The sequence below is a fragment of the Dipodomys spectabilis genome, unplaced genomic scaffold (genome assembly GCF_019054845.1).
Source record: "Dipodomys spectabilis isolate Male_0828 unplaced genomic scaffold, ASM1905484v1 ptg000157l, whole genome shotgun sequence".
NCBI classification, from domain to species: domain Eukaryota; kingdom Metazoa; phylum Chordata; class Mammalia; order Rodentia; family Heteromyidae; genus Dipodomys; species Dipodomys spectabilis.
In genome coordinates, this window is record NW_024870834.1 from 18,784,617 (window position 1) to 18,856,240 (window position 71,624).

Below are 71,624 nucleotides of genomic sequence, written 5' to 3' on the forward strand. Positions count from 1 at the left end.
TTATGGTCACCTGTATTTGTGAAACAAATTTTGTAATAAATAGAAAAACCCTTTCTTGTCCTGGTACTTTGATCTCCCATAAGACAAGAGCCTTGCCTTCTCCCCTGCCTGGCCCCCCCCCCCCACCCCCCCGTCCCACTTCTCTGAGCCCCAGGACCAGAGCATCACAGCTTTCTGCCTGGATCAAATCCATCTGAGCACCGGTGGCTCACACCTATAATCCTAGCTACTCAAGAGGCTGAGATCTGAGAATTACGGATCAAAGCCAGCCTGGGAAGAAGAGTCTGTGAGGCACTTATCTCCAAATAACCACCAGAAAATCATAAGTGTTGCTGTGGCTCAAGTGGTAGAGCACTCACCTTAAGCTGAGTAGCTGAGGGATAGTGCCTAGGCCCAGAATTCAAGACACATGACCAAAAAAAAAAATACCTACTCAGCCTGGCCACCTCCAGCTTTTCTCTTGTCACTTGCTTGTGCTTTTTATTGGGGGAGGGGGAGGTGAGGGGCAGATGGGAGGGTTGGTTGTGGGGCTTGAACTAAGGGTCTGGGCACTGTCCCTGAGTTTTTTTACTCAAGGCTAGCACTCTACCACTTTGAGCCACAGTGCTACTTCTTGTTTTCTGGTGGTTAATTTAGAGATGTCTCATGGACTTTCCTGCCTGAGCTGGCTTTGAACCGTGATCCTCAGATCTCGGAGTAGCTAGGATTATAGACATGAGCCATCGGCATCTGGCCTCTCATGTTCTTGAAATCCAATCTTCTTCCTCTTCACCATCTTCTAGATTCTAGGATCACCACTCAACAGTCACCACCCTTTCTTGTCCTCTTCTTTAAGAAGGAAACGAAGTTCTTGGTAACTACAGAGACAGAAACTGCAATTAAGTAGCTTTGAAGAAATTGCATGACAGTAGAAGCAAGCCTCCTAGACCCTAGGAATAATGTCCCCTAGTGACAGTTGCCTTTGAAACACTGCCTGGGCCTCTCCTGGCTATGTCTCCCACTCAGTTTGTCTTTTTGCAAGGTCCCTTGTTATTTCAGCAAATATTTATTGAGGACCTGTCCATGCCAGTCTCATGGAGCAGGGAAATGAACAACACAGGCAGTACCCTGCTCCCAGGGGCCTAACATAGTTGGCAAAACAGGATTCACAAGGCAGCTCATGGAAGATCTACAGACAGAATTCTGTAGAAAGCAAGGCAATTTGATCAAGAAGACGTGGGTAGGAGAATACTGGACATAACTTGGATCACCAGAAAAGTTCTGACACGGGGATTTCAGCTGAGACTCAAATGCTTAGGACTCAGACTCAAGACCAGACGTGGGCATTTAGGGCAGAGGGAACAGTAACTGGCAGGTAGGAATAGTTGTTCAGGAGGTATATCAGTATAGCTACAGTATGGTAAAGAGGAGCTAAAAAGAAAATCAGAAACAAAGATGGGACTTGGGAGTCTGAAGGAAGTTCAAAGGGCCAGGCACCAGTGCTCAAACCTGTAATCCTAGCTACTCAGGAGGTTGAGATCTGAAGATCATAGTTCAAAGCCAGCCCTGGTACATAAGTCTATAAGATTCTTACCTCCAATTAACCACCAGAAAACCTCAAAGTGGTAGAATGCTACACTTGAGTGAAAAAGCTCAGGGATAGTGCCCGTGCCTGAGTTCCAAGCCCCACAACCAACAAAAATAAAACCAGAAAAACAAAAAACAGAATTTTTACTGTTTTTAATATCTTGGGAAGTCTCCATCAGTCTTTAAGTGAAAGGAATAAAATCCACCTTAAACAGTAAAAAGAACATGGCTGCATAACCAAAAAGTTACAAGGATTATAAATTTCAGGAATGGTTCAATCAGGACTCCAATTCCATTTCTCTGTTGTCTTTCCTTTCAGACTGCCATCTTTATGGTACAAAAAGAAGGTGGAGTAATTCCAGGCCTCACATCCCCACCATACTGCACTTTGAAAAAAAAATCTTGCTGGGCTCCGATGCTCACTCCTGTAATCATGGAGGCTGAGATCTGAGGATCGCAGTTCAAAGCCAGCCCGTACAGGAAAGGCTGAGAGACTCTTACCTCCAATAAACCACTCAGGAAACAGGAAGTGGTGCCGTGGCACCACTAGCCTTGAGCTGAAGAGCTGAGGGACAGTGCCCAGGCCCAGAGTTCAAGCCCCATGACTAACAAAAAAGAAAAAAAAAATTATAGAATTAACATGAATATATAAATCCACCTGGAGACCACTGAGAAAGGAGTGAAAGTGTAAGATGATGTGGATCCTCTAGGTGTGCACATGGAAATGCAATTGCATGTGAGAATAGGTAAGATCCAGAAGGTTCTAAAGTGACAATTTGGGTGGAAAACAGGCATTATGTGTAGCAGACTCAGTCCCTTCCCTGATAAATCATTATGCCTGTGATCCCAGCTACTCAGGAGGAGATTGGGAAGATGGGTTCAAGTCCAGATTGAGTCAAACCCCATCTAAATCAAGAAGCCAGCATGGTAGTGTGTGCATGTGACTCCAGATATATGGAAGGCCATAAGGATATTGGTCTGAGACTGGCCCCAGGTAAAAGCACAAGATCTTCCCTGAAGAATAAGGTAAAAAAGGTTGGAGGTGAGGCTCAAGCAGTAGAGCACCTGCATAGCAAGTTGAAGGCCGCTGACTTGAAACCTCAGTACTACCCAAAATAAGTATAGTGCCAGGTGCTGGTGGCATGCCTATAATCCTAGCTACTCAAAAGACTAAGATCTGAGGATTGTAGTTCAAAGCCAGCTCAGGCAGGGAAGTCCATGAGACTCTTATCTCCATTGAACCACCAAAAAGCAGGAAGTGGAGCTGTGACTCAGGTAGTAGAGCTCTAGCCTTGAGCACAATAGCTTAGGGACAGCATCCAGGCCTTGTGTTCAAGCCCCAGGACAGGCGCACGCAAGCGCACACACACACACACAAAATAGTAGAATTAGAATATTGCCTCTCTCCACCTAAGAATTGCTAATGACTGGTGCTAGAATGCAATGAGCACATGGTACCTCTGGAGGGAAGAGTCATGCAGAAAACTACAGCATTGACATCCGCAAATAACAGATGTGACCTGAGCACAGCTGTGAAGACAGACAATTGAGGAGGAAATCAGTAGCCAGAAACTGCAGGCGACTACGGGAACTGACCTGTTGACTCAAGTCTGAGCAAGCTGGTACAGGAATGGGGTGGTTGTGGAACAACACTTCAGCCGCCCTTTGAGGCAGAGCCAGAGACAACAGTGGGCCATCTCATCAGGGATCACATTCCAGAGTGTACACAGTAGGAAGAAAGGTCAAGGTCACAGGCTAGCCACAGAGTTGTAGTCTTCTGTGTGGGTAGACCGGAACCTTCAGATATAGAGACTCTTTTATAGAGAGTAGCGCCCATGCCAACAGATGGAGCATGCTTCTACAAGGGGGGTGTCACAGTTACTCCTCTACCAGCCTTTTAACCTCGCCATACCTCAGTCCTCAGAAATGTAAGATAGCCAGTGGCTCATGCCTGTAATCCTAGCTGCTCAGGAGGCTGAGAACTGAGGATTGCAGTTCAAAGCCAGCCCAAGCAGCAAAATAAGAGATTCTTATCTCCAATTAACCACCTAAAAGCCCAAAGTGGAGCTGTGGTTCATGTGGTAGAATGATAGCCTTGAGCAAAATAACTCAGAGACAGTGCCCAGGCCCTGAGTTCAAGCTCCTGCCCCCCCCCAAAAAAAAAGAAAAAGAAGAAAAAAAGAAAATTAAGATAATCACAGACCACTTTGAGAATCTTTATTGCCTTAAGACATCTGATGTTACAAATAGAAAATACAAATTATCTTTTTAAAATAGAGCAATGGATTCAGTAAACAATGTTAATACATTTTTTGAGCAGTTGAATAAACATCTTTCTCCCATTAAAAAGGTAGATACCCTTCCCACTCCTTCCACCTAAAGTGTGAATTTCATGTATTACTTATACAGGGAATTCTGCCCCTCCATGTGCAGATCTGTGTATACACACACACAGCCCAATAACACCAGCCCAGGCTCCTCTGAGATCATGAGAGAGACTAAATTCAGACAGCATCATGGTCATAACCACAGCTACTCAATACCCTGGAAAAATTAGCTAAGATCTCTTCTTATGTTCAGAAGATACTAAGCCCAGGAGTAGGGCCACACAGCAGGCTAGGTAGGAAAAAGCTCAACTGGAATTGCTTTAAAGGGAATCACTTGAGGTTGAGGTTATCTGATAAAGATCATCACTAGCAGGAGATGAAGAGAAGGTTGGGTGCGCAAATATCGCCTCCACCAGAGACGAGATATGTTTACAATTCAAGCTAACTCAACGCCCATTGCAAAAGATGACTTCCTGGCTACCCGTTTCCTCTCATCTCTCAGAAGCAGCCTTAGCTTTGCCAGAGTGGAATGTTTGAGATTAGCTGTGATTATCCCCTCGGGATAATGCAATGTCCAGACAAAAGTAGACTAGGTGAACTTGGACACACAGCAGTCCCTGGCCAAAGACTTTTTTTTGTATGAAAACACAAGTCAGGCTAGCAGAGTTCCCAAATGCAGATCTTCACAAACTCACCCTGCACCTTCTTGGCCCCTAGGTGATACAGTACCCCCTGCAGGACTACAATCAAATTTGGCCAAGTTTATTGATATTTTGTCTGATCAGCGCTTAAGAAAGAGGGTCTGGAGACAGATTCCAACATCAGACCAGGAGAATGGGGTTGGGCCAAGAGTCTGAGGGAATTGCCCTGATGGGGTTGTTCCATGGAAGTTGTTCCCATTGTGCCTTCTCTCTGTGCCCTTGAGTGGTTTGTCCAATGACTCAGGCTGAGGAATGACTCTTCCCCAGGCAGAGCAGCTGGCCCCTTGTTCATGAGAACTGGGCTTTATGGGAAGGTCTTGAGACAATAGAAAAAGTGAATATCCTGAGTAAGCTTTCTTCTTGTGATAATTTTCCAAGTATTCTCCAGAAGAGAGGAAGGGGCTAGAGAAAGGGAAAAAAATCAAGCAACATTAGACTCCAGCACCCTCTATCAGCCTCTCCCCAAACCAGCACCCATGACCTAATAGAGAAGGGGGCAATAATCCAATCTGCATTTGATGGAAGGTCCGACTTTCCTCCACGAAGCATCCAAGCTCTTGAGTGGGTTCCAGGAGGCATGGGCACTGCCATGCCAGCCACAAATACTGCAGCCGCTTCCCTCCAGAAGCTGTCCCAATGAAGGTCTTTCTGCTGGCAGTGAGCTGAGTGGAATGAACAAGTGGGTGTTCATGGTTCCTGAGTGGCTGCCATGTCTCCATCAGAGATGATGCTCTGACACAATCGTGGGCACCTTGCTGGTGTTGCTTTCCTCCTCCTCCTGGACTTTCTGCAAGGCAAAGCAAGCAGGTAGCCCTGTGAGGCAAAGCAAGGTACCCTTCCCTGGCTGGAGCAACTGCCTGGCTATGACTCTAACCAGTGGGAGCATGAGCCAGTGTCCATTCTACCCCCAGAAGCAACTGAAAGGATCAAGAAACAACTGGTCCTACCTAGAGCATGCTTAGTTAGGTATATCACCTCATCAGACCTCTGCAAAGATAAAGGCCAATTTCCTATGATGCTAGGGCCACCAAACCATCCCACTCATCCCAAGTACAGTGCCTCAGGTTCACTGTTGGGATTAAAACAAGCAAATCCCACCCTGCCTCCCCATCCTGATAGCCAGAAACTCCACCACACACCACCAACTAGCTGCCCAACATGCCAGGCCTATGGCTTCCATTCAGAGGTGGCCCCCATGACGAGAAGTAGCATCATAATGTTCATGGGGGAAAAAAAACCAAAAACACAAAGATGGGCTGGGAAAGTGGCTCAGTGATAGAGTGCTTGCCTTGCATGCATGAGGCCCTGGGTTCAATTCCACCACGCAAACAGAAAAAGCTGGAAGTGGCACTGTAGCTCAAATGGTAGAGTGCTAACCTTGAGCTGAAGAGCACAGGGAGAGTGCCTAAGACCAGAGTTCAAGCCCCCTGACCAACCAAAAAAAAAACAAAAACCCACAAAGACAGTGTTTTAAAGGTACCACATGTAACTGTCTATATAAACTCAATGGCTACATATTTGTACTTCATGCCTAGGGGAACATAGGCTAAGAAGCAGTTTGCCCTTGGTTTTACCAAGGAAATCATAGCATTGGATTGATTTATTCGTATTATGTGGGTTTGAAATTAAGTATGACCTGGAAATTCTCTTAGGTCCCAGGTAAATACTATCAACTCAAGAATTTGGCTGCTGTTTTAAGAAATGCTTTGTTTGACCCAGGCATGGTGGTACATGCCTATAATCCCAGCACTGAGACAGGAAGATCAAAAATTCAAGGCCAGCCTGGGATATACAATGAGACCCTGTCTCACAAAAGCAAAAAATGATCTTCTAATTAGCAAAAGGCCTTGGGCACAGACACAGTACTGCCCAGTCAACACGATTCAAGGCCTAAAGGGGCAGGGGCAGGGCCAAACTAAGGTCAGTACCAGCTGAACAGATGGAGGGCATCCTGGTCATTCTATGGCATGGGCAACAGCTCTACATATGCCCCTTTCCCTTCCTCAGTCTTGCTAAGCATCAGACTAGCCTCAGGCATGAGGCTAGTCAGACAACTGATGCCCATTGCCAGCAGCTCTCCAGCATATACAGCATACATTGCACAGGTACCTGCTGCCTCCGAAGCCATTGCCTTGAAATTACTACCAGAAACAGGCTTGTAGGGACTGAAGCATAGCTACCATCTATCTATGTGCTGGAAGAAAAATGGAAAACTCAAAGCAAAAACTCAAGGACAGTCATTAGCCTTATCTCTCTTTTTGTTGAAACTACACATCTCGTTTTTGTAAAGAGATCTGAACTGGGTGCTGGAAGCTCACGCCTGTAATCCTAGCTACCCAGGACACTGAGATTTGAGGATCATGGTTTGAAGCCAGCCAGGTCAGGAAAGTCCACAAACCCTTATAAGCTGATTAACCATCAAAAGGCCATATGTGGAGGTGTGGTTCAAGTGGGAGAGCACTAGCTTTGAGCAAAACAGCTAAAGAAGAGTACCCTAGCTCTGAGTTTAAGCTCTACTATTGACATCACGGGTGGGGGGTGGGGGGAGGAGAGAGAGAGAGAGAGAGAGAGAGAGAGAGAGATGAGGGAAAGGAAAGAGACAAATATGGTGCCTGATTCTGACATTTTTTGTCTGCAACTCCTTGAGTTTCACTGACCCACATGAGGTACACATAATGACCCAGCTTCAGAGGAGGCACGCCCTGTGGCAGTGGCAGCTTCCTTGCCAGTGTCAGCCCTAGCATGATCTTACTTCCCCTTAATACCAAGTTGTCACTGACTCTGTCAGTAAGATCCAGAAACACATAGTGAATTATCCAAGGACATGAGACAAGTGAGAATCATGACTGAAACTTAAGGCTTCTATTCAGCTACTCAGCACAGTTTCCAACATACCAGACTCAAGCAAAGCCAACAACTATGATTGACAAACTTGGACCAGGCAGACCCACTATGGTTTCAAGACTAAGGAAATATTAGAACACCTGGAAGGGTACCAACAAGATAGAAATATGTATATTGCAGACATAAGGTTGTAGTAGACTATAACTGTTTGCAGGGTTTATCAAGCTGTCTTAAGCAAACAAGTAGAGTAGAAAATTAAACATACATAAACTACAGGTACGTAGATGTCAACATGAGAAAATAAATGTACAGGATAAAATGATAGGGGATTTCTGTATTCTTGTTCACCTCTATCTGCCAGTAACAGGGCAAAATCTCATGACACTAGACACAATGTATCTTTTTTTACTCCCCCCCAAATTAATCTGCCCTGCTTTATTACAGATACCCTTTCCTAAGCTTTTTATCTACTTATTGACCAAAGTGTATTCAATCAGTATGTCTCTGTATGTAACACAGGCACAAGCCTCTGTCCACAGTGGCTCTTGATCCTCATGCAAGTCCACAGAGCATCATTTTTGCTTTAAGGTTTGTCTCTCTGTCTCCTGGTGAAGTTCTTCCCCTAGGCTCCTCCCCCTGCTGGGCCTCAGATGCCTGCCAGCTCAGATGCCAGCACATGGCATCTGGAGACAAATATTGAAGAACTGAAGATTCTCGTCTATCTGCCAACACATATCTTTAAGTACTAAAATCATCTCTTGCAGAAAACTAGTTTTGCCTTTGAAAATTGGCCAAGACTATCAACATGAGGAATACTCAGCCTTAGCACACCTCTACAGTGCTACAGTAATGCACATTGGTTGAACTGACAGTACATTCCTAGAGAATAGTTAGCAACAGTTAGAAACTCAAAAACATATTTGACCACAAATCCATTTCTCCAAGAAATGCCACAGACAGAACTTGTCCAAAGAGTCATCTTCCAACATATTAGTCACAAAACTCCAAAAACCTTAATATGGCAAGGAGTGGATGACCATAGTATGTTCTGGGGACAAGAGCAAGGAGCCAGAAGGGTAGAAAGTGGGAGAAAGAGCCCAGAAATGACCAGCAGAAAAGCAATGGCAGAACCAACAGCCACTGAGGAAACCCTTTGAATGTATGTGTACAGGGTGAGCTGGCCTAGGAGCCATCACAAAACCAGACCCTCTGGAAGCCCCCATGACCCCCACCTGCGTTGGCTCAGCTTCATCACTGGCCTCAGGACCCAGATCTTGTACCCATGAAGCTCCTCATACTCACAATCTCAGGAACATCTTTGTTTGCCTTCTGCCTCCGGAGATCTGCCCTAATGAAAGCTGAATGGCAAAGACAAGAGTTATCAAGCAGATTCAATGGTCAAGTTCACCTGAGAGAGGTGAACAGATATCTCAAGTGAATCAACTCACTAAAGCCCAAGCACCACTGCTGTCCCTGAGAGACAGAATCCAATAATGACGCTGGCCTTCTCTTTCAGATGGGTCATTTCCCTTAAAAGTCCCTTTAAGTCTTTTATAGTGCTAGAACTTTACACACATTGCTCTACCCATCACCAGCTATCTTAATTTTACAGATTAGATTCCCAGAGATTGTTCCACATATCCAACAGCCACAGAGGTCAGTGTCAGTCTGTCTTCACGTATGAATAGGCTGTCTGACCCCAAGACTTCTTCACATCCCACACAATCCTGCTACTACCTCCTAAAATGATTTCCTAACGATCGTTTCTACCTGTCCTCCTGCATGTGCATTTCCCATCTATACACTACAGTCCCAAATTACCAAAAGCCTGAGCCTCCTCTGACTCTCAGCACCCCCACCCTACTTACCAGTGAGAGCTGCCCCAAGGGCAAGGAATACACAGAGGAAGATATTCCCAGGCAAGGTGCCATAGTTTTCAATAATCTGGCCCTGAGCAATGGTGAAGATGATCCCAAATACCTGGCAAAGCATAAGAGAGATTAGAAACTAGAGTCCAGTCCACGAGCTCCTGGGGAGAACTGAGCTGCCATATGGTAACACCAGTCAAGCTGGGCAGAGAACAAAGAGGAAACTTAGCTTCTCTACCTGTGCAGACACATTGAGGAGGCCAGATGACATTCCCTCGGATTCTGGGTACGTGAGCTCCACGGCAAACTCAAATCCCAGCGGGAGATAGCCAGTCATGAAGAAGCTGAAGTCCAGAGCAGAGAACATGGCAACAGAGAGCTTGCAGAACAAGGATGGGACCCACTGCCTCTCCTACCCTCCCTCTTCCAGTGAGCTATGCCAGGCCCATAAACAATCTGGCCATCCCCAAATGGCCATACCAAGGAAAGAGGATTCTGTAGACTAGTATGCCTTATGCTCAGATACATAGGATCCTCCAGGGATGTTTTTGCAGCCAGCAATGGCAACATTTACAGAAAGGCAAGAATATCTGATGTGTGCTATAAAGAATCTTTATTTTCTTCTCCCCCCACCCCCACCCTCAGATACCATTGAGAATTACTAATATAAAGGTGGTGGGTTCAAATCAACTTGAGTCTTTCCAGCATCTTAGGTTGCAGAAAATTTTGTGGTTTCTCTTTTGGGCTCTTAAGCACTGTATTTTACATTATTAATCACTATGCTGACAAGTATGTGAAACATTCTTTTGCATTGATGCATTTTATACCTCTCCGTTAAAAGCATAACAGCCACAAAAAAAAAAAAAAAAAGAATGTCTGATATGTTTCACTTTCAGCCAAGAGACCCTGTGTAGGAAGTGGAAAGACTCTGGAATTGGGCAGCATCTTCATGGCTCTCTGAAACCAAGAAAGAGCTCATCTTTGGCATATCCCTCCAGAGAGTAGCCATCTGGCAGGACCAAGTGTCTGAGGTGTCTCTCCTCTACTCACATACACAGTGGCACTGCCAAAAGAAAGTAACTGAGGGGTGAAGTGTGGCATAGACCCTTGTGAAAGGAGTGCTGATTCATACATTTCTTCAAACAATAGATCTAGAAATTTTCACTTCTAATTCTTTCCATCTGTATCACCCTTTACTGTTCTCATATCCTGAATTGTGTGTGTGTGTGTGTGTGTAGGTTCTGGGGCTTGAACTCAGGACCTGGGAGCTGTCCCTGAGCTTTTTTTGCTCAAGACTAGTGTTCTACCACTTGAGCCACAGCTCTACTTTCAGCTTTTTGGTAGTTTATTGAAGATAAGCGTCTCATGGATGTTCTTCCCAGGCTGGTTTTGAACCACTATCCTCATATCTCAACCTCCTGAGTAGCTAGGATTACAGGCATAAGACACTGGTCTCTCTCAATCCCTCCAACTCGACAAAGCAGGACACACTTACTTTCATTGACAGATGAGAAACTGAAGCTCAGAACAGTTGATTGGCCTGTCTATGACAGCAGTCACCATTAGAACTTAGACTCGGGCTCCAAACTTCTGATTCTGAGCCCTGTGTACCATCATTGACCCACTGTGTTCCCAGGCAAAGCTAAGAGATATTAATCATTCCTTAGCATCCCAGAGGTCTTAAAGGGCATAGAACATGTTTCACTCCACCCCAGCAGAAGAGCACAGGCTGCCTAGCATACTGCAAGTAGTATCAAGGCCCCTGTGTACCCTTTCCACATGTCCAAGGCAGCAGGGGGTCTATGTGGCATTCTAGCATACTGGAAGTGCTGGGATCCATGCAATGGTGTTTTCAACTAAACAGTTTCAATTAAACTTACCCCATTGTACCAGCAGTGATGAACACGACCCACAGGTGTCTCAGGTTCAAGGTGAATGTATATACTACCATGCCCACCAGGGTCATGACATAGACCACCAGGGTTGTCTCCCTATAAGTATGACAAAGAAGTTATATAGCAAGATCATTCATTCCTTAAATGTCTACAGGATACTAGTATATTAAGCTCTGGGCTCTGGGCTGGGACATCATGAATGTAATGTTAATTTTTTATCAACAATTTTATTTACAATGACAAATAATAACCGTTACTATTATTTGGCAGTACTGGGAAATTGGATGCAAAGCCTCATGCTTGAACAAGTAACTCCACATCTTAAGCCATGTTGTCAAGGGCTTTTGCTTTTAGTTTGACTTTCTTTGCAGACATGGTTTTGTACCTTTGTTTGAATGACCTCAGACCATGATCTTTCTACATCTGGCTCCTGAATAGCTGATATTGCATTCATGCACACCACACATGGTTTATAGTTGAGATAGGGTCCCACGAGCTTGTTTCACACTGTTATCCTCTTATTGCTACCTCCCAAAAAGCTAGGATTCCAGACGCGTGCCACCATACCTGTTTGGCAATAAGTAATTATTGAATTATATCCTGATTAGTGTTACAAAAGGTAAGACTAGCAAATACCAATTCCAAGCTGGGTGCTGGCTCATGCCTGTAATCCTCGGTACTAAGGAGGCTGAGTTCTGAGGATCACAGCTCAAAGCCAGCTGGGGAAGGAAAGTTTGTGAGACTCTTATTGCCAATTAACCACCAGAAAACCAGAAGTGGTGCTGTGGCTCAAAGTGGTAGAACACTAGCCTTGAGCAAAAGAGCTCAGGGGTAGAACCTAGGCCCTGAGTTCAAGATCCATCACACACACACACACACACACACACACACACACACACACACACAATCAATTTCACTAGATTATGCTCTCTTCCCACAGAATCCTTACACAAGCTGCCATGCCCTACCCACAGATAAGAGCAGCTCGGCCCTTTTCCTTCTCTTAACTCCCACCAGAAACAAATCGGGATAAACATTTAGCCTGGTCACAGTGCAGCAGAGCCCAGGACTACCGCACAAGTCATCCAATTCTGCCTGTTGGCTTTGCCCTGAGACCCCACAGAAACAATAGGCAGAGATCTGAGTTTCAGATGTTCTTTTCTTGGTAAGTCTTTCCTGTTGTCACTTGCACAGCACAGCACAACTTTTTCAATTGAATCTAAACTACTCTGCTCCTGACAGGAGAACTCAGAAAACAAACATTCTCTACCCCAGGACTAAGGGCATGATTTCAAAACCAAAGCAAAACCTCTACTCGCTCCTTGCCAGCTTTCCTAAGTGAGTTCTGTGTTGTGGAGCCCCCACGGGCTTCTCTCTCTAGGCCCCCCTCCCAGAAGGCACTGCCTCCCGTTGACAAGGTCTTGCTCGGCCTCCTGCCTGGCTCAGGCTGTGCATCCTCCTCTACCCTCCTGCCAAGACCATCGTGATATAGAGGATGACAGCTGCAGCCCTTGCTGCCACCCCTGAAGGCACAAACACAGTGGGTCACCAGCACACACACAGTTTCATCACACTCAGACCTGTGCATACTGGATCCCAAATTCTATTAAAACCCTTTATGTGTGTTTATGATTTCAATTCAATTCTTACCCCCCCCCAAAAAAAATCGTATAAGAAACATATGTCCATCCCTAATTTTACCAGTAAGGAAACTGAGGCTAGTGATTTGTTCAAAGTCATTGGCTGAGTACACTCAGAGCTGGAATTTGAACGCAGAGCCAGGAAGCCCCAGTGTTGTCTCTTGCTACCCATACAAGTAATAATGTGTGATTGCATTCTTGGATGAGGTCAAGGACAGAGCCTTGACCTCTGTTTCCCTTTGACCTGGTACTTCAAAGCAGTTACTGAGATGAAGTGTCTCTTTCTGGCCTCTGCCCACTATCCCGAAGAAAGCGACTTCAAGGACACAATATCTCAGTGATTCTACAAGCTCACCAGATGCTGAACTTGTTTCTGCCACATTTACTTAACTTTAAACCACTGACAAGTTTAGAAAAACTTTCTAGTCCTTGCCTCAGATAAATGGGCCTCACCAACAATTTCCAGCCCTCGAGCCAAAATGGACACACAGGAGACCTGGGGAGAGGGAAGCAGCTGACCACAGGATTGGACATGGAGACACACTTAGAGCTACTGATACCTAAGCTCTGAAGTGGGCTGAGCAAGTGTCTTCCCAAGCCTTTCATTCTGTTTGTAATTTTGTCTGAGTCATCTGGCTGCCCACATCCCAGCCCAGCCAACATTCCAATCCCTCCCTTTTCCTTCTACAAAGCAAGCCTGGAAGAAGGGACACTGCTGTCCACTAATCTGAGGGTGGCCAGTCCTCACTGGTCTTGCATCTGGCCAAAGCAAGCAACTAGCAGATGGCAGAGACGAGATGGCAGCCAAGCCCCACCAAACAACCACATCCCTAAGAGAGACCTCAACTGGCCTTTGACTAGGATAGCCATGACCAGAGGTTGACCTGATCTGACCAGAGCCTCATAGCAGCAAGTCTGTGTGGCTGGAAACAGGTCTGCTACTGTCTGTCACCTCCAGACGCTGGGAACTTTGGAGGCCTTAATAAAGCAGCCCAGAATATAGCTCTGTCCCAGCTGAGGATAATACTGGCAGCTGTCCCACCAGCCTGTATTAATTGAGTACCTAGGCATGGGGAGCACCAGAAAATCACAAGAAGTCAAGGACAAGGCTGGGAATTAGCTTAGTGATATAGTGTTTGCTTAGCATGCTTCCATTTGAGCCCTAGCCCTTTTTTCCTTTAGTTTTTTTGGATAGGGTCTCATGCTTTTGCCTGAGGCCAGGCTCAGACCACAATCCTCCTAACCTATGTCTCTCTGTAGCTGTGCTCACAAACACAGAGCATCACAGCTAGCTTGTTGGTGGAGATGAGGGTCTCATATTTGTAGCTCAGGTAGGCCTCAGACCTCTACCTCATTGCTTCCCAAGTAGCTGGATTTACATGGAAGCTTTTTAACGAGCTCTGGGGCTCTTAGAAATGCACTGGGTGTTCAGGTCCAAAATATATCATGATATTTACCAATAAGATAGAAATGAATACACGATAATTCACACTGTAAACTTAGAGCACAAGTTGATATCACTGGAACTCTGGGAGCCATGGCAAGAGTACCGTGAAATCACTGCCTTATCTCACTCTTGGAGCCATCCACAAACTTTCCACCAGTTGATATTTGTTTCACATTCATTTTCCTTTTCTTTATATTAGCATACATTAATTGTGCAAGGCCATTTTTGAGTGACATTTTCCACACATGTGCACAATGCAACCTGATCGACTTCACCCTTTCTGTCACTCTCCTTTAACCTTATCCTCCTTAAAACTATTTTAACCGGTTTCATCATTCTATTTTCATACCTGCAAATAAATGACTTCAACTGTATTCATCTGCATTTACCCTCTTCCTTGGCCTGCCCTCCCTCTCCATGGTGCCTACTTAAAAGTTACAATCTTTTTCCTATTTCTCTCTTCTGCCCCTGCTACAAGGCTCCTAGTTGGCTAGGAATGGGGAAGAGGATGGAGCTAGTCTTCTCGTGTGCACAATCTGCACACGAGAATGAGGAAAGTGAGGCTCCGAGAAACTAAATTTGAACTGCCTTGCTTGACTACTCAGACTTCCAGCTGCCACACCCAAAGTTTTTGAGCCCTGCTGCTAATGAATGTGTCATTCAAACAGTGGGTCCCTACTTCTGAGCCAATGAACAAGAGTCACTTACTTGTAGGTTTTGGACTTATCCAGCCAGAGACCTGAGAGCATAGCCCCAAGCATTCCTGCGATGATGATGGTCAGGCCGATTCTTCCAGCATTCACCTCTTGCCCCTGGGGAAATCCCAAGGACCATCCCATTTCAGCCACATTTAGAAAGTTTGGGGACAGGAAGACTAGGAAAGAGACAAGGGGCCTGGAAGAAAAAGCTCACAACAGTAGGTTATATCACCAACAATATAACCCTGGCTGTGTTCAAGACTCTGGACACTGGGTGACATGATGAACACAATTCTGGACTTAGAAACCACTTTAACACAGATTAAAAAAAAATTTTTTTTTGGCAGGTCCTAAAGCTTGAGCTATGGGCCTGGGCGGTCCCAGAGCTTTTGTGTTCAAAGCTAACACTCTACCACTAGAGCCACAGTTCCACTTCTGACTTTTTGTGGTTAACTGGAGATAACAGTCTCACTGACTTTCCTGTCTGGCTGGATTTAAACTGTGATCCTCAGATCTCAACATCCTAAGTAGCTAGGATTATAGGAATGAGCCACTGGTGCCTGGGTCTGGTTTTTTTTTTAAAGTTAATTACACAGCAATTCTGGTGTCTTATATATCATTGTTTCTGTTTCACAGATGGGAAACGAATTGGAACAATCAGTGCAAAAAGGAATGGGAGTATAATAGCTATTTTATTGTCTATGAGGTGAGAGTTTATTTATGCCTGAGAGTTTACAACCTTTTCTCATGTAACCTCATCATTGCCCACCATAAGGTTAGGGGTCACTGTGTCTCTATTTTATAATGAGGAAACTGAGGCACACTGAGATTCACTTTTTTTGTCCAAGGTCACAAAGCATGTATTAAGTACAAAGCTAGGATGCGAACTCAGACCTATCAAACCTAAAGGCTGGATCACTTAGCCTTAGTAGCCTTCTGCCTCTGCCAGCATGAGACTCTAGACATTGCAAAAGAGGGCCAGGCCTTCCTTGTTCCTGACTTTAGGACATATCATGTTGCCTTCCCAATGTCCAGCCTTCTGGGCATTGCTTCTGAAAACATTTAAAAAATGTTTTTTAAAAGTTTTCATTTGAACCTATGAGTTCAAAACAAATCTTGCCCAAATAAAATAATAATAATAAAAACAATATATGCTATATAATATATTCTATACTATATATTATGTATATTTATGTATGATATGAGATATTATTTTATCATATACTATATAACATGTAGTATAGCATATATACTATATAACATAGTATATTATATATATGAGATCTTGTTTTATTATATTGTACATTTTATATATATATCATCTATTATGTCTTATGTATGGTGACTATTTGCTAATCCTACAACTAATCTTAAAAGAAATAACCATGCTTCTTCTGCAGAAAAGAGATAGTAGAGATGGGCTGGGAAGGTGGCTCAGTGGTAGAGTGCTTGCATTGCAAGCCAGAAGCCCTGGGTTCGATTCCTCAGCACCACATAAGCAAAAAGCAAAAAGCCGGAAGTGGCGCTGTGGCTCAGTGGTAGAGCGCTAGCCTTGAGCTGAAGAGCTGAGGGACAACGCCCAGGCCCAGAGTTCAGGCCTCACGACCGGACCCCCCAAAAAAAAGAAAAGAAAAGAGATAGCAGAGAGATGCTAGCTAGCTTGTCAATGTCACCATCACAACTTAGGACCACCAGAGCCAGCTTGGGAATCCAGGGCCACCTCCCTCCACATCTCATCAGCATACCACCATCCCAGGCTGCCTAGAACTAGGGGGAACCCAAGACGAACTCCCAGCCCAGCCTCTGTGGAGACAGTCCTGGAAAACCCTATTATCTCCAAGGGAACTCCCTTACTGGGTAGGGAACTCCCTTACCGGGTAGTGCAAGATCACCATTTGATTCAGCAGAGTGGACAAGGCATAAAAAGCACCGGCATTCAGACCTGAAGGAGGGAGAAACAACATTACAGTCAGCCTTATCCTAGAGCCCTTGCTAATTCCATACCCTCCAGCAGTAAGGGAGCTTAAACATTCTCATCCTTACTGTCACTCAAGAGTGCTATTTCAAGAGAAGAGAAATTCAAAGAGCTCTGCAGATTTCCCCATAGAAGTCCTTCAAAACATTCAGAAGTAACCACATCAACCTTTTCTTAGCCACACACCTTTGCCCTCTGATTCCTTGAACCTGACATGGAAACATAGGCTCTGTAGAATATTACTCTCAAGTCAGAATTGTCTACATTCCTCTCTTAAGCTCTGGCCAGATTGTGGGTCAGTACAGTAGGTCAAGTACTCAAGCCTCCTCTTCCTTTCGATGACCCTTTCCCCTCTCTACCACTCCAGATCTCTGACCCCCTCATGCCACTCCCTCTGCAAGTCATTTCTTTCCTCGTTGACCACTCCTCCAACTTCTTCTCAGATTTAATATCCCACGAGATCTACTATGTGGGATTAGATGATACTCTATTTTTTTTTTGGGGGGGGGGGGAAGGTCCGGTCGTGGGGCCTGAACTCTGGGCCTGGGCACTGCCCCTCAGCTCTTCAGCTCAAGGCAAGCGCTCTACCACTTGAGCCTCAGCACCACTTCCGGCTTTTTGCTTATGTGGTGCTGAGGAATAGAACCCAGGGCTTCAGGCATGCAAGGCAAGCACTCTACCACTGAGCCACCTTCCCAGCCACCTTAGATGACACTCTAAAGAGCATTAAGTTGGTGTCTACTTCCTCAGTTCATCCAACAAATAAATGGAGAAATTACAATCTGCTGTAAGAAACTGTTTCTTTTTTCTTTTTCTTTCTTTTCTTTTTTTTTTTTTTGTCGGTCATGGGTCTTGAACTCTGGGCCTGGGTGCTGTCCCTCAACTCTTCAGCTCTACCACTTGAGCCACAGCATCACTTCTGGTTTTCTGTTCGTTTATTGGAGATAAGGTCTCATGGCCTTTCCTGCCTGGGCTGGCTTTGAACTGCGATTCTCAGATCTCAGCTTCCTGAGTAGCTAGAATTACAAGCATGAGCCACCGGTGGCCGGCTTAAGAACCTTTTTCTTAAGGGAATAAGAAATACAGTGATTTGTCTGAATAAATATAGTGAGTTAGTAGCTATGATGATACTAAAACTGACTCAAGAGAGAAAGGATCTCTTGGCCTTCTTTTTCTTTTTTTCCAATGATGATGATGATGATGATGATGATAGAGGCAGCAGCGGGACACACTTACGTACTAGACACCGTTCTAAGCCCATTACAGCTATAACTACCTGGAGGGTAGATAGTATAGCATCCCCATTCTAGAGGTGAGAAAAATGCACACAATTAAAATCAAACATAGTTACTCCAGAATGTCCGCCAGGGGTCGTTTTAGTTCTAGCCGAACATGAGGCCCACAGCACTCTACCTTGGGCACCCTTGACATTCATGTAGATTGGTGCAAGACATAGCTTGTGCATACAGCAGCCTCAGGAGTTCCTCTCTAGTCAAAGCAGCCCATGGAGCTCCAAGCCACAGAGGTGTCTGGAAGCTCTTCTCTTTGGCCACTAAGGTTTCGCTAAAGTACAAGGAAGGGCGAGTACAGCAACCATTCTGATTTAATGACTCACCAGAGCCACTACCAGCTTATAACTCCCTAGGCTAGTTGCCAACGCCCCTTGGAGGGGTAGGCCAGTGAAAGGAATCATTGTACTAAGGAAAGCACAGAGAATGGCTTCCCACCAGAGAAGACAGGTCATTCTGTCTGTTTGTATCACAAGAGGTCATTTTTATCATAAGCATTGTTGTCTAAATGTAACTGACATACGTCCCTATGTTGGGTTTTCTGGGACACAAATTACAAAACTAAGTAAAGGTCCAATTCTTACACAGATAAGAATTCTTAAATGGATAAGAACATTTTTTTACACTCCCACAGCACTTGGGCTCTGTGGGGCTAGTTCAGAACCCAATTCTAAACAAATCTAGAGTACTTGATCTTAATTATTCTGCTTTATATAACTTCTCACAAAGTTGACTGTCAAGACAATTATTTTCCCAAGTCTGGCCGATTCTTTCTGTCCCAGCCTCTCTGAGCAGATCATGTCACAGATGCAACCAGGTTGGGCTCAATGCAGCCTTCTAAACAGCACAAGGCCACAATGGGCCAATAAACCTGTTGGGTGAAATGTAACATATATTCTGTCATACAGAATATACTACCTAAGAGCATTTAGTTGGTGATCTACTTTGAGACTCTCAACATCTTAGCATGTATACTCTACTGATGATACATCAGGCCACTTCAAATTCCATTCCTGAGTTCAGACACTCCTGAGAAAGGGGGTGGGTGGCCTGGAATGTGGAAAGAAAAGGTAGAAAACAGCCTCCTGCCCTTTCTTGTCCTTCTGGCTCCTCCCTTGGCCACTGGCCTGGCCTGACCCTGTCAGGGATGTTTTAGTGGGACCTGGGCTTCAGACAGCTGCACTCAGTGTGGGATTCTAGCTGGGATGAACAAACTGAACAGAATCCATAGGAATCTGAAGGACATTATTTAGGAAGACTGAGTAGAAAGCATACCAACAGGTACTTTCAGGACTCAGAGAGACCAAGGGAGGCTTGACCTCAGTAGTCTCACACTGTCCCTGAGCTTTTTTGCTTAAGGCTAGCATTTAGGAGCCACAGTTCCATTTCTGGCTTTTTGCTGGTTAGTTGGAGAGAAGAATCTCATGGACTTCCCTGCATGGGCTGGCTTAGAACAGTGATCCTCAGATCTCAGTCTCTTGAGTAGCTAGGATTAGAGGCATGAGTCACCTGCACAGTGTAAACATTTGTTTTAAAAGGCCAGCAAAGCTTGAGCTCAGCAGAGCTCCAAGGAATGTCTAATAGGATTGCAAACACATTTGGAAGCCAGGATCTTAGAGGAGGCACCAAAATCCTTCCACAGACCCATGTAGACAGAACAATGATAAAAACGCTGGAGGGCCCCAAGGGAAAGAACCTCAGGAGAGGCTTAGAAAGCCTGAGGAGGTCAGAGCCTGACAATGAATGATTCAGAAATGCAGCTGATGAAGAGGAGGATAACATAAAGTACCTCCTTTGAAGACATTCTCTAGAAGAGGAGGCTTTCAAATATGTAGATGTTGCACCACTGATGACAGATTAGAAGAAGCTATTCACAAAGGAAAAGTGGCCAAAGGAAGGCTCTTTTCTTTCATCTCTTCTCCTGAAACACAGGACCCTGCCCTTCCTCAGCCACTAGTGGAATGTCTAACTGCAGCCTCAAGTCTTTCTTCATTGCCAAACTTGGGGAAGAAGGGAGGTCACTCACCAGCAGGTGATGTTTTGGCAACATCTAGCATGAGCCCAGTCCCTGCATCTCCTCCTAAATTGCCTAACCAGATTTAGGGAAAACAAAATACCACGCCTAACCATAGTTCAATTTGAACCTCAAATAATTGAAAGGTTAATTTTGAAGTATAAATTTGTCCCCAAATATTTCAAAGGACATGTTGATACTGGAAAGCATTTCTTCTTTATTTGAAGATATGTATACACACACACACACACACACACACACACACACACACACACTCCATATATATTACCAGGCAGGCCTTGAATTCAAAATTCTCCTACCTCAGTCATTTCAGTGCTAGAATTATAGGCATGTATTACCATACCAAGCTGGAAATTCAAATTTCAGTGGATGGCCTTTATTTTCTATCTCAAACTCTTGGACCCTGGATTTCCTCTAAAGCCTTTGATTGCTATCAGTGCACTTTGCTGTGGGTAGCACTTTGCTCTGCAGCTTGGAGGACCACTTTGAAAGCACTGTACACATAATACTAGACATTCCACCAACTGATAAAGAGTTACTTTCCACATAGTGAAGTCAGCTCAAACCAAAGAAAGAATATTGGAAGTCATAAGCTCACCAATGCAACAGCAATGTGGATGATGCATGCTGTGCATATGTTGATACTCAATTGGCTTTAAAAAGCTTTTACTTCATCCAGCATACTCTAATGGGAAGAAATGTTATTACTATTTCCTGCTGGAGGTGGGGAGTATTGGAGCAATGAAGGATAGTCATGGATGGGGGCTGGGAAGGTGGCTCAGTGGTAAAGTGTTTGCCTTGCACGAATGAGGCCCTGGGTTCGATTCCTCAGCACCACATAAGCAGAAAAAGCCAGAACTGGTGCTAATGCTCAAGTGGTAGAGTGCTAGCCTTGAGCTCAAGAGCTGAGGGACAGCACACCCAGGCCCAGAGTTCGGGCCCCACAACCTAAATAAATAAATAAATAAAGAGAGAGGAAGTTAGGTCATTGGGATGTGCTCTTGCATCTTGCTCTCTTCTTGTTCTGCTTTGCTACCATGGTGAAAGCCCAAAACCAAGGGAGCCAACAAATCATGGACTAAGAGATGTAAAATTTTGAGTGAAAGTACATCTTTTCTCCTTTATTATTATTATTTTTTGCCTCTCTCTCTTTTGAGGTACTGGTGTTCACATGCTAAGTAAGCATGCTATATTCAAAGCTCTTCTCTATTCTTTCATGTAGTTTGTTATAGCAACAGAAAGCTGATAACATGGGGGATGGGCTGGTATGCTTAGGGATTTCAGAATAACTAGTTGACTTAAAAGTAAGCTTTTTTGTTGGCAGAAGTATTTTATTTGTGTATATATGTCGGTCATGGAGCTGGAACACTAGGCCTGGGCACTGTCCCTTCAGCTCAAGGTGAGTGCTCTGGCACTAGACCGACCCATAGTGCTACTTCTGGTTTCCTGATGGTTAACTGAAGATCACAGTCTCATGGACTTTCCTGGACTTTCCTGCCCAGGCTGGCTTCAAATTGCGATCCTCAGATCTCAGCCTCCTGAGTAGCTTGGATTACAGGCATGAGCCACCAGCACCCAGTGGCAGTGGTATTTTTTTAAAACTTATTTTCTTATTGTTTTGTCAGTCCTGGGACTTGAACTGGGGGCCTTGGCACTGTCCCTGAACCACCCGAACTACTTCTAACTTTTTCTGAGTAGTTTAGAGATAAGAGTCTCATGGACTTTCCTGCCCAGGCTGGCTTCAAACCATGATCCTCAGATCTCAGCCTTCTGAGTTGTTAGGCTTACAGGTGTGAGCCACCAGTGCCCAGCTTGGTGGTAGTTTTTGTTGTTGTTTGTTTTTGTTTTAATTTGGAGCAAAGACAATTATAGAAGAAAGCAAATATTCTCCACTGGATTATGCAGCAAACACCACCTTTACAGGACAAAAATTTTATTAGACAAAAACTTGAGACCAAAACCCCGCCATCCTCAAATCCCAGGCATGAATGGCTTGCCCTGTTCCCCAGACCCTGGAACTCTAGACACTCTTGTAAGAAGCAATCAGCTTCCAGTTTACTGTCCAGAGGATTGAATTTAAGGAAGGACATACTTCCCTAAAGATAGACCAAAGGAAAAGTCAGGCAAATGGGGCAAAGAAAAGGCCCTGATTCTGTCTCCAAGAGGCTCCTTTTTGTATAAAATGGTGTAGTAGTTAATAACTAGGCTTTGTATATGTCAGACTTGTCTAAAACAATTCCATTGCTTCGTAGCTATTCCATTACAGGCAAGTCTCTCAGCCTTTTCCTCAGGCCAAAAAAGAAAAAAAAATTATAAACATACTATGTCAAAAGTTTCTTTTGAAAATATCAAATGAAGCTGGGCACTGGTGGCTCATGCCCACAATCCTACCTACTCAAGAGGTTGAGATCTGAGGATCACAGTTTGAAGCCAGGTCAGGCAGGAAAGTCTGTGAGACTCTTATCTCCAATTAACCACCAGAAAGCCCCAAGTGGTGCTTTGGCTCAAAGTGGTAGATTGCTAGCCTTGAGCAAAAGGGCAGGGGTATGGAAGTGGCGCTGTGGCTCAAGCGGTAGAGCGCTCACCTTGAGCTGAAGAGCCCAGGGACAGCGCCCAAGCCCAGAGTTCAAGCCCCATGACCGACAAAAAAAAAAAAAAAAAAAAGGGCAGGGGTAACACCCAGGCCCTAAGTTCAAGCCCCATGATCAACAAAAAATATAAATAAACAAACAAATAAATAAATAAGGATAATCAAATGAGATTAGTTATATGAAGCACTTAACATGGTGCCTGACACAGAATAATGGTTTAATAAAAGATTCTTTCAAACCTCTGATTAGACTAAGAATTATTTCCTCTGTTAGCACAGAGTTTGGTCGCTTCATCCAATTTTCTACCATGGAAATAAGATTTATCGTTCTCTGGCCATAATGAAATATATACAAATATCAAACTTAGTTTAACTCTTTCATTGAGACAATTGCACCGTTTAAGATAAGGTACTAATGGTCGCAGTATCAGCTCCTGAGCCTGTGCTGCGGCCCTGGCCGGTCAGTGTAGGAACCTTCTCAATAAAGTTGCTCCTTTATTTAAAAAAAAAAAATAATAAGGTACTAATAAATCCTCTCTATGTACTACAAAGTCAAACTCTTCCAGTGCTTCAGAAATACTTTCCTAGTTGAGGGTTATATCAATTTAAATGACTGTCTACTTCATCCCTTCTTACTTTTCTTCTGTTCCTTTCTTTTTTTTTTGTTGGGTATTTGAACTTCTAAGGCTAATCTGACCATTAGATAAGAGATCAGCAAACTTTGGTGTATGCCCAAAAAGTTAGGAATGTTTCTCAACAAAGATTATAGCTTCTATTATCTAGAACTTCAGTAGATAAATACTTCAAGATAGAGGGCATTGATACACCTAATACTTAAGCCCTAGGCATAGCTCTCATGAATATGTAGGCAGTTCTGGAATAGGCATATCTCATAATAAATATAGAGTGCTTTGGAGACCAGAGTCAACAGTGGTTCATACCATAGCTATTCAGGAGGCTGAGCTCTGAGGATCATGGTCAGCCCAGACAGAAAAGTCCATGAAATTCTACCTCCAAAACAATTAAGAAAAAGCTCAAGTGGCTAAAGTGACAGAGCTGCAACTGAGTAAGCAAGAGTATGAGGCCCTGAGTGTGAAGAGTGAGCAAGAGTGTGAGTCTCTGAGATCAAATCCTGGTACTGACAAAAAAAAAAAAAAAGTAGACACGCAAGCTTTGGAGTTGGTCATATATGCCAATTATCACCGTTATGGGGATGATGAAGGTAGATGGCTTTTATCTGCGGCCAGCCCTGGGCAAAAAATATGACCATTATATGAAAAATAAACTGCAAAGCAAGAAGTACTAAGGGCATTGCTCAGATAGTTGAGTTTTATCTAACAAAGGTGAGATCAACAAATCTAGGCTTTGTAACCAGGATGATGGTGCATATCTATAGTCTCAGCTACTCAGAAGACTGGCTTGGGAGGATTATTTAACAATGGGAGGCCAGCCTGATGGGACAGACTCAAGATAGTAAGACTCTGTCTAATAAATAAATGAATAAATAAATAAGAGTTAAATTAATTCTGGATCTGTCGTTTATATGACCTCGGTCTAGTTAGTTTCTCTAAGTTTCCATTTTTTCATCTGTTAAATGGGGACGATTACAGTATTTACTGCACATGGGTGCAAAGTTGATAAAATTAAATGCTACTGTTGTTATAAAACTATGGTTCATGAGCCTCTATAAAATCTCAAGTGATAGTCATAGGATGTTCACTAAAAACAAGCCTCATCAAACCCAATCACATTTCTTTGTTTCATAGGCTACTGAGTGTGTACATACTTGCTGACTCTTGATTTTAATTTTACCTAATGAATTTATGTGATCAAATGTAAGCTGGACAACAGTACACAACTAGAAATATTAGTGTTCATCGATAGATAGACGTTGATGGAAGGTCATGAAGCTTGTCTTGGCCAGTCTCTGATTTGAGTCTTATTAAAGTTTGAAAAGGAGGTACAGAAACACTGTGCTAGTAGGAAAGCCAACATACCAACATAAACACTCAAATTTATCTTGCCATAGGCCAAGAAAATGAAATAAAAAGGGACATTGTGCTGTATCAGGAGAGAGAGAGAAAGAGGGGAGGAATGGGGAATGGGGGAGGAGAGACAGAGAAAAAGAGAGGGGTCATTTATGGATATTACAAAATGAGAGAAGATTGCTGAGTAGTGGCTGGTGTGATAAGACTCCTTCACTCACTCATTCATTCATTCATCACTACTGGACTATGCACTCCTGCCTGGCCACTGCACAGGAGCTATAAAGATGAAAAGACAGAAATGATTCTAATAAATAAACTAAGTTCTGAAAGAGAATTGATCTAATAGGGAGACAGACTTCAAAATGCCGTTTTAAAAAACGGCAGGTATTAAGATGCACAAGTAGTAGCATGAGAAGAGAGAAAATGTAACCTACCCCTGCTTTTCAGATATAACAATGGCATGAGCATCAGAGGACCAAGAGACTTGTCAGATAACCTGACATGGAAAGAAAATGCTTTTTCTTTCTTTCTTTTTTTTCTTTTTGCCAGTCCTGGCCTGGGCACTGTCCCTGAACTTCTTTTGCTCAAGGCTCTACCATTTGAGCCACAGCACCACTTCTGACTTTTTCTGTGTATGTGGTTCTGAGGAATTGAACCCAGGACTTCATGCATGTTAGGCAAACACTCTACCACTAAGCCACTTTCTCAGCCCAAGAAAATGCGTTTTCTAGAGTGGATTTTATGTAGCATGTGCAAAGGCCCTCAGGCAGAGCAGGTTCTCTAGGAAGCCCTATACAACTCATATGAACATAGGATTTGGGAAGGGTGAGATCCAGAGACACACCGTTCATCTCTTGTTCCCAGTCCAAGGGAACCACTGGGCAAATCCACACCTTACCATAGGTGATGATAAGCAGCACAAAGTTGAGGTTTTTGAAGAGCCGAATGATGGCGTGTAAGTATGAAGAATCAGGTGATGCCAAGGCATAGCTCAGGGACTGAGCTCTGCTGGGGGGATGTTTAGGCTTCTCCTTGAACACTGAAAGGAAAGAAACAGAGATGGCTGCAAACTCTTGTGGTCTCCCGCTAGCAGAGCTGGCTCCACTCAGACAGGAGCCACTCCAGCACGCAGGAAGTAGGTGTGAACTGCCAGAGGAAATACTCAATTCTGCAATGGCATCTTTCCACTCCCCTCCCCTGAAACCACTTACCACAGTCTCAGGCTTAGCACCTGCTCCTTTGATTCCTTTCTGGGTTTTGTTTGATTTGTGGGGACAGGGCCTAACTATACAGCCCATACTTGGCCTGAACTCACACTCTGTTTCTGACCTCTAAAAGGTGGAAATCATTGGGCCTCCCATACAATATTCAAAAATCAAAGTGTCCCATGACAACCAACAGAAAACAGCCCAGATCACTGGAAAACTTAAAACAGACAAACACAATAACAACACATGGGCTGAAAAGGAGCAAAAGCTTGGTTGTCTGTGAGTCCAGTGAATGAACAGTTTACCTTCAGAACTCCTTGAAAAGGGGACAAAGCTGTGGCGCCCATACTTGGCACAGAGCTGGTACATGCTAGCTACAAAAAGCATTCCCTGAGTACATGAAAGAAATGGTCTTCTGTAGGAAAAACAGAGTCCATTTCTATTTTCACCAACTGGGAATCAGTAGTCTGCCTCATGAAGGAGACAAATTGACCGTGTTCCTCTCTGCTATGACTCTCTGCTACCAAGGGCTGGTGAGGGAGGGCCAGGATAAAAGTTGGTTCATATTCCAGTTTCCGTATGTCTGCTACTATCAATCGTCTTGACTACACAGTGCTGTTCAGCTTTCAACTACTTTTGGACCAATTATTGGTCCATTTATTGGACCAATCTAGGTCCTTGATTGAGTCTCTTAGCCTCTCTCATGGTTTGAGAAAACCATGTAGCCAGTGAACAGACTGTCTCCAGTTAGAGGAAATTGTGGAAATGAGATTTACTCTCTTGGCAGATCAAAGGGTCCCCCCTCCCACCCAGAAAACACTCCAGCCCTAACTTCAGAGCCCTGCTTCTTCCTCCTCCACAAATAGTCCTACCACCTCCTTTCCCCTGGACCTGTCACCCATTGTCTTGCCTGTTTGCCTCTTCTTCTATCCCAAAGAAAGCAAGTGAGGCAAGTAGGTGCCTTGTCCCTGCACCAAGAGGTATTGCCTCAAGGATTTGGAACCCACAAAGCAGGATTCAGATAACATTTCTCCATTCTTTATGCTTGGTAATAAAATGCCCAAACATAACATTATCCTACCATCCAGGATTTCAATTGCAATGAACCAGCCCTTCATCTGGGTATAAACATAGAGTGTAGAGCTATCCAGTTGTACAGACCCCTGGCTGCATCCTTTACCTCTGCCTCTCACCTTCCCTAGAGCACCCAAACTTCTGCCTAAGCCATTCTGCCATGCAAAGCCACTTGGCAGCCCTTCCTCATCCTGGATCCAGGCAGGGAAAGGGGTGGAATGAGGTCCACAGTTGTAGATCTGTCTGATGAGGAGGTGAGCCAGCAGTTAGGAATGAAACCTTTAACATGTGAGATGGAATTTGAAGGCATTAGGAAGAAAACTGGTTAACCTTTAGACAGGTGACTAACTGGAAAACAAAACAAAAACTCTACTCTTCCGTTGGTGACTTTTATTACAACCCACAGAAATCATTTAGATGAAAACCAAAGACAAAATTCTGCATTTATTTGTTTGGGTTTGTTTTTATTTGCTTGCTTTTTTTGTGACAGGGTCTCACTCTAAAGCTTAGATTGTCCTTGAACTCATGATCCTCTTGTCCCAGGCTCTCCAGTACTGGGATTACAAATACGAGCCACCGAGGCTGGAACACATAAAATTTTTCTAATCACCTATGTCAATGATTAAATGGACATGCACATAAAATGTTAATAACAGCTATTTGAGGTTGTGATTGCAATTAACTTGTACAAAGACAAGTTAAAGTCCATTTCTCTTATATTTTTGTATTTTCTAGATTTTTTCCATAGTAAGTATAAATTACTAATAATTTTTTAAAAGCATTAAAGAAATGTGGTCCCCATACATTCTCAGATTAATCTCTGAGATTACTAGTATTTGTAGATCAGCTTCTGTTTATCTTGTCTTTTTTATTTTGACAGTTTGGGGGCTTGAATTCAGGGTCTGGGCACTGTCCCTGAACTTCTTTTTGCTCAAGGCTAGCACTTTACCACTTGAGCCACACTACTTATGGCTTTTTCTGTTTATGTGGTACTAAGGCATTGAACCCAGGGCTTCATGCACACTAGGCAGGCACTTTACCACTAAGCCACATTCCCAGCCTCTTGTAGATTTTTATAGTATGGAGTTAAACAAACTCAGATTTGGCTCTAATCTCTACCACTTATTAGCTATGTAATCTTGAGGACTTATTCATTTATTTACTCTGTGTGTGTGTGTCTGTGTGTGTGTGTGTGTGTGTGTGTGTGTGTGTGTGTGTGTGTGCGTGCTGGTATTGGGGCTTGAACTCAGGTCACCATTCTTGCTTGGCTTTTTCACTCAAGGCTGGTACTCTTATCACTTGAACCCCATTCCACATCTAACTTTTTTTCTAGCTAATTGAAAATAAGTCTCATAGACTTTTCAACCCAGATCTGAGTATCTAGGATTACGGGTATGAGTCACCTGCCAGCCACCAGCAAAGAACTTATTTGATTTCCCTCATCTTTTTGTCCTAAGTGGGACTGATACTGGTACCTAACTTGTGGAGTTATTGAGACCTAGATGAATCAGGCATTCTTAGCTCAGTGCCTGGACACTGTGGACTCCTCACTGAGCTGTCATCAAGAGACCTGGAGATTGGTCTGGTGAAGGAGATTAGTGAACCTTCATGAGGAATTAATAATGTGCACAGGCCAGCTAGCACTATATTGGGAACAAGTGCTCAGGCTAAAACAATTGGAGACCACAAAAATCTTGGCCTCCAGTGTCTGTAAATAGTCATGGTATTTTAGAGTCCTATTCACTGGGCTCCCACCAAAGTGTGCAGAACCTCCCTGCGCCCTCCCTTCCGTCTACTGATGACCTTACCGATGATGACAAGGATGAAAAGGAGAGTGGCCACACCTCCTATTATGTAGAACATGATGCTGATGTGGTAGGCAAGCTTCTCCTGGTCACTGATGTTGGGTACCAAAATAGGAGGGACCAAGAACCCAATTGCAATGCCAAGCTATAGGAGACAGACACAATCAATTGGTTACTGATGGCCAAGAGGTAAACAACACACATTTAAAGAGATTCTTAATAAACAAGATCATTCCCAACTTCCATGCTTTCCTAAAGCCCAAATGAGGATTATTTCCTTGCTTCAAGACTCAAGGGATGGGGAGGGAAAACAAAGGAGGAGGCTACAATGCTTGATAAGAAATGTACTCATTATCTTGCCCATGTACAGTATTTTCACAATAAAAAAATAATAATTCTTTTAAAAAAAGACACTGGAGCAGTCTTTCTGCCTGACTCTTATTATTACTCACTATGGGAAAAGTTAGAGGTAAAGGTTCTCATCACAAGCTGGCTCCTCTCTAGTATAAACCAACATGCAATGGTTTCTATATATACATAGAGTAAAGTAACTCGATTTGTTTTTTGGCCAGTCAGGGCCTGGACACCCTCCCTGAGCTCTTTTGCTCAAGGCTAGCACTCTACCAGTTTGAACTAGAGTGCCACTTCCCATTTTCTGGTGGCTAATTGGATGTAAGAGTCTCACAGACTTTCCTGCCCAGGCTGGCTTTGAACAGTGATCCTCAGATCTCAGCCTCCTGAGTAGCTAGGATGAAAATAGTTGAGCCACTGACTGCTGGCTTTTTTTTTTTCTTGTGCTATTTAAATGTTTAGTTTCACTGATTTGTTGGCCTGGAGCTAAGGGTCTACTAAGACAACCACAAGAAAGTGCATTCAGTAAGAATTTGAAACCTAAAGTCACCATATTCACAAACAACAATGCTTCAATTCATTGTGTGAATGACTTAGCAACTGTCACAGCATCTCCCATGTGAACACACACACACACACACACACACACACACCAATTAAAGCACCTAATATCAGAGTGGAAGTCCAAATTCCAGGAGCCTGGCAGATTAATATGACCTGGGCGTGTCTGAGGTCAGAAATGCTTGGATTCAGCAGTGCCTGGCTATGAGACAACTCTCAAAAGTCCACCTGCCATCTGTAATACAGCAAGGCGGAAAGTGGCACAGTGCTAGTAAACTCAGGCATGCATCGGACTGCACTCTGCAGGATGGTAAGTCAGTCCTTATCACGCTTCCTCTGCTGACTTTGAAACGGAACAGAAGGTAGAAAAGCAGTGGGCTTTCAGCTCACACTGTCATACAATCCATCCATCCACTGCCAACCTGCCACCTCTTTATGGGGGTGCACACCTGCAAGTTACCACCTTTCCAGATGGTTGCCAGTGGTTCCTAGCTCTGCAATATTCACAGAAGTCATAAACAGGCTGAGTGTCAGACCCCTAGGCAGCCCATGATGAAGAACTACTTACTGTGTAAAAAGTACTCAACTAGATAGGTGGTAATCCTAGCTACTCAGGAGAATGGGAGCTGAGGATCACAGTTCAACACCAGCCTGGGCAAGAGAGACTGTAAGACTGTTATCTCCAATAAAACTACTCAGAAAAAGTCAGAAGTGGCACTGTGGCTCAAATGGTAGGGGACAGCACCCAGGCTCTGAGTTCAAGGCCCAGGACTGACACCAAAAAATAAAACAAAACTCAACTAGACATTTTTGGAAGTACCAGCTTTCAAAGGTTGAGAGTCTAGGGACAAGAATTTTCAAACAAAAGCATAAAAGATAGCCTAATTGGCTGCTTTTGTGGAGTGATATGATTGGTTGGTATAGTTTTGAAAGGGCTTTTGTAATCCTCTATTACAACCTGATTATTGCAGGCTATGTGAGGCCAAACTCCAGTAATTAAGGAACTTATCCAGAGTCACCCAACATTCTCGCTCAGCTGAGGTGAGAAAACTGATGTCCTAGCCTCTCAGGTCAGGGGCTCCTCCACTGGCCTACAAGGAGGCCTTCAGAAAAACCCCAAGGGGGCAGGCTTCAGGGTCCCCAGCCTCCTCTGCTCTGATTAAAACACACAGATTTGTGGGCTGAGACTGAATGCTTGCTTTGAAACTTTGGGGATGAAAACAGGTCATAGACCAGAAGGCAAAAACAACATTCCTCATTGCCTCCCACCGCTCTAACCACTCCAGGTCCTTGTGGCTTATGTGCTTTGGAATTGCAGGTCTAGAAGTGACCTGGAGAGACCCATCTGTGTAGGAGAGTGAGAAGGAAGATAGAGACATCTTCCAAAGCTCTGGGACTCTTTTCATTTCCAAAAGGAAGCTTAAAAGTCAGGAGAGCTTGATGCAGAACAACCTAATCCTCAGGAATCTCTGCCTCAATAATTAACTCCTCCCAGTTGGGGCTACACGCCAATGCCTGGCATCTCCACCCTACGCCTGATCGAGCACTGCTCCACCCAGCACAGTCAGCTTCCCCACGCAACCGGATGGAGCAGAGGCCCCAGGGGTCCTCTGTAACAGCGGCAGAATAACAACACTGTCTCAGAGCAGCTTTTCTCGAGGAAAGAAGCTGGCTTTGGAAGGTGCTTTCAGACCAGTGTGGGAAATCCAAAGCCAGGGATTATACTGTCAACAGCTGCTCCATGGTTTTTTTGTTTTGTGCTGGTCCCAGGGCTTGAACTCAGAGCCTGAGCGCTGTCCCAGAGCTTTTTTTTTTTTTTCTCCTTTCAAAGTTGGTGTACTATCACTTGAGCCACACCTCCACTTCTGGCTTTTTGGTGGTTCATTAGAGATACAAATGTCACCGATTGTCCAGTTCCGGCAGTTTTCAAACTGTGGTCTTCAGATCTCAGCTTTCTGAATATCTAGGATTACAAGTGTGAGCCACTGGAGTCCAGTGTAGGCTCTTTATTTTAAATTCAGTACCTTTACCAAAAAGAAAAAATAAGAACAGATTCAGCACCCTGCCCATAGGCAGAGAGTGGAAAGCTGAGATTCTACACCAGTTCTGTCTGACTCCAGAAGCCAGGCTCACCTCACTGCCACTCTGAAAGGATGGCATCATGCTCGTTACAGAAGCCTGAACTGCCACCCATCTGAGTCTGTCACATACTTGACTTCCTGGGGTAAAAAAGAACAGAGCTGAACCCAAGACCATGCAAAACGATTTTTTTTTAAAAGAGGATGTTGGGCTGGGAAGGTAGCTTAGTGGTACAGTGCTTGCCTAGCATGCATGAAGCCTTGGGTTCGATTCCTCAGTACCACATAAACAGAAAAAGCTGAGCACTGTGGCTCAGGTGGTAGAGTGGTAGAGTGCTAGCCTTGAGCAAAAGAAGCTCAGGGACAGTGGGCAGGCCCTGAGTTCAAGCCCCAGGACTGGCAAAATAAATAAGTAAATAAATAAATAAATGAATAAATAAAGAGGATGTTGGACCTGGAGGTTGGTACTGGCACCTTCCCTGCATTCCAAAAAATCAACATCCCCAGATATAAATAAATAACCAGGATGAGGTTAACTTCTGTCCATATACTTGATCTACTTTTATTTGTCAGTCTCAAAAAAAATTCAAAGCACAAAATTCATGGTTAAGCCAAGTCACATAGTCTTTGCTAGGGTATAGCTAGGGTATAGCTTTGTGATAGACATTTGCGTAGTACATGTGAAGCCTTCAGTCCAATCCCTGGTGCTGCAAGCAAACAAACAAACAAAAAAAAAACAAAACAAAACAGCTTGCTTTACAATTGGAACTGGGAAGAAATGTATTCATTACCTTATGTATGTAACTGTAACTCCTCTGTACATCGCCTTGACAACAATTTGTTTTTTAAATTGGAACTTGGTTCTCTTTATTTTTATATATCACATAATTATATTTCCCAGTTTTCTGTGATGACAAAGGTCACAGGCTGTACCAGTCTACCCTTCAGGTTGGGGGTGATCCTGTGTGCCTGTATTTTTGTGCGCTGTATGTTGGCAATCCTTATTGCCCAATGAGGGAGTCTGGGAGACACTTGTCTCAGGAAATGCAAGGCTCAGGTCTTCTCATAACCTCCCTGTGGCTCCTTGTCACTCCCCCACGTAGCTAGTAATCTTCAGACAGGTGAATCATGTCCTTTCCCTGCTAAAACCTGCAGCCAGGAGGCTGAGATCTGAGGATCGCTGTTCAAAGCCAGTCAATTAACCACCAGAAAACCAGCAGTGGTGCTGTGGCTCAAAGTGGTAAAGCACTAGCCTTGAACAAAAAAGTTCAGGGATTGAGCCCAGGTCCTGAGTTCAAGCTCCATGACCAACAAAACAAACAAACAAAAGAAACCCTGCAGTGGACCCTGGATACATGAATGAGAAAGGGAGGGAAGGAATGCATGTGGCCAACAAGTACAAGACTCCACATGACCCTACTCCCCAAAGCACCACCACCACAAAAACCCTACAGTGACTTCCCTCACTTTTAAATTAGGGACCAACATCCTAACTTAAAATTTAAATTTGGGCAGCCCACAAAGCTGTACCAAGGGGTCTGCCTTACAGGTCTGTCCCTAGTCATCTGCTTGCTGCTTAGGGACCCTGCCACACAGACCACCTTTCTGTCTTTGTAATATTCAAAAGCCACATGCCTGAGGACCACAGGGACATTGTACCAGCCACTCTGCCCAGACTAGGATGCCCTTTCTGCCTGTTCCACCTAGTAAATGCCAACATCCTTCAGGCCTGAGTTCTAGTACATAAGGTCATGTCACTGTAGAAGTAATAACTTTGTATTTCTCCATTCTCTCTCTCCCTCTCCCTTTCCCTCTCTCCCTCCCTCTCCCTTTCCCTCTCTCCCTCCCTCTCTCTCTCTCTCTCTCTGTCCCCCCCTTCTCACTAGACAAAGCATGCGAGAACAATGCTCTCAAGCCTTCTTTCAGTCTCTGCCAGATCTTGCCTTTCCTCTTCAGCCTCCTTGACTGCCTTCTAGACAACTGCAATCTCTTCTACAGGCCTGCCAGTGTTCCCATTTCTTAGCACGCACTGAACAGAGTCCTTGCTCAACATCCGCAAGACACTGACCTCTCAGAGGAAGAAGTCCAAACTCCTCCTCAGCCTGCTGCTCATAGCTTGCTCATCACCTTTGTCCCCTCTCCTCCCATGTCCCTACAGATTCCATGTCCTTCAGTCAGACTGCCGCAAATCCCATTGCCAACCCTTCCATCCTCCAGTCTAGACTTTTCCCAGAGTTCACCATTTTAACCCATTCAGTGCCCATCTCGGTGCCGGTTCCTTCATAGTGCTTCTCTTCATTCTGCCAGCCAAGTATGATCTCTTTGCTCTATCTATCTCCAGAGCTTTGGTTTCCAGTCATCTTCCTAACCCTTACTAGTCCAGTGCCTGGTGTCTTCACCAGGTGCTTGCTCAACAGATGGGAACTACAGTAAGTTCTTCAGCATAGATCATTTACAATTGTCCTATGAGTCCAGATTCATGCAAAGATGGGGTAGAAAATCTAAACAAAGTTCTCAGAGAAAGTTTGCTATTTATAAAAGTATAACTTAGAGCCGGGCGCTGGTGGCTCACGCCTGTAATCCTAGCTACTCAGGAGGCTGAGATCTGAGGATCGCGATTCAAAGCCAGCCCGGGCAGGAAAGACCGTGAGACTCCTATCTCCAATAAAACTACCAGAAAACCGGAAGTGGCACTGTGGCTCGAGTGGTAGAGCGCTAGCCTTGAGCTGAAGAGCTGAGGGACAGCGCCCAGGCCCAGAGTTCAAGCCCCACGACCGACAAAAAAAAAAAAAAAGTATAACTTAGCCAGCCACCAATGGTTCATGCCTGTAATCCTAGCTACTCGGGGTGTTGAAATCTGAGGATTACAGTTCAAAGCCAGCCTGGGCAGGAAAGACCAGGAGGCTGTGCTCTCCAACCACCAGAAAGAAAAAAAAAACAGGAGTGGCGCTGGTGGCTCAAAGTGGTAGAGCACTATCCTTGAGCAAGAGGGCTGAAGGACAATAACTAGGCTCTAAGTTCAAGCCCTATGATGGACAAAAAGAAAGAAAGAAAGAGAGAGACAGAAAGAAAGAAAGAAAAAAGAAAGAAAGAAAGAAAGAGAGAGAGAAAGAAAGAAGGAAAGAAAGAAAAAGAAAGAAAGAAAGAAAGGAGTCCTGAGATGCCATAAAAGGAAGCAAGGAAAGCCCAAGGTGACTACTGGGACACCAGAACACTGAAAACTGGGCGCACTGAGCTTGAGAATGAGCTCCCAGTTACCCAGGAACACCAAGGCACAGCCATGGTAAGCAGCAATGTGCATGCAAAGCCTGCTCATATGACTGGATTTGAAATCCCTAAATCCAAACACTTTTTTTTTCTCCCAAAAAGACTGATTTAGGATTAAGGAAGTTATTAGGCCTTCAGGAACAAAAGTAATCCCATTGACTTGGAAGTGTGTGTGTGTGGGGGGGGGGGATCATTCATAAAAGAGGTTTGGAGATAGAAAGGCTAACCTTTGGCCTCTTAAGAACTTGGAAAGCAAGGTCAAAGTTGGTCAACTTCCGATTTCCAGATATCTCTCACAGGTTTGTTCTCAACACTGAGGGTGTGCTGGTGGCCTATACTGCCTTGCTATTCTTGAGTTTCCCGAATCCTATGCGGTGTGTGTGTATGGGGGAGAGGGGGGCATGAGCAATGGAAATGCAGAAGAAGGCTGGATCCCAAATTAGGATAGGCAAGAGTCTTTGATGCCCAGGAAAGATTATCATAGTAAAAAGAGGGTACATATAGGCTTACCACATGAGGACACTGACCTAATCCCTATTTTAAAGTTGAGGAAACCAGCATTTAAGTAGCTGGCTGATTGTACTCTTTGCACTAGGCTAAATGCGTTTGTCTTTGCTATTATTCAAACTTGAAGGAAACTAACATATATAGAGTGCCTATGATGTGCTAGTGATTTGCTAAAGGAATTTCCACATGGTTATTTTATTTAAGTCCTCATAACCACACCCTGAAGTCAGCAGCAGCAGCTCTGATCTTTTTTTCAATGGAAACATATCAATAATTTGCCCAAAGTCACCTCACATGACATTTCCTGTGTGACTTTCCCTACAATGCCAAGAGTAGAGACAGTCCTCAGTAAATCTTTTCTGAATAATGACATGACTTGTAGAACTGGACAGCTCAAGTATTTCCAGTCTCCTCTATAGCAAACAAGTTGGGCAGAGCTGTAGTTGGCTGCCTTCAAGAGTTTACCACCAAAACTAGAGGAAATGTAGAATAACAGAAGCCCCCAGCACACATTTGGGACTCCCCATGATCAGATACAGAGGTCATTGAGGAGTGGGCTACTCTACTTTCTGCCCTGGAACCTACGTGTAACTCAAACACCTACTGCACACTAAGCATCCTACTGAAAAATAAGGGAGGAGACACAAGATAAAGAGCTTACTCTTACCAAGCTTAACACCTTTTTTTTTTCTTTTCTTTTCTTTTTTGGTGGGACATGGGGTTTGAACTCTGGGCCTGGGCACTGTCCCTGAACTCTTCAGCGCAAGGCGAGCACTCTACCTCTTGAGCCACATTGCCAATTCTGGTTTTCTGAGTGGTTTATTGGAGATAAGAGTTTCACGGCTTTGAACTGTGATCCTCAGATCTCAGCAGCCTGTAGCTGGGATTACAGGCATGAGCCACTGGTGCCCAGCTCCTACAATTTTTTTTTTAAATTTTATTATCTTGGTTTGTTTTTGCTCTTGAGACAGGATCTCATTCTTTTTTTTTTCTTTTTTCTTTTTGTGGGTCATGGGGTCTGAACTCTGGGCCTGAGCACTGTCCCTCAGCTCTTCAGCTCAAGGCTAGTGTCCTACCACTTGAGCTAAAGCACTACTTCTAGCTTTTCCTGCATTTGTGGTGCTGAGGAATTGAACCCAGGGCCTCATGCATGCAAGGCAAGCACTCTACCACTGAGCCACCTTCCCAGCCCTACAATTTCTTTTAAAGCAACTTTCTAGGCAATGGCTATACTTTGTCAAAGATACCTTGACATGGATCTATAGTCTTTTCTCTTTTTCTTTCTTTTTTTCCTTTTTGCCATTCCTGGGCTTGAACTTAGAGCCTGAACACTGTCCTTAAGCTTCTTTTGCTCAAGGCTAGTACTCTACCACTTGAGTCACAGCACCACTTCTGGCCTTTTCTGTGTATGTGGTACTAAGGAATTGAACCCAGGGCTTCATGCATGCTATAGGCAAGCACTCTACCACTAAGCCACATTGCTAGTCTTGATGCTAGGTTTCCTCCTCATCTTTGTGGTACAAGGTTAGCTAAAGAGCAGAGTTACCCTAAGCTTTAAAGAGGGACTATGCTAAGTTTAGGGAAAAGGTCCAAGTTGTACAGGGAAACTTTTCCTAATTGAAAAAAAAAAAGTGATGTTGACAAAGGACTTCATTACCTTATTTTTAAAACTAAGCCTGGTAGTTAGGCCTGTTTTTAGTCATTCTAACTCTGCAGCCTCTCAGTACACAATCCCTCTTAAGGACTGGGTGTTTCCCTTGAACACAGTCTCATGATGAACTCCACAAAGGGTCAGCCTAGGTCTCTAGGAGAGCTTCCCCTTCATAGGAGCACAAATCACTGTGGGCTTCTATACTGGCCATGCTGACAGCCAGTGGCCACAGGCTCACAGAGCTTCCCCATGAATCAGCCAGAGAAGAGAAAAAAGTGAGTGGGTGGTTTTCAACCAAGGCCAGCCAAGGTTGCATCATGCAAGACTCACTCCACTTTTTTTTGTTGTTGGTGGTGGTAGTGGGGCCTGAACTCTGAGTCTAGGTGCTGTCCCTCAGCTCTCCAACTCAAGGCTAGCAATCTACCACTTAAGCCACAGCGCCACTTCCGGCTTTTTCTGCTTACGTGGTACTGAGGAATTGAACCCAGGGCCCCATGCATGCAAGGTAAACACTCTACCACTGAGCCACCTTCCCAGCCCACTCCACATTTTTTCACATTTAAAGTAAACGATGTAAAAAGTTCTACTCAAATTGCTTTCCTACCAATTCTATCCCAAAGACAGGCAACTCAGCAACCAATAGAGAGATACTTTGGTCCTGTGGATTTGGTCTGTTCAGTTTCCCCACTTCCCACCCTGTGACAGATAAAATGGTTCTCAAAGGAGAATTATCACCTGTCTCTGCATCACAACATGCTGTCAGTCCTAAAAGTAGTATGCATGTGACAGAATTACAAATCCTTCAAGCTTTCCTCAGTCTAGTAGTCTCTGTCTAGATGAACTTCCTCAGTGATAGGCATCAATTCCAATTCTCAGTGGTAAACCTCAGACCTGTTGCTTCATAGACTGTCATAGGTTAAAACCAGTTCCTCTTATTTAAGTGGGTATATCCAAAAATAGACAGGGTGGGCTCCATGTAGCTTTTCCTAAGAAACTAACTTCATATGTAAACTAACTCTGTTTCATGACCTCAGAGAGAAATCTGGAAGAAAAAGAAATCAAAGCCTTACACCAAAGCTACCTGTATCTACCCACCACCCAAAGAGAATAGCACTATCAGATGAGACCTTGTCTTTTTTTTTTTTGGGGGGGGGGGGGAGGGTCTGGTCGTGGGGCCTAAACTCTGGGCCTGGGCGCTGTCCCTCTGCTCTTCAGCTCAAGGCTAGCGCTCTACCACTTGAGCCACAGCGCCACTTCCGGCTTTTTTTCTTTTTGCTTTATGTGGTGCTGAGGAATCGAACCCAGGGCCTCAGGCATGCAAGGCAAGCGCTCTACCACTGAGAACACCTTCCCAGCCCCGAGACCTTGTTCTTTAAGGAACCCAAGGACTTCTTTGCTCCACCACATTTCCCAGTGTCCTGCACTGAAGTCATTTCTCCTCGCATTTGGCCTGACATTTCTACCACTGGTTATTCTTCAAGTGACCGACTTACATTCTAATCTCTCTTCTCTTAAATGTGAACTCTAGGACAGCAGGGACCTTCTCTTTCATGGTTTGGCCTGCAGCAGACATTATATGTTCAATAAATAAAACAAAAGCAGTAGTGATTGGCTAACAGAGTGAAGGCCTTTGTCCACTGGCTGTCATTTGTCACACAGCATACCGTCAACTGGGGAGACACAGCAATGTGATCAAGAATAAATAGAATTCAAGCAGAAAAGGAGCGAGGACAAAGGCAGCTGGCCAACAGCCATGTGGGTTACTTCAAAGGCTAGAGAGCTGGATCACAGTAGAGAAAACCTAATATAGACCATGAAATCTATGGCAATGCAGGGCCAGCCATACTGAGGGTGGATACTGGAGGAAGGGAACTCTAGAGAAAGAGACCTGCCAAGGACAAGCTGTGACATCTTCATAAGGACCCTAACATCATCACTAGGGCTGTCCAAGTCCCACCCATTCCCATTTGTTACCACTAATCATTGCCACTTAGTAACTGTGAGGGACCTTGGTAAGGCCAGAACCACCTCTAGCCCTCAGGAGAACCTTCTTCCAGGCCCCATTCCCTGAGTGTGGAGACTACATGTATCAGTTCCATGCTTTGTCCCACACAGAAGGGAGGGCCATGCTAGGTACACACAATGTTAAAGCTACATCTTGTCCCTTCTTGATACAAAGCCCTTCTGCTAGCTTTGAACTTCTTGGAATCAAAAGGAACTAGAAGGCTCCACGGGACTCTTGAAGTTAAAGAATGGCTTAGCTCAGAAGGCTCAATAACTGTTCAAGCACTGATGAGAGAGATGTAGATAGAATCTCTGAGAGAGGATTCTACAACAGAAGATAACTAGAGCTAACTCTGAACAGCAAACTGTCTGTACAGACAAGAGTACTAAGTCAGCTATATGGAGGGGGTAGCCCTAGTACAAGGTTGAATATGACAAGATAAAACATGACCTATGGACAAGGAAGCCCTTTAATTACCTATCAAAAGGCAGGTCCAGAGTGTTCTTTTTCTAAGTGAAAGAAAGGACACTAGAAGTCAACATCTATACAATAACTATTCAAGGGCTGGGAAAGTGGCTCAGTGGTAGAGCGCTTGCCTTGCATACATGAGGCCCTAGGTTCGATTCCTCAGCAGCACATAAGCAAAAAGAAAAAAGCCGGAAGTGGCACTGTGGCTCAAATGGTAGAGCGCTAGCCTTGAGCTGAAGAGCTGAGGGACAGCGCTCAGGCCCAGAGTTCAGGCCCCACGACTGGACCCCAAAAAAACTAAAAACAAAAAACAAAAAACTATTTAAGGCCCCTGCACATCAACAACCCAGTAAGATTATCAGTAGGTCATACAGTGTCTGGACAGGGATCAGAGCCCCTAAGAAAGCCATGTTGATTTCATAGTAGAGGTTAAGCAACTTACTGAAGGTCACAGAATGAATCAAGGTCAAGGTCAACATCAAGGCTTCTGAAGTCCTATTCCTAGCACTGCTCCCTTTCAAAGCAACCTGGCTAAGCTTCACAAGGAAGCAGTGGCAGATCCCAGGAATGCATGGGCTGAATCAAGATCTGATTGGGGCAGTCGTAATGCTCTGATCTACCTACAGAATGTCTCAATGCATAGTTGATGCTGTATGTTCCATCTGCCTCTGACCAGCCCTGGTAGATAAATCTGAGGGACTTTTTTTTCCCCTCATGGGGCTTGAACTTGGGGTCTGAGCACAGTCCCTGAGCTCTTGTGATGAAGGCTAGTGCTCTACCACTTTGAACCACAGCACGACTTCTGGTTTTCAAGTGGTTAATTGGAGATGAGTCTCATGGACTTTCCTGCCCAGGCTGGCTTCTAACTGTGATCCTCAGCCTCCTGAGTGGCTAGGATTACAGGCATAAGTCACCAGCATCTGGCTTAGCTCCAATTAACTAGCAAAAACTGGAAGTTGGAGGTATGGCCCAAGTAGTAGAACTCCAGCCTTGAGTGAAAGTTAGGTCTTGAGTTTGAGCCCTAGTACAAGATATACAGACAGACAGACAGGAGGCCTTTCTCAAGGCTCCACTGCAGGCCAAAGGTTGTGCATATTGTGTGCAGTGACACATAAGACAATAGAGACAAGTGAGGGGCTGGGTACAAGAGAGGAAGTGGCTCCAGAGAACCAGAGCCCTGAGTCTTCCGCCTTCTGTCTTCCTTCAGCTTAGCCAGTCCAAAAAGGTAGAGACTCAGCCACCTGCTGTTCTTCCCAGCACCTACTTCAAAGGCTTCAGAACCTGAGGAAATGGAGGGGATTTTCTCAGTTGGGGCTCAGCTGTACACAAAACATGAGGAAGATTAGGAAGAGGGTCAGGTCAAGCTGAACTTTTTCCCACTCTCAGTCCTGAGGCCCCAGCTGACATATTATTAAAGGATTATCACAGCAAACTGGACAATGGGAAGATACAGCCTTGGATGGTCAATGAGCCAAGTTCCAGAGTTACAATCATTTCTTCCCCCCACTCTTAGTGTCCTTAGGTCTTTATGCACCATGTATAGCCTCTTCAGGCTTGTGTCTCAGGGATCCAGCTGTTGACAGTGCTGAGTTCTACCTAGTAGTTCTACCTAGTACTGGTCCCTACCTATCTCACCCACAGAAAGAGTCAGCTGAGCCTGCTTAAATTTCCATGTTTGTGAGGGGAGCTGGTGGTTCATGTCTACAATTCCAGCTACTCAGGAAGCTGAGATCCAAAGATCATAATTTCCAGCTACTCTGAGGAAATGAATCCAGGAGACTCATCTCCAAGTAACCAGCAAAAAGCTGGAACTGGAGGTATGTTTCAAGTGTTAGAACCTCAGCTGGGAGCAAAACCAAGAAGGAGCATCTGTCTACAGGAATTTCAGAGCAGCTGAAATCTAGAGAAATGTGGAAGAAGACTGTAGGAGTTAGGGAATTAGGGGAGAGGGGAAAGATTGCTGTGGATGCAGGAATGTGGGCAATGTTTCTGGAGAGAGGGTTTGGTTCCAGAATCGTGTACATCTGACGCTGCCTCCCTAAGCCTTCATCACAATCCTGTTCCATATAACAAAGCTGATGCTCAAAGGGGAGAGGTGTCAGCTGGGAGCCCCATCGATGGCTGCTGTCAGAACTGGGCCCAGCTTCCCCACATCAAGATAACTCAAACTTCCATGAACATCAGATTTCCTGGAGGAAATCTGGAGTCCCACTCGAGAGAGGCTAGTTCTTTGGGTCTCCCTGGTGCTTAGACATGTGTATAGTTTTTGAGACAGGGTCTCACTGTGTAGCCCAGGTGAACCATCTTACCATCCTCCTGCCTCAGCTTCTTCCCACTACTGAGATTACAGCTGTGTGTTACCATAACTGGCCTGGAATCAGCATTTTAAGGAATGCTTCCAAGGGATTCTGATACTGGACATGCATGGGCTGCACTTTAGAGACACTTGATCTCCATGGTCCCAAGAAAGGAAATCAAGAAATAATTCTTAGCCACTGGCTTACCCCAGGAGAAGTGAGGTATGTGTTCCTGTCAAGCTCTTCACGGGAAAATGTTTTCTGAATATACTCCATAAACATGTCCAATACCTAACGGTACATAGGCCAAAGGTTTGAGGAGGTCTAGATTGCTCAGGGGCAGTCACTGCCCTGAACAGCCAACAAGAATGGACTTGTTTAACACTGTTGACTTAGGGCTATGCACACTGCCTTTTATAGAAAAGATGGAACACACAAATAGCTTTGTGTCCAGTGATACTGGTAGTCTCGAAGAGCCACAAAGGAGACCCAGAAAGCTTAGTCCAATCATTTGGAGCAGAGGAGAAGGGGAGAGGAGAAGGGGAAAGAGGGAGTGTGTGTGTGTGTGTGTGTGTGGAAGCAGCCCACACCCAACTGCAGGCCCACAGGGCTGTCCAACCCAAAGCCAGTTCTCGGAAATAAGAGGGGCCTGTGTTCACCCCTCTATAGAAGCATCTGGTATAAACCAATGCATACACAGCTCCATCATGAGGCTCCTACTCACTGCCTAGTGCCCAGAAGCTGGTAAGGAAGTGAGATCTGGCCCTGCTTCCTATCCCCCTAGGCCAGCAGGTAAATTTTCTTCTGCTCTGGCCAGGGGGCAACTTGGATTGTTGGGTTGAGAGACTGAGCCATCAAAGCCTGCAAGACATAACAATTCACACACACACACACACACACACACACACACACACACACGACTTGAGTTCTTCAGGATCAAAGAAAGGATGATGTTCTGTTGACTGAAGTGTGGGCAGACTAGGGAGGAGATGGAAGACAGAATAAAGAGGAGGAAACACCAGCTTTCACCTTGACCGGAGGCACCTTGTCATCACCATGAAGTTTGGATGGGGCTCCAACCCTCATCCTTCAAGCCACACAGGGCTGATTGATGTTGCTGTTTGAGGGGAACTGAAGTTAAGGGAAGGACATCCTGTTAACAGCATGGCTGGAAAGAGATCAAGAATTAGCCGTGGAAAGCAGCTGTGTATGTGTGATAAGCATGGGCGATCCCTTCCTTCAGTAGTCTGGAATTAGACTGCAATCTGGCAAGCAGACACGGCGCCCACCCAGCATCTGTGTCATTTCAGAGGCCCCAAAGTCTCACCACAAACAGCACTCCTCTCCATACAATGGGAAAATGACACTCATCTCCCAGCCACTGCTCTGCTCTTCATTTAAGTAGCGCTGGAAACAGACCCGTCAGGATCCTGGGAATAAGTCTCCATCAGGATCCTGACAGCAAAGTTTCTGGAAAGAAAGGCTCATTCTCCCTCTGAACCGAACTATTGCTTACTTTATTCATTAAGAATCACCTGAACCTTCAGTTATTACAGAAGATAGCATGCTTGCTCCCCAGTGCACTCACACTGGGGCCCTGCTAAGAGCATGCTTCTTCCTTTGGCTCTTCAAATTAAATGCCTTTTACATCATCCCAGTCCTGGGGCTTGCACTCAGGGCCTGGGCACTGTCCCTCAGCTTCTTTTTATTCCACTCAAGGCTAGCACTCTACCACTGGAGCCACAGCACCACTTCTGGCTTTTTCTGTTTATGGGGTACTGAGGAATTGAACCCAGGGCTTCATGCATGCTAGACAAGCAGTCTATTGCTAAGCCACATTCCCAGTCTCTTCAGCACCTTTTGTAGTAGGCAGCTATTATCTCCACTTTACTAAAGAAGCTAAGACTAGGACAGTTATGGTTCTGATCATAGGGCACACAGTAGAGCTAAAGATGGGCCTCTGTGTAATGCACATACAGTAAGAACTTGATTGCCCCAGTACAAGATTAAGATTTGGCCTGGGAACCAGTGGCTCATACCTGTAATCCTAGCTACTCAGGAGGCTGAGATCTGAGAATCTCAGTTCAAATCCAGTCCATGTTGGGGATGGGGGGATGTTGAGCACTGTGGCTCAAGGTGGTAGAGCATTAGCCTTGAGCAGAAAAGCTCAGAGACAGCACCCATGCCCTGAATTCAAGTCCCATGACAAAAAAAAAAAAAAAAAAAGGTTTAAGATCTTGATTCACAGAAAGAAGACAATCCAGGCATAGATCACCCAGGCCTGGAGCAGTTTGCTGGTCATCTTTATTCCTTTCAGGAAATGAACAGCTGTTAATTCATGCATCTAAGCTTCATTCAAGCACCAGTTAGGTCCAAAACTCTGCTCCTCTTTGGCATGTGTGGCACTTTGGAAATGGCCAGAGGAGGCAGAGAAGAGGAAGAGTACAGGAGAGACAAAGGAAACAACAAAGGGCTGCCAGTACACTAGCTAAGGAATAGCTGACAAAGGGAATGGACATGAGCTATTTTTTTTTTCTTTTGTCAGTCATGGGGCTTGAACTCAAGGCTTGGGCTCTGTCCCTGAGCTTTTTTGCTTAAGGCTAGTGCTTTAGCACGTTGAGCCACAGCTCCACTTCCGGTTGTCAGGTAGTTAATTAGAAATAAGAGTCTCCAACTTTCCTGCCCGGGCTGGTTTTGAACTGTGATCCTCAGATCTCAGCTAGAGTAGCTGAACAGCTAGAATTTACGGGCATGAGCCACCAGCACCTGGCTCCTCTGTTCTTTCTGATGGTTGTGGTGGATAAATACATATAGCATAAAATTTTAACATTCTCATCTGGGCATGTAGCTCAGTGGTAGAACATTTGCTCAGCATACATGAGGCCCTGTGTTGGATTCCCAACACTTAAAAAAGAAAAAAGAAAAAAAGAAACTATTTTTAACGGTATAATTAGATAGTTTGAAATACATTGGCACTATTGTACAACCTTCATCTCTATCAACTTTAGATCTTTTGTCATGTTCTCAAACTAATACTCTGTACCTCTTAAACAACACTCCCTGTTTTCCCTCCCCTGGCCTCTCAACAACCACCATTCTACTTTCCAATCTCGATGAACTTGACTATTATAGTTGGTATATAATTAAAAAAAAATACTGCTTGGTCTTTGTCCCAGTTCCTGACACAGAGCCCCAAAAAAATCTCTGGAATTTCTGGAATGATAGGAATATCTTTTATTCTTAACCCTTTTCCAAGAGACCTGACTTTACACTAATGAGGCCACAGGTTAGGGCCCCAAGATAGACTCAGAATGGGACAATTACCTTTAGTAAAGGAAGATTAATTAAAAAGTAGGAGCCAGGCATCTGAGGCTCATGCCTGCAATACTAGCTACTCAGGAGGCTGAGTTCTGAGGATTGTGGTTCAAAGCCAGTCTGGGCAGGAAACTCCATGAGATTCTTAACTCCAATTAACCACCAGAAAACCAGAAGTGGCACTGTGGCTCAAGTGGCAGAGCACTCACCTTGAGCTGAAGAGCTCAGGGACAGCACTGAGGCCCAGAGTTCAAGTTCCATGACAAAAAACAAAAACAAAAATAAAGTGGGAACTAGCAAGATAGAAAGTAGAACATTGCCAGTGTCTATCACCTGTGATCCTAACTACTCAGGAGGCTGAGATATGAGGATTATGGTTCAAAGCCAGAAGTAGAACTGTGGGTAAAGTGGTGGAGGGCCAGCCTTGAGCAAAAGAAGCTTCTGAGTTCAAGCCCCAGAACTGGCATACAAAAAGGAAGGGAGGAAGGGAGGAAGGAAGGAAGGAAGGAATGGAGGGAGGGAGGGAGGGAGGGAGGGAAGAAAATTAACTAAAATATTGAGTTTCTGCTTCAGGATGGAGGAATACATGGAGAGGCTGAGAGGGTAGCATGCTAGGATGGGACATGGAAATTCCACATACAGCCTCTCCCTCTACCTAAGCCCATCAAACATTTCCAATTGGCTGTTTCCAACTTGTGTCCTTTATAATAAAGTGGCAAATGTAAATCAAATATTTTCCTGAGTTCTGTTAGCTTCTGTAGAAAATGGAAACTTTGGGGGTCCTTGGAGGGCCTTGCAAAGTCTGAAATGGGAGCAGTCTTTTTGTTGTTGTTATTGCTGGTCATGGGGCTTGAACTCTTGGCCTGGGTGCTGTCCCTCAGCTCTTCAGCTCAAGGCTATCACTCTATCACTTGAGCCACAGTGCCACTTATGGCTTTCTGCTAGTTTACTGGAGATAATAAGAGTCGCACAGCTTTTCCTGCCTGGGCTGGCTTTGAACCATGATCCTCAGATCTCAGCCTCCTGAGTAGCTAGGATTACAGGCGTGAGCCACCAGCGCCTGGTGGGAGCAGTCTTTTGAGACTGAGTCACCTGTGGAGTGTGCCACAGGCACACTGAGGCAGTTTGCCTCAGAATAAAACCATAGAATATCCAGTTATGAATTTCCAGCTCCACTTGTTTTATCTCCAATTACTTGAGCAATAGAATCCTATTAGTGTTGATACATAATACCTCTGGTATATGGGTCACATTGGTGATGGTTGCCTGAGTTGTTTTTAGGGCTTGGTAATAGCTCAAGCCAGTTGAAAACACTGTCTAGAGCCTGGACATGTGACAGGATGAACTGTTCGCATTAGAGAGCACAATAATGCGGCTATCATCTGAACAGGCATCTAGTAAAGAGCCATGAAGCGGGATCACACATGTACCAACTATGGAACACTTCATTTTCTCTTTCCTCCAATCGCTTTCCCCCAAGTATTAGATCAGTGTGCTTTTTTAGCCTATTTATGACTGTCTTCAAGGAGGTAGACATGAGTCTTTTGGCTTTGCCTCCCCACAGTCAGGCACCTGGTTGGTTCTTTCTCCTTAGCAGCTCCTTTCGTGACTGGCCACACCATGATAGTCCAAACAGCCTCAGTTGGGAAACAGATACATGATTTGTAACTATTCAGCCTATGGGCTGCCTTCTCAGTAGATTATGTTCTTTCATGCACAAAAATGTTACATTTCAAAGGATTCCAATTTATCTTACTTTTTTCTTTTGATATCTGCTTTTTGGTCATCATATCCAAGAAACCATTGCCAAATTCAATATCTTAGTTCCTGCCCCTTTTAAGCATTTATGGCTTTAGCTTTTATGTGTTTGTCTCTGATCTATGTGAATAAATATTGGTATATGGTATACAGGTATAATTTCATGCTTTTGTTTTGTTTTGTTTTTGTTTCCTGGGGCTTGTCCCTTAGCCTTTTCTTTCATTCCTTTTTCTTTCTTCTTCTTCTTCTTTTTTTTTTTTTTTTTTGGTCTGTTGTAGGGCTTGCACTCTGGGCCTGGGCACTGTCTGTGAGTCTCTTTGTGTTCAAAGCTAGTGCTCTACCACTTGAGCCACAGAGCCACTTCTGACTTTTTGGAGGTCAACTGAAGACAAAAGTTTCAATGGGCTTTCCTGTCCCAGCTGACTTTGAACTGTAATCCTTGAATCTCAGCCTCCAGAGTAGGTCGGATTACAGGCCTGAGCCACCAGCGCCTTGCTAGTTTAAGGAGTTTTTAAAACCTCGTTGATTTATTTCAGTATATCTATTTACCCTATTGCAAAGGGGATTGTTCTCTTAATTTCCCTGTTGGCCTATTTGTTGTAGTGTGTAAAATACTATTGTATTAAATCAGGTTACAATGTTTCCGTCTTTCTACTCTTTACAGTTTGCAGAAGGGAACTAGCTAGAGACTTGAGAGGCAGAGTATGGGAGAGAGAATGGAGCCAGGCAAGTAAAAAGCCAGCACATTCCCTACCATCTTTAATGTGGACTTTTCTTGGTTGAGTGTGTATGATTGCTACAAATATCTGATTTCCAAAGGTCAGATAAGGAAGTTCTTTTAGCTTGTTCCTCCTTGTTTGTTTAATGTCTCCATGGGGAAGCGAGAGCCTAGAGTTTCCTCAACTGCCATCTTGCTGACGTTACTCTCCAGGGACTGAATCTTACACTTCCAGTGGCCCCTCTTTAAGGAGTTGGTTGTGGAGCAAGAGTGGTTAGCGCTGGAAGGGAACAGCACAGGCTGTACTATATACAGCGGGAGTAGATATAGACTTGATTCCATAGTAACAAATACTACAGCAATGTGTGATGAGGCATAAAAGCCAAGATGGAGTCAGACAGGCCCAACCTGGGCCCATGTATCAGGAAGTGCCAAAGAAACCTAAAGGTGAGCATCTACAATGGTTAGACTTCATATCCCATCAGAGCTGTCCCCCACATCCTGGGCCTTAATTATAATTTCAGCACCTTAAAGGAGTCAGACTTCTGAGTCCTGCTCTGTAGCCAGCCTGTGTCTTCAATCTGAGGGAAGAGTGGCCCAAGCTCCTCCTGATTTCATTTGGCCACCAGACAAAGCAAACACGTAATAAATCAGCCCCCATAAAAACATGGCTCCATACACAAAAGTCTTCTCCACACCTGCTAATGCTCTGTCCTGTGGCTTCAAGACAATGTGCATAACACTTAGCCTCAACTGGGAGCCAGTTAAAATTATAGAAGCTTGGGTCCTTGCAGATCCAGATATCTATCTTTCCACCCAGCCTTGTGGCAAGACAAATTCACATTTGCTGAACATGGCACTAATCTCTTCCCAGAGTTGCTCACCCCATACCTATGCTGAGGAACTCCCAAGGCAAGAAAAAGTAGAAATGGAATTCATTTCCACATTCCTCTCCCCAAAGTCTCAAACTGGTAATTTTGTCTGATCCATGGTTTCAAGACACAGAATATAAACTTAACAAAAATACAAGTTAGTTTCTAGCATTTAGAAAACAGATTATACAAGCCAGACATAGGAGGACAAGGTCATGTGATTCCACTTAGATGAGACACCTACAAAAAGCAAATGTAAGCCAGGCACTGGTGGCTCACGCCTGTAATCCTAGCTACTCAGGAGGCTGAGATCTGAGGATCATGGCTCAAAGCCAGCCTGGTCAGGAAAGTCCATGAGCTCCTTCTCTCCAATTAACCACCAAAACCAGAAGTAGAACTGTGGTAGAGTGCTAGCAAAAGAGCTCAGGGACAGAGTTCAAGCCCACAACTGACAAAAAAAAGCAAATGTGTTAGGGCAGAATGTGAAGAGAGATTCTCAGGGGGAGGGTACAGAAGAGGGGAGTTGCTTAGGTCTCTGTTGGGCCTGATGAAAATGCTTTGGTAAAGACAGTGATGATAGTCATAGGACATTACAAATATATTTAATGCCATTGAATCTCACTCTTATGAATAGCTAAAATGATAAATATTATATAAATTTCAATATGATTTTAAAATTGTGGTTTCTCGAAAGACAGAAAAAAAGAAAAAGGAAGAAAGAGAGAAAGAAAGAAAGAGAGGAAGGAAGAAAGAAAGAAAAAAAAGAAAGAGGAAGGAAGGAAGGAAGGAAAAGGAAGGAAGGAAGATCTAAAACCAATGAGTCATGCCTTGTTATATCAACAGTTGGGGGCAACTGAGACTCTACTGTGCTCTCCAAGACACCTTGCCTCACTTACTCATACACGTGCATTTGGGAGGCCCTAGATATCCCTTGCTTCCTTTCAGTCCCCACTAGCCAGGTTCTGCTCTTGGAGCCTTTGCCTGTGTCACCTGTCTTCCAATTAATGATAGAAGGCCAGAAAGCAGTCAAGTCAGCAAGCTCTTCTCATACCATTACAACGGCAATCAAAGCCTATGAACTACATTGCTTGCTTTCACCTCCTCAAACTTCCCTCAGGTGACCCTGATAGGCCTCTGGTACCAGAAGAGCCAAGAATGATGGTGTGGGCTTCACACTTAAGTGGCCACATGTTTGGATCAAGAGTAAGCTGACCACCTGCCTGGTTCCTGAATCAATCGCAGAATCTCTCAGCCAAGCTGGGTGGCTCTGCATGACCAGCCAGACCAGCCAGACAGCCTTCTCAAGGCTGGAGCCATTTTCCTGGAACCTTCTGGAGCCTATTTCCCCTTCTGGATCATCATTACTGTTCTAGATCCGCCTACTTACTCCGGGAAAGGAAATGCTTTCCCAGAAAGGCACAGCAGGTAACAAACTTTCAAGGAGTCAGTAATGCAAGACATGTAAAGGACTAGGCTCTTAGCCCATTGGTAAGAGCACGTTACCTAGCTTGCAAGATATGAATTTTAATAGGACTTTTTTGGTCTCTCTTCTTTTTTTTTCTTTTCTTTTTGAGACAGGGTCTCCCTAGGTAGCCCATGCTGGCCTCCAACTCCAGGTCTTTATGTCTCATCTCACTGAATGCTGAGACTATGGGTGTGTACCACTACACCCAGCTGAAGCATCTGTTTTTGATTCTTACCTTAAGAAACATACAGAGGAGGTAAAATGGTATTATACTGACAACATGTTGAAGAAATAGTCTGGATATATTAGGTTAATTTCCTTTGTTCTTTATTACTTTTCTATATTTACTAAAAAATGTACTTACCTATGTGGCTTGAATGTGTGGCTAGTATTGTATTTCTATTGAACAGGACTATTTATTTACTTATTTATTTATTTTTGTGTTGTACTCAAGGTCAAGCTGTCCTTTAGGTTTTTGTTTTTCTTTTTTTCTCAAGGCTGGCACTCTACCACTTGAGACACAACTCTACTTCTGGCTTTTTACTAGTTAGCTGGAGATAATACAGATGCTAAGTCTCACAGATGTTAACTCTGCAAAGGTCAAAATGAAGTCTGCAGACAGAGACACATTATGCTGCAGAAAGACATCTGTTTAGTTTTGTGAAATCTTTTTGGGAAGCTGCAGAGCTCCAGGTACTCTGTTAATATTTCTCCTCAATTTTAGTTATGCTTTACCTAGAGGCAGGTTGAAACTCACAGAGAAATAAACACAACACATGAGGGCAATTGTTTTGCATAGGGTTGAACTTAGCACAGAGGATTAAGCCCGGAGGAGCAAACTAAATAGATGTCTTCACAATGTAAATATACCTGGGGTGGGGTGTGGTGAAGGGAGAAGGGGCTCTAAGTGTAAAAATTCTTAGCATTTGTTCACTTTGGGAAAAGGGGTAGAGTGAGAAATGAATAACTAATCCTATTAAATTTTAAAGACCTATCTAGTATTAAGTTTCTTTACAGGTGTGCGAGCCCAGATATGGAAGCCTCTTTGTACTTCCTAGCTGACAAATAAATATGACAAATAAATATTATCAGAATATCCCACTTGAATGGTACCAGACCAACTGAGAGTGCTTCCTCCAGCCTGCAAGTCTGACTTCTGGTGGCCTGGGATTGTGTGACCTTGCAGAAGTGCTGTTCTGCTGCTTCCAACCTCTGAAGATGAACAGTCCACGGCCAGCCATCACCCCACCCCCAGCTTTAGAGTTCAACCCCATGTTTGTGCCACCTTAGAGAATAGAAAATTGAGAAATGTCATCCTCAATACCAGAATGGTACTCACCATAATAGCCACTAGTTTCATCTCTAGCCCTTCAATCTATTCTTCGGAACATTCAAATTCCTGGGTACAAACCCTGTAAGGGATATTTTAGTGCACTCAGTGCTCAAGTCCACCCCTGTTTGCTTTCATTGACTGCATGCGCTATTCCCAAGTACAGAACTCCAGGCATGGGAAAACTTGAACTCAAGTTACCTTCCTAGTAGTAAAATTGAAAGGTTAGAGTATTTGAGGCAGTGAACATTTGTTGCTTGTTTCAGAGCAGAGCAACATGTGGTGCTAAACCACCTGGTTGTGTGCCCTTATAAGACCTTAGCTCGGGGCTCTCCTCCTGGGCTCTGGAGTGTAGGACAAGGCCCGAGCTGCAGCCCATTTAAATAAAACAGCTGTAGAGTCTGACTCTCGGTGGTCTTCTTGGTGGGGGTCCTGCGACCTTGGCATAACAAAATCTAACAGAACCCAAACTTTCATTTTAGAAACGTTTTGGCAAGTTCCTGTCCCAAATGAACATTTCCTATATAAGAAGACATATTTTGGGAATGACACTGACAGGTACCAGAAAACAGGCCTATGAGCACTAAGCATTACTGGCCACCTGATAAACGTGTAGCCAAGACGTGCTTGGGAAAAAGTACAAGACAAAGGCAGTTGTTTTGCTCAAAAAGGAACCCAGAAGTACTTGCCTTGCCTTTGTGGAGAAGGCTAACTCACAACAATGCCCAAGTGTCTGAATCAGAACCACTTTGAGACAAAAAGAATCGGGATTCTACTTCCCAAAGAAGAAATGAGAGAAGCTGAGGGTGGGTGGCTTATGCCTATAATCCTAGCTACTCAGGAGACTAAAATCTGGGAATCCCACTTTGAAGCTAGCCCAGACCAAAAAGTTCCAAGTAACACCAAAAAGCTGGAATTGGGGATGTGGTTCAAATGGCAAAGTGACAGCCTTGAGCAAAAAAAAGGCAAGCACAAAGTAAAAAGGAAAGAAAATGGATGATTGTGAGCTTTAGATGCTAGGATTGTTCTTGGAAATTCAGAGTGAGATTTCTACTCCATCCCAGTGCACTTAGCTCCAAACCCCAGAGAAGAAATTTGGCACAAAGTATTCATCCTACCATCCAGGCTTCAGCTGTGTATAAAAGAAATTGAGAATGGGGCCAAGCACCTTCAGGCCTGGCCCTGCAATTGTGTAGTAGAGGGGCTATGGCCCTGAAGGAAAGCTGGCTGGGTCAGCTAAAACCACCTGCCAAGTTCTGATGACATCAAACAGTTTGAGGCCCAAGAACTCCAGACAAGAAAGAGCAAGAAGTCACAGGTGGAAACTGGTAGGTTGACACGGGCTCTGGAGGGGCCCTAATACCGCAGATCATGTTCTAGAAACATGTTTCCTGCTAGGGGAGGAGAAACTATAGCTGAGAAGAAAAGGCTAACTGCCTTGGGTCCTTACTGACTTTACAATGTCACTAGCAGTCACAATCACCCAAGCACACGGTCATACCTAGCTGCAAAGCCACCTAGAGTCATAAAGGTTTGTTGGCCAGAAAACTCACAGCGTGTGCAACCTAACACATTCCTGCCGTGGCACGAGACCCCTTTAAATCCATCCCCAAACTCCCTCTTTGCCCACCTGATTGCCAAAGACAGCCAGGGAACAGGCTGTGGAAACTTCATTAGCCCCGAACCAGACGGAAGCGATGCGGGAGGGCATGCCCAGGATGAACACCTGGGCCACCGAGCAGATGACCTGGCCCAGGACGGTAACCGGGAAGAGGTGAGGCTGCAGGCTGCCCAGCTTCACCCAGGCCCCCAGGCAATTGAGAGCGGAGCCCAGGAGGGCGATGGTGCGGAGGCCGAACTTCTCCAGCATCCAGGTCACTGGCAGGAGCAGAGGGATGTAGGTCAGCATGTAGCACATGGACAGCCAGTCGATGGCAAAGGCGCTGACCCCGTAGAAGTTCCTGAAGATGTTATTGATGGAGCTGTACTCGATCCACTGAAAAGCGTTGCACATAGAGTAGCTGCAGAACAACAGGACCACGGCCCAACGGCGCGCGCTCAGCTTGATCACGCTCAAGTTGTCCGGGCTGGAGGAGCAACTGGGCTGGGTGACAGCACTGGGTTGAGCCAAGGTACTGGGCAAGACCGAACTGCTGGGATGGACCGAGACGCTGGGGTGGATGGAGACGCTGGGGTGGATGGAGACGCTGGGATGGGCCGAGACGCTGGGATGGGGCGTGGAGGAGCTAAGGTTCGCTTGGAGCGAGGACAGGCGCGCGGAGTTCTCATCGCGCTCCTGCTCGTCGGGGCGTTCATTCACCATAACCACAGCCTCCCCGGAGCGGGGCGGCTCGCCGGCTCGCTCCCGCAGGCTTCAGGAGCCCCTTGGCTGGCCCTCGAGCTGAGGGAACCCTCGCCCAGGAGCGCAACCCTCCGCGCCCCACGGAGAATCCGAGATCCACAGCCGGCGTCCGCTGGGACTTGGCTGCGCTCACACCCAAACGCCAATCACTCGTCCACCCCGCGGCCACACCTGTCCCCAGATGCCGCAGCCCGCTTCCGGGCGTCCTTCGCCTTGGCTCCCCTCCCGAGCCCCCGAAAGACGTCCTCAGTCCTGGAAAAAGTTGTCTCCTCGGCACAGCTGCTCTGCCGGCTCCGAGCACTCCGGGGCAGGCTCGGGGCCTCGCCCCCTTGGGCGCACGTGACCGCCCCGCCCCCGGCCCGCCCCACTCCCCCCTTCCCTCCCCCCCCCCCAGCCCGCCTGCCCTCCTCCCGCCCGGCCCGCCGGGCGCAGCAGTTGTTTCGCCACAGTTTGTGTGGGGTGCATTCCTCCCCCACGCCCCGGGCGCCATGGAAACCGTCCGGTGAACCCCTGCCTCCTGGTGCCGCCCCTGGAATTCATTTGCCTCCCCCCTACCTCCCAGTGACCCCCCTCACCAGCACCACCGGCCACTTAGGTCCCGCCGCAACCCTGCGCATTTCGGAGGTGAGAGTCTCCTCCCCGCGGGTCCGCGAACCCCGCGCGCCTGCCCCAAGTGCTCTGTAGAATCCAAGACGGTCCCCCGGCTGTCTCCCCCCTCCGCTGGGCTCCCAGCCCCCAGCCGAGCTTCAGGAAAGGGAGATGGGTGGATTTCTTCGTTGGGTAGGGGTAGGGGGGTTCAAGGGTGGCTGGGGTGGCACGGAAACTCTCTCTTGTGCCTGCGTCCCCGGAGCACGTGCTCTTATCTTGGAGATGTCCCATGTGAACTGAAGTAGGGCTATCTTTTCCGGACCGGGCCTCCTTCCAACACCGGGGCCCCCGGGGCGTGGGGTGCGGGGGCCCTCAGTCACACTGCGCGGCGCGGGGGACGGGGCAGGGGCGCCGGGCACGGGCTCTGGGCATGGTCTCGGAAGGGATCTTTGTACCCACGTAGCCCTGGGCCGCCCCCTGCCGGTCCCAGTGCGCGCCAGCGGGTTAGACCCGTGACCCCCAGCAGCCCCAAAGCCAGGCCTGCAGGACAGGAGTTGTAAAGGGCACATTTTTTCCCCCCGGAGTTCAAAACTCCAGCTTGGCGACACTCAGGTCGCCCAAGTGTAGACCAGGTACTCCATCTTTGTGCCTTGTCTTCAACTAGAAAATGGGGGTGATGAAACAGTAGTGCTTACCTCACAGTGAGATTGATTGACTGAATGAATGAATGAATGAATGCATGTAGGAAAGCCATTAGAAACTCCTAGGCAGATAGATCGTAAGCATCCTATCAAATTAGTCTAACAAAAAGCTAGCACTCGTTGCACGGTGCGTCACTATGCAATACCTCATTCGAACACCACAAGAATGTGGTCACTGTTAGGTTCAAAAAGAAAAAGAGGGTGAAAGAGAATGGGCAGGAGATGGCTCAACACCAGCACAGGTTTATTGCTGGAAAACGGTAGCCTCCAGCCAAGGTTAGAGACGCACTCCTGGCTTATGGTCTGACCATTCACAGTGAGTCTGAATGCTAGGGTTGCATGGTGCAGTGGTCTGAAAGTAACTAGTGGTGGGACAAATGTTGAGCAACAAGGTTACAGCTGAGGTAGGGAGGAGTACCAGCCAGTGTATCTGCTCAAACTCCTAATTGTACTTTTTTTTTTTTTTTGATCTGGCACCAGCCACTTGAGCTTATCTGGTTGGGGAGAGTGAAGTAGGAGTGTTAGTAAATCAAGGCACTGTTCTGGGCCTTCAAGGACACCTGGCATTTGGATGTAACAGTTAGTATTGCTTGCATGGTGAATGCGAGGGACCAGCTCGGCCAGAACACTGGGATCCACGGGACAGGGATCTCGGGATAGGTGGGCAAAGGAGTCCGTGAAGTGACAAACAGACACAGACTCAAAAGAGTTGCATCTGAGTGTATCTTTATTGAGGAGAATTAACATTTTTATACAGTGTGTGATTGTGACATAGATTCTTTGTTTATTTAAGCATGTAATCAATTTTTTAAAGGCTAAGCATTGATGAATTACATGAAAATTAATGACTATCCCACCAACTGTTTAAGCTAAGTGGTGCGAAACAAGTCTAGCATATTGTTTAATAGAATGCGTCATCTATTTAGCCTTTTTATGTTTAATAATTAACAAACCTAAGACAGGGCTGTCCTTACATTGTACTCTTTTTAATTTTATTTTTATCCAACTAATTTCATCTTTATAAGCTCCTGAATAAGGAAATGGTTCTTGGTTGGTTCAGGAAATATGTTACTAACTTTATATTTTGTGTGAAAATACCATCTATTCCCTATAACGTAAGTTGGACTAAACTTAATCATAACTGTTGGGAGAATCTTTCTTTTTCTTATATAATCAGAGGTCTCTTCTTTTTTAGAACTCTCTAAACTACTAGGATAACTCTTTCTAACTTAGTTTAATTTATTGATTTTATCTGTTGGACATATCTGGAAATTTTAAGTCTCTATATTTACTATGCGTGAGCTGCAAAACCGCTTGTGAAGTTGTAGGAGTTTCTGGAGGCAACATCACATCAGATGATAGATTGATTGGGGGATTGCCCACATTTAATCTTTGGCCTTAGTCTTTATTACTTAGAGAAGCTGTCTCTATTTGACTGGAAAAATACAACATGCTCTGTTCGTGAATCAATAGAAAAATAGCCAAAACGAGAATAAAGGCAACGAATGTACAGCCAAGAAGAATATAGTAAGAATAAAGGTAGAGGCTATAAAGGTGCAGCCAAGTGTATGGGAAGCCTTGAACCAACACCCGCTTCCTGGGGGCATGCTTCCTTGAAGCTCTTTGTCCAACTCAATCTCTCACGCAGACTCCGCAGAAGGTGGCGTGGCACCCACTGGTCACAGAAAGATGTCTACTCAGCTGGAAATACCAGGAACCACTGGAAGTGAAGAAACTTACGCGTTTGACCTTGTTTTTTTGGCCAGAGACTATTCATTGAACTTGCAGTCCCTTATTCTGTTGTCGATGTCAAATCAGAAGCCATCTATCCACCACAGGCAGCTTTATGGAAGTGCTCCGCCCACCTGCGCCAGCCTCTCTTCGCTGAACCCAGCTAAGGACTCCTTGCAGACACATCTCTATGGCTGCTTTGCCTGCTATGATCTCTGCTCCTTTCCAAACGCTTGCTTCTTGCTTCGGCAGCTTCTTCTCCATTGTGCCTCTTGGACTGGGTTCCAATGGTGGTTGGATACTGAGCTGCTTGTTAGAGGAGGAAACAAGAGTTGTATACAATGGCAGGCCTGAACTGGCCTGGAGGCAGGACAAACGCTCTCCCAGGTGGGACTTGTCAGGGCACAGGGCAGGCATCCTGCCACTGGGCCCTGGGTCACAGTGGTGAGCAGCAGTCACACTGGAACTTCTCTTTCTCAGAGAACAACGGGTTAAATCTGACCAGATTGTCTTTTTTAGGGAATCCAGTTCTCCACCAACTCCTGGGGGATGCCTGGGGCTTGAGTCTATGCCAGGCTCCACTCCTGTCCAGAACCTTTCATTCCAAAAGTTTCAACCAAGTGTATGTGGCGTGGCAGGTGAAGAAGGTTCCTAGGATTTGATCCCAGGGCACACATTACCATCAAGCTAAGCCTCAGCCCTCTTGCCTCATTTGTGTGTGTGTGTGTGTGTGTGTGTGTGTGTGTATGCTGTCTCTTAGCTCATTCACTCAAGATTAGTGCTGTAGTTTCATTTCCACCTTTTTGGGGGCCAAGAGTCTCATGTACTTTCCTGCCTGGGCTAACTTTCAGCCTTCTGATGGCTAGGATTACAGGCGTGAGCAGGTGTTTTATAGATAAGCTTTTTGCTTGTTAGTTGGAAATGGAGTCTCACAGACTTTTCAAGTGTATCTCAAGGTCCCAGCTGGCCTGAATTCAGAGCAATAATTCTCATTCATCTGTAATCACTCTAGCTACAGCTCAGCTACTCAAGTTCAGTCTGTGGGCATCACCTGGGAGCTTGTTGGGAGGGAAGACCTGCCCCCCCCCCCAGGCCCCACTTCAGAGCTTCTGAATTCAAGATTTCATAAGATTTGCAGGTGATTTGTTTGCACATTGTAGTTTAAGTGCAATTTGGTGCTACCACTTCCTTTCCCCCCTCTTCTGTAAACTTCCAGCCAAAAGTGACTAATGTAAAGCTCCAGGGCAGTGATTAGACTATGGGTCACACATTAGAATCACACACACACACACACACACACACACACACACACACACACACTCCAGCCAAGGAAACTGAGGCTCAGAGAGGCAGGTGAGTTGCTCAGAGTCCCACCATGACAGTATGCAGGTTTCTAGTCCTCATGGTTTCACCCAGGCCCTCTTCCAGAGCAGAGCTTTATTTAGTTTGGTGACAAATTCCAAGGGTTTAACTTGAGATTCCAGTAGTATTTGGTGTTGCTTTTGCAGTGGACAGACTCAGATGTGTTGTGAGCTTTGAATGCAGTCATTATTAGCTGTTGGATCTTGCGCAAGTTTCTTAATCTCTCTAGTGATCAAATGATGATCAAACATTTCTGATTCAAAGGGTTGTTGTGAGTCAAGATAATGTGCATATGTTTTTGTTGTTGTTCTTGCTGCGGCTGGTAGTGGTATGGAGTTTGAACTCGGCCTTGCATGCTCAAGTTGCTCACCCAGCTGGTGTTCTACTACTTCATCCATGCCTCCAGTCCAGCTTTTTGCTTGTTAGTTGGAAATGGAGTCTCACAGACCTTTGATTCTGAGCTGGCTCTAAACTGCATTCCTCTAGAACCCAGCCTCCTGAGTATCTAGGTGTGAGCCACTGGAGCTCCTCCAGCATCTATCTATCTATCTATCTATCTATCTATCTATCTATCTATCTATCTATCTATCTATCTATCTATCTATCTATCTATTGTCAGTCACGGGTCCTGAACTAGGGACCTGGGCGCTGTCCCTCAGCTCTTCAGCTCAAGGCTAGCACTCTACCACTTGAGCCACAGCACCACTTTCAGCTTTTTCTGCTTATGTGGTGCTGAGTAATTGAACCCAGGGCCTCATGCATGCGAGGCAAGCACTCTAACACTGAGCCACCTGCCCAGCCCCCTAATTGTTTTTAATAATAATGTTGATGATACTCCAGCAGTTACTAGAGTATTTCTGACTCTGGGCTGATTCCCACCTGATAGGTGAAGGCTCTATAAATATTAGGTGGATGTTACATCAAAACTTAATCGGGAAGCTTGCCATGGGCTATGTCAATTTATATGTTCTATCTATCTACCATATATCTCTAATACATCTTTTAAGGATTTCTTTCTGAAAGGGGCCTCTGGTTCTTGGTTCTATTCCCAACTACCTTCTCAAGGTTCTTGAGGGTATATCATGTGTTGGATGGAAGCTTTCTGCAGAATGGTAGTAAAGTCTGCCCTCTGGTGGCCAGCAGTAACCCCCCCCCCCCCATTCCCCCCTTCCCCCGCAGTTAGATCAAAACTTGAAGTCAGAATTGTCACATCTACCAGCAAAATGGGCTTGTTGAGTGTGCGAGATGATTGAATTCTCAATGAATAATAATAATAATAAAATAATAATAAATACCAAAGCTGGGCACTGGTGGCTCATGCCTGTAATCCTAGCTACTCAGGAGGCTGAGATTTGAGGATAGTGGTTTAAAGTCAGCCGAGCAGGAAAAACTCATCTCTAATAAACTACTCAGAAAAAATTGGACGTGGTACTGTGGTAGAGTGTTAGTATTGAGCCCAAGAAGCTCAGGAACTGTGCCAGGCCCTGAGTTCGAGCCCCAGGACCAACACACACACACACACACACACACACACACACACACACAGTACAACACATGTGTTGTGAGCTTTGAATGGGGTCATTATTAGCTGTGGGATCTTAGGCAAGTTTCTTACTTGGACTTTGTAAAGCCGCCCCTCAGATGTCATATGTGAAGACTACTAACCCATCAATATATTGTCTCCCACCCTTCTCACAGCTGTCTAGGGACTTCTGGATCACTGTATATCTTGGAGCATTTAATGAGATAAACTACAGTACACAAGTCCTCAACCCGTGTCTACAGGCTCCAACTAAATTACACATCACCAGGAAGTTTCAGAAAATGAGACAAAGAGGCGATCTAACAGACCAGAGTGATTAAAAAAAAAAAACTAGTTCATAAAATGTTTTCAAAGAGAAGAAAAAATGCAGGTACAAACAAAATGTCATCAGCATTAACAAGCCTGGAACTGGAAGTCAGTGGAACAATGCCTTCTGAGGGAAAAGTATTTCCTATCTCAAATTCTATTCCAAGCTACCACACACACAAAAAAAAGGTGAGAAAGGAATCCAATCTTTTGAGTCATGTAGTTTTGGAAAAGGAATAGAATTATCCTCTCTCTCAGGAAGCTGCTAAAGGATGTGCTCTACCAAACAAGGGAGAAAACCTAGAAAGAGTAAGACCATACCATCTTGATCATATGATCAAGGAATCAGATTCCAACACAAGAGGCAGGCAACAAGAAGTACCAAGCCAAAGAAAAATCCCAGGTGGCTAGACAGCCATGTGCCACAGGAAGCAGCCTGTTCAGCTTGAACAGACTTCAAATAAGATTTATTCAAAAAGATAGCACAGAGAGATTATGTTTGAAAATATTAAGAAGAAGTGTACATAACTGGAACTGAATGAGAACTAGTGATTAGTACCATACATAGAGCTAAATAAAGAAGATAATATTAACTCTAGTAGAGCTATAAATAAAAAGGATAGAAGAAAAGTCAGTGTACCATTCCAGAGGCTCATGGCCTTTCCTGCCTGGACTGGTTTTGAAACTTGTTTCTCAGACCTCAGCCTCCTGAGTAGCTAGGATTACAGGCGTGAGTCACCAGCGCTCCCTTTTCATTTGGCAAAAACAAAACAACTTCCTGAATTTAAAAAAAAAATGGAATCAAATTTAGTGGAGATCGAGCTACTTCACCAAGGTCCATGGGGGACATCTAGTAGTGTGGTCAAGTCTGTCCTGGGCTTCACAATATCCCCCCCCACTGCAGCCCTGACCCTCAGTGGGGGACGGGGACGGGGGATGCCTTCTAAGCCAGGCCGTATCCTCCAAAGTTGCACCAAGGGACACTAAAGAAAAGCTGGGTGTCTTGTCCAAGGCACTATTGCCCATGCCCTACTTTGACATAGTCTTGTAGATTCCTGGGTCTTATCTCTTGCATTGATAACTCTCACCATCATTCACAGAAAGGTGCCTAGGTCTGCTCTCCTGGAATCCTGTGGATGAATGGCAGTGCCAGTCCCCAGCCATAAAAATCCACCCAGAACCTTCCCTCTGGTCATTCCTAATGTCCACTGAATGTAGATCTCCTTACCGTTGCTCCTCCTTCACCATCCAGTGCCGTCATCTTGGTTCACATTCTTGTAGCTTCTTTCAGCCGTGGTCCGGCTACCTCATCATCACCGCTTTAGCTCTCTCTAGTTCAGGCCACATAGCAGTGTTTTCCAGGTCTCTGCAGGTTACTCCTCAGCCTTGAGCCCTACCTGCAGTGGCTTTCAGTGCTCCAACTCCTCACACTCCTCAGCTCAGCACCCAAGGCCATTGTGATGTCCCTCTGGGTACATCTCTCACCACTGCTCTAGATAGGTTGAACCACCTGTAGCTCCCCACCAGCATTGTGAACCCAGAATGCCTTGTGTGTGCCATGCCTCACAATGTAGGACAAGTGTCACCTCCTCTGGGAAGCCTTCCCCCAAGTCCTAAGCATGAGTCAGAGGCTTCTTCCCCATCCTGTGTAGCCATCTGGATCACAAATGTCTATTGACTTCAAGCTGTCCACTTCTTGTGAGCTCTTCATGTTTATGAATCATGATCTTTGCATAGTCAAACCCAGCCTTAGCTCCATGACTGGCCCACAGAAGAAATACAAAGGACTGAGTGGACTGACTTCTTGGCTTGCTTCCTAGAGGCGCTCCCTCTAGATGGCCTCAAACACGCATGGCTGCTTATTTAGGATTCTCCTGTTTCCTCCCTCCTTCTCTCCTTCCTTCCATCCCTTCATCGTTTCCTTCCTTCCTCCTCCTCCTCTTCTCTCCTTTCCTCCCTCCTTCTCTGTTTTCCTTTCTCCCTCCCTTTCTTCCACCTTCCTTTCTCTTTATGAGACCTACCATGGTATCTGGGCTGCCCTACCAGCCCTCACAAGACCTGTGGGCCATCACTGGGAGAGCGATCTTGTGCAAGGCAAGGTTCTGGGGTTCTTCCCGACAGGGTCCTCTCTGCAGAGGCATCCTCTGAGTCTATCCTTGAAGAGATATGCCAGTGCCTGCCTAGGACCTGCTGAGGCTCCAGAGAAGAGTAGGCATGCTCTAGGCAGAGAGCCTTCAGGATGAAGACATCTAATCTGGCCAGGTGGCCACCAGGCTCTGTTGGGATGCATGTTTTGGAGTCAGTGTCCCAGTTCAGGGAAGGACATGAGTACACATGCATGTGAAGGCCTCTGACAGCCTGACCTTCCCATGGCCCAGAGTCTTGTTTTATTTCTTCAGTAGTACATACTTGAGTGACCACTAGGTCAGTCTTCATATCTTTTAGAGCTTGCAACTACTTCTTAATGATTAGAAAACAAAAACATTGCTACCCTACAGATATGAGAAACCACTAACCAAACCATGAGTCAAAGAGGAAGGCTCTATTAAAATGGTGTGTTTGCATAATCTATAGAAAGCCCAGGGGTATAAGACCCTCTTTGCATAATGAAATAGAGGAAGCAAGTGTAATTAGACTTGTGGATTGCCGGTCAAAGGCACAGGGCATGACTGGAAGAGAGGTGCTGGTAAGGCAGGGGCAGGGCTCTGTGAAGCTGAAGCCACGGGGTTGGAGACCAGACGACCAAATCACCAAGTGCTGCCCCTTGGCTTACTTGGGATAAAACCCAAGCTCAGGGAACAATCATAGAGTTGTCTATTGTTCATTCATTCATTCTCCTGGTTAGTCACAAGTCAGGCATTGAGCTAGAAGACAGTGTTCTTGCTCTCTGGGGATCTACAAGTAGTGATGAGATGGATATGGGGGCAGATCACTGAAGGTGACCCAGCAAATGCCATGGTAGAAGTCCATGCTGGTTCATGGATTGACAAGGCGAGACGCAGAGACAGTTCTCAGAGACGTGGGGATGCTGAGCGGGTGTGGAGGATCCGGTGGTGAGCAGACCAGACAAAGGTCCCTGCTTGCCCTCAGGGAGTGTATAGTCTAGGTAGAAGAGAAATGTCAATCAAGCACTCACAATGGTTATTTGTAAGAAAAATAGATGTGCCAGATCGGAAGAAAGAGCAGTACTTAATTTGGCAAAAGAGAAAGAGCTTTTTTTAAAAAAATTGTTTGTAGAGCCTGAACTTGGGACCTGGGTTCTGCCCTGAGCTCTTTCACGCAAGGCTAGTGCTGTACCACTTTGAGCCACAGTACCACTTCTGGTTTTCTAGTGGTTAATTGGAGATGAGTCTCATGAACTTTCCTGCCTGAGCTGGCTTTGAACAGAGATCCTTAGATCTCAGGCTCCTGAGTAGCTAGGATTGTAGGTGTGAGTCACAGGCGCCAGGCTTGAGAAAGAGCTTTTCTACAGAAGAAATAGAATGTGCAAAGGCCTTGACCCAAGAAAGGAGCTGGGGTCTTTTAAGGAGCAGTGTAGCTGGAAAAGAGTGAAAGTAGGAAATGTATGGTAGTGCTAGGAGGTACAGGAAATCATTCATATACAGGGGAGTTTGCTAAAACATTATCCTAAGAGCAACGGGAACCATGGAGGTTTCAAACAGACGAGAGATATTATCAGATTTTTTGCTTATAAAGATCACTCTGGTTGCTTTGCAGAGAATTTCAGATGTGGTGGTGACTGAGATATCCACTGGAGGCTGGTGAGGTCCACCCAGGGGAGAATGGAGTTCGTGAACTGAATGTGGACAGTGCCAAGATGGAGAAAGTGGGCTGGTAATGGTGGTGTCTGGACTTGGACAAAGGAGGGAGTGCACAGGTTACCGTAGAGAGACCGAGCTGTCCTGCCCGAGTTTCCAAAGAATCTGCTGGGCAGAGGGTAGAGGGCCTGGGGATGAACTAACAACCTCAAGCTTAAAACCTCACCTAGAGAAGCTGGGACTCCATGGCTTAGTGGTAGAGTGCTTGCCTAGCATGCATGAAGCTCTGGGTTCGAGTCCTGTGTACCACATACACAGATAAGGCCAGAAGTGATGGTGTGGCTCAAGTGGTAGAGTGCTAGCTTGAAGCAAAAGCAGCTCAGGGATGGTGCCCAGGCCCTGAGTTCAAGCTCCAGGTCTGGCAAAACAAACAAACAAAAACCCCTTACATGGAGGGAATAAAGTTGGATAGGCCAAGTGCCGTGTCTGAAGGCCTGCATTCTATTACTCCTCCTTTATCCCACCTTCCACTCTGCCCTATGCTACTCCAGCCACTGCTATGTGGAAGCTAGAGAACCTACTTCAGATTTAGTGGGAACTCTCTTGAAAGGCTGGTAACCAAATGTTATGGAAAGCAGTTAAGTCTTGAATTCCTCATGTCGTTCCTTGCTTGACATCATGCCTCTAGGCCATAGGGCTGAGCATGGACTCTGTTTCACTAACAGTCTTACTGGAGTAAGGAGGGTGGGCCCCAGAAAGAGAGGTGAGCGGAACCTCTACCCTTAGGTGAACACTGAGATTCATGGACCCTGAGAAGTGAGTTCGGAAGCTCGCTCCTTGCCCTCTGAGTGCTTGGCGGCTTCACCCAACTTCATAAGGACCATCCTGTTACCATGGCAACTCAGGAGCATCCCCATGGAAGGGGCCGATGCTGCCCTTGACAGCTCTCACGCAGCAATCACTGTGATTCTCTAGCATCCAGATGCAGCTTCATGTCTTTGCCATTGTTTTTCACTTTTGCAAATCTCTGTTTCTTCTTCTGCTTATTTCTCATTCTATCACATGTTTCTTGCTTGTGACTCACAAAGTCCTGGACTAACTGACTTCCTTGTCTTCTTAGCAGCAGTTTGAATATTACTGTTAGGTGAGTTGATTTCAGGTGGCATGTAGGTGATGCTGCCCAGAAAAACCAACAAACACACTGTGCAGTCCCAATGGGACAGGCAGGACAGGAAGCCAACTTCCCCCAGACCTACCCTTCTCCCTCCAAGCCCATGTCTGGCCCACCCCTGTGGTCCTTCTGCAGCAACCCTGCCTCCATCTCTGCCTTCCTCCTCGTCTGCTGTAGTGCTGTAGTTTGGATCTGCAATGTCTCACAAAGGCCTACATGTGAAAGAAAGCTTGGTGTGTTGAGGAAATGGTGGAGCTTTAAGAGTCGGGGTCTAGGGGGAGCTCTGGTTAGTGCTTTGTGCCCTTGAGGGATGATAGGACCCAGGCTCTTCCTCTCTCTTCCTCCTTTAGGTCCTCCTGCCTCCACTTTTTTTTTTTCTTTATCCCTTGCTTTCCTCCTTCTTCCCTCCTTCCCTCCCCCCACCTCCCTCCCAGCCCCTAACCTATCTTTAACTGTCCCTCCAGAACCAGAGCAGCTTTTGCTCTGTCAAAAACACTCCTTGCACCCCCTGCCAGGGTAAGATATAGTACTACAGACCCAAAAGCAATAAGGCTAACCGACCATGGAAACCTTCAGAATTATGAGCCCAAAGATGATATGGTTTCTCTGTCTCTGTCTCTGTTTCTCTCTCAGTGGCACTGGGGGTTGGATTCAGGGCCTTATACTTGCTGGGCAGGTGCTCTACTATTTGAATCATGCCTCCAGCTCAACCTTTCCTCTCCATAAGTTATTTATCTCAGATATTTTTGTTACAGGAATGGAAAGCTGAGTACCACACCTTGAATCTTTATGGCCCTGGTTCTAGCCCAGTCCTCAGCACCCCTTCCCTGAGCTCCCTCACGCTTTTATTGTTCAGCTCCTGGGACCTGAACTCAGGGAAGCTATCTCTGAGCTTCTTTTGCTCAAGACCAGGGGCTCTACCACTTTAGCCACAGCTCTACTTCCAGCTTTTTTGGTAGTTAAATGGAGATAAGAGTCTCACAGACTTTCCTGCCCAGGCTGGCCATCATCCTCAGATCTCAACCTCCTGAGTAGCTAGGATTACAGGCATGCACTACCAGTGCCCAGCTGAATTCATTGATTTTACTGTGACTCTTCCAGGCCCTACTTCCCTGGTGTCCACTCCGGTTACCTCTAGCTCTGTCCTCAACCTCAGCCCCACCTCACCTCAGCTCCACAGCACCACCAGGCCCTGCACTCCCTCTGAGGCTACAGCCTTCTTTCCCCCTCCTGTCTCAGTGATTCCCAGTGGCCTATGGCCTCTCTTCCTGTGACCTCCTCTGTCAGCCTTCTGGGACATGGATCCCACATCCGCGGGGGCATCCCTCTGCCCTCCGGGGTGACATCTGCATGCAGTCTGGCCTCCAGACAGTTTTCTCTTTGCTTGGTCCTCCACACCTCCTAGTTTCCTTCCTTCCTTCCTTTCCTTCCTTCCTTCCTTCCTTCCTCCCCCCCCCTCTCTTTCTTTTCTTTCTTTTTTTATTCTTGTTGGTCACTGGGCTTGAATTCTGGGCCCCTGGGCACTGTCCCTCAGCTTTTCAGTTCAAGTCTAGCGCTCTACCACTTGAGCCACAGTGCCACTTCTGGTTTTCTGGTAGCTAATTGGAGATAAGAATCTCATGGACTTTCCTACCCTGGCTGGCTTTGAACTGCACTCCTCAGATCTCAGACTCCTGAGTAGCTAAGTTTGGGCGTGAGCCACTGGTGCCCAGCTCTAGTTTTCTTTAAAATAGGGGCATTCAAGAGCTGAGGGGGACAGGATGGAGGGACAGAGGCTGGTGGGTCTGAGATGCGCTGGCTAAGAGTAATGGAATGTTCTCTACACCACAGGAGCACTGTGAGCAGATGCTGAATGTCCTGCCACAAAGAAATGACCAATGTCTGAGCTCATGGAAATGCCAATTACGCCAACAGAAATGCCAGGCTGCACCCCATAAATATGGATGATTCTTGGGTATCGGTTAGGTAAAGAGCACTGGGCAGGGTCCTGGCATCCGAGGTGGGGATGTGGCACACGGGTGCTGACCGAATTAGGGGAATGGGCATCAACTAGAAAATCTGCTTCCGGCCCACAGCACAGCAATGTGCGTCATGTCATCCTTTGTGCTGCTAAGCTCTGCCTGTGAATGGGGTAACCACAGCATGGAACTTCTGACACCACTTGTTTCTGTCTCCCCACAGCCTCAGCACCCAGCCAGGACTCAGTTTGTTCCCGTGTCCCTGGACCCACGTACCTCTGTGTCACAGACACACACTCCCTTTGCAAGACCGGTCCATCCCACCATCTCCCCGCTGTCTAAAGCCTGCTTCTGTCTAGGCACTAGTGGCTCATACCTATAATCTTACCTATTCAGGAGGCTGAGATCTGAGGATCATGGCTTGAAGCCAGCCCAGACAGGAAAACCTGTGAGATTCTTATCTCAAGTTAACCATCAGAAAGCTAGAAGTGGAGGTGTGGCTCCAGTGGTAGAGCCCCAGCCTTGAGTGAAAAAGTCAAGTGAGAATACAGTGCCATGGGTTCAAGTCCCAGCATGCATTCTTCTGACCCGTGAACTGGGCAGATTTGGGGTATCAGCAATAATCTGTGTTGACATGGCTGATATAAGGATGGGGAAGACAGGGGACTATGAAGCCCATTCATTCATTCAACAAACACTGAAGAGTCTCACTGTGTGTCCAGCATTGCCACAAGTCCAGGGGGTCCAGTGGGAAGCAGGTGACAAGGTCCCAAGCCTTAGAAGCTCGTGGAGATGACAATCACTGGACAAATGTGTCTATATGTCATAGGATAGCAAGATACAGAGGGAAATGGTAGTTAGAGAAGATGGCCAAGAAAGGGATGTTTGAACAGGAGTAAGGAACCAGGCCCTGTGGATATCTGGGCCAAGAATGTCCCAAATTCAGGAGAGTGCAAATGCAAAGGTCTTGGGGTGGGAGAAAGCTTGATATGTTTCAGGTCTAGTGAGGAGATTGGTGTGGAGAGCTTGTGAGCGGGGCCTTGGGAGCTCTAGTGAGGACTTGGCCTCCAAGTGAGGCTGGAAACTAGAGGTTGTACCACAGAAGCATTGTTGTGAGCTTGTGCTGTGACAGGCTCACTCTGGCTGTCCAGTGGGAGTGGCCGGGGAGCAGGCAGGAAGCTGCCTCAGTTTCCAGAAGAAGTTGACAAGAGGCATGGGCGGAGGTGCTGACAGGTTGTGTGCCCCAGTGTTCACTGCTGCAGCAGCCTTTGGGACATGGGAAGGTCAGGAAGAGGTGGGGACCCTCTCTTTAGTCACATGGATGCTGTTCTATGCCCCTCCAGCCAGGGGGATGGAGTGTGTGCAGCTTCACAGCATACTGGGTAGGTACTCCTCCCTCCTCCTCCCTCCTCCCTCCTCCCTCTTCCTCCTCTGTACCTGCCTCTGCACTCAACCTCAAGTACAGCTCCATCCCATACCTCAGAGAGCCTCTCAGACTCTCCTCTGCTTCCAAGACCATCCTCCTCCCTCCCAGCAGCCCTCTTCCCCTTCCAGGCTACCCTCTCCCCTCCCCAAAGCTCAGATCACCAGGATGGCTATTATGGTCCCTGCTCCTTTTCTCTCCTCCCCTCCCCTCTCCTCTCTCCCCTTCCTCTCCTTTCCTCTTTTATCCTTCCTCCCTCCCTCCCTCCCCTTTCCTTCCTTCCTTCCTTCCTTCCTTCCTTCCTTCCTTCCTTCCTTCCTTCCTTCCTTCCTTCCTTTCTGGTACAAGTTGAAGGCTTGGACTCAGGACCTCTTTCTCTTGCTGGGCGTTTCCTCATTCATGGCTGACACTCTACCATTTAACTCTAAATAACTAAGAGTCTTAAGGATTTGTCTGCCTAGGCTGGCTTTGAATCATGATCCTCAGCTCTCAGCCCCGTGAGTAGCTAGAATTACATGTGTGAGCCACTGACCATAATTTGCTCTTGAGGCAAACAACACAACTGACTAAACTACCATTGGCATCAATGAAATCACTGTGTTGATTTGGCTGTGGCTCATTATCACCCCATCTTGGACCTCTCCCATACACTTCCTTTAGACTAGCTCAAATGCCCTTTCTATCCTACTGTGACTAATAATAGAAAAGACCTCTGGGGAAGGAGCAAGCACAAATTCTGTCTACATGTAAATGGCTGACATGATGAACTGTTCTTCTTACTAGCAGCATGTGTATTTTGATTTTAATTTTATACTACAGATAGAGTTCCAGAAGTAGGGACCCAGGCATCCAACAAAACATGAAAGTGGTTGTCTGTTTTTTAGGCCATGTGTGTGCATGGGGGCACTGGTCCTCATGCCTTTGGGATCAAACTTGTTGGGCAGTTTCTCTTGCACTTGAGTCCTTTTTGCTCTAGTTACTTTTCAGATAGGGTTTGAATAGCCTCAGACTTTGAGCCTTGTATACCTACCTCCTGCACAGCTGAGATCATGGATAGGTACCACTGTGCCTAGCTTGTTGGTTGAAATGAAATTATCCTATTTTTTTTTATCTGCAATCCTTGATCCTCCACACACAGCCCTCAGAGGGCATATGATTGACCTTGTACAAATACTTTGTCAAAGAACATTTTAATGTATTATTTAAAAAGAATAGTAGCCCAGGGCTTGTGGCTCATACCTGTAATCCTAGTTACTCAGGAGGCTGAGATCTAAGGATCACAGTTCAAAGTCAGCCCAGGCAGGAAAGTCTGTGAGACTCTTACCAATTAACCCACCAGAAAACCGGAAGTGGTGCTGTGGCTCAAGTGGTAGAGCACTAGCCTTGAGCTGAAGAGCTGAGGGACAGCCCAGGCCCAGAGTTCAAGCTCCATGACTGACAAAAAAAAGGAAAAAAAAAAAGAATAGTATTTTAAATATTATTAAGAAAGAGAGAGAAGGAAAGAAGGGGAAGAGGAGGAGAAGGATGAAGAAAGAAAGAAAAAAAGAAAGAACTAAAGAAAAAAGAAAGACAAAGAAAAGGAAAGAAAAAAAGAAAGATCATCATTCCTGGTTTAGTTTGCTCATCTATATATTTAGATTACTCATCTACATATTTAAATCACTCATCTACCTATTTTAGGTCAAAAGGATCTACCTTGGATAGATAGCGAGCATCTGCCCTCACTAGGCAGGCAGTGTTTATCCTGTCACCTAGAGCAACCGGTTTATATAGCACGTACTGTCATACCATAGCATGTGTTTCTTGGTACAACTTCTGTACTTTAGAGGTAACCTTTTAAGACTAGACTGAGAAGTTAGTAGGCTAGTTTGGGGCAGAGCGAGGCCTTAGTTTGTGGAGGCGTGCTGCTTTCTAGGAGAAGACCCTTGGTTCTCCCTCCAGATGGAACAAGATGCCAAGAACCAAATCTAAAAGGCAATTTAACCCCTGGTTTCTGTATTTCAGTGTAACTTGGATTTGGGAGAAGAAAGAGGAGCCAGAAGGAGCTGTAGAAAGGACAGGAAGTGGGAAGTGCTTCAGCTTATCTGCCCATCTATCATGTCCTTATTTCAGTTGAGACTGAAAGCACCCGGCAGCCATGTGTTTCAGAACTGAGGTGACACCTCGCCATCATAAAGGTCAGGAGAGTCGATGTGCTGACACAGGCCCTTCGCCCCTTGGCCCACACTGATTCTTGAGTCATTGTGTCTGGATGCCTAGGCTGACAAAACAGGTTGAGGCTGGGAGGGAGGGAGCGGGTACACTTGTCTTGCAGTCTGACCATCAAGGGTTCAGTCCTTGCTCTATGAACACAGAGAGGCTGGGCATCTCTTTGAGCTCTGGATGACAATAGATGCAGTTGCTTCACAAAGTACCTGCGAGTTAGCTAGGTGTGTTGTAAGGCGAGAAGATGGAGAAGCCACCTTTTAAAAGATCGAATCTTGGAGTCTTTATTGGAGCGTTAGCAGTCTGCAGGCAGCCAATTGTCACAAAGGCCTGCAGCCCACAAATATACTTAACACAGTTAGGAAACAGGCTAGAGAAGTAAAATATAATAATACCAACAAACCAATCGTGGGATGTCATGGTGACCGGAGAAAAGCCAGGAGACAGGAGATGGGGAAGAAACATGGAGACACATGGTACAGCATCATAATACAGACACATGTGCTGGTTTGGGCCTAAAAAGGGTCAGGGAAGGTGGCAGGGTCACAGGAAATTCCAAGTCTCAGGCACTGGACTGACAGGTTCAGTAATCTATCAGCCAAGTGCTTGTCTCTGCCTCCAGGGATTCAGGCACATCCATCACCTGGGAGGTGGGAACTTGACCTTCTCCCACCATGAAGACAAGATGCCACATCCTACCATCCACCATGTGGCCAAGATGTCCACTTGGCCCTACTTCAGTTGTTGCTTGAAGGATGAGGGTGGAAAGGACCCACATGGTAGGCAAAGGTTTTATCCTAAAAGGGTATGTGAGAACCAAATCGGTCCTCAACCCTAGGGACATTCATTCATTCATTCATTCACTCACTTGTCTATGAGGAAGCCCAAAGAGATACCAGTTACATCTGAAGGTCAAAGCTCTA

General features: G+C 45.5%; 2 protein-coding genes across 2 annotated transcripts in view; one reads left to right on the forward strand and one right to left on the reverse strand.

The window, feature by feature from the left end:
• Positions 1-54, forward strand: part of Erg28 (ergosterol biosynthesis 28 homolog) — an 11,294-nt gene extending 11,240 nt beyond the window's left edge. The window contains exon 6 of the mRNA XM_042692825.1: positions 1-54. This exon is cut by the window's left edge and continues 223 nt beyond it. The gene's annotated coding sequence lies outside the window, so the exon portion shown is untranslated.
• A 3,714-nt stretch (positions 55-3,768) lies between these two features.
• On the reverse strand, positions 3,769-54,232 carry Flvcr2 (FLVCR heme transporter 2). The gene is made up of 10 exons (XM_042692823.1): positions 53,224-54,232; positions 28,954-29,095; positions 25,762-25,902; positions 16,861-16,928; positions 14,997-15,100; positions 11,187-11,297; positions 9,545-9,650; positions 9,307-9,418; positions 8,741-8,796; positions 3,769-5,381 (listed from the first exon to the last, which is right to left on the reverse strand). The coding sequence occupies exons 1-10, from the start codon at positions 53,914-53,916 to the stop codon at positions 5,313-5,315; spliced, it is 1,602 nt and encodes a 533-aa protein (XP_042548757.1). The 5' UTR covers positions 53,917-54,232; the 3' UTR covers positions 3,769-5,312.
• Between the last annotated feature and the right edge of the window lie 17,392 nt (positions 54,233-71,624).

Bases quoted from the DNA above. Each gene is read 5' to 3' on its own strand.
- Flvcr2 (XM_042692823.1), bottom strand. From the start codon at position 53,916: ATGGTGAATGAACGCCCCGACGAGCAGGAGCGCGATGAGAACTCCGCG. The intron at 16,929-25,761 runs GTAAGGTGTGGA...TCCCTCCTTCAG, and splicing joins GCTGCTTATCATCACCTATG to GTCTGAATGCCGGTGCTTTT. The intron at 11,298-14,996 runs GTAAGTGACTCT...TCATACTTATAG, and splicing joins GATAAGTCCAAAACCTACAA to GGAGACAACCCTGGTGGTCT.